This window comes from Metopolophium dirhodum, chromosome 7 (genome assembly GCF_019925205.1).
Source record: "Metopolophium dirhodum isolate CAU chromosome 7, ASM1992520v1, whole genome shotgun sequence".
Classification (NCBI taxonomy): domain Eukaryota; kingdom Metazoa; phylum Arthropoda; class Insecta; order Hemiptera; family Aphididae; genus Metopolophium; species Metopolophium dirhodum.
The window spans coordinates 7,937,943-8,010,031 of record NC_083566.1 but is presented as its reverse complement, the minus strand read 5'-3'; the positions used below and the strand labels follow the sequence as shown (position 1 = coordinate 8,010,031).

At 33.8% G+C, this 72,089-nt stretch overlaps 2 protein-coding genes across 4 annotated transcripts; both read right to left on the bottom strand.

The window, feature by feature from the left end:
• Positions 1–21,322: 21,322 nt before the first annotated feature.
• On the bottom strand, positions 21,323–35,874 carry LOC132948510 (protein sister of odd and bowel-like). Of its 3 annotated transcripts, none has more exons than XM_061019010.1 (3): positions 35,617–35,874; positions 34,213–35,537; positions 21,323–22,337 (listed from the first exon to the last, which is right to left on the bottom strand). In XM_061019010.1, the coding sequence occupies exons 2-3, from the start codon at positions 35,232–35,234 to the stop codon at positions 21,950–21,952; spliced, it is 1,410 nt and encodes a 469-aa protein (XP_060874993.1). In that variant the 5' UTR covers positions 35,235–35,537; positions 35,617–35,874; the 3' UTR covers positions 21,323–21,949. The 3 variants fall into 3 exon arrangements, with proteins under 3 accessions (XP_060874993.1, XP_060874994.1, XP_060874992.1); XM_061019011.1 differs by having other exon boundaries at positions 35,625–35,874; XM_061019009.1 differs by having other exon boundaries at positions 34,213–35,874.
• An 18,690-nt stretch (positions 35,875–54,564) lies between these two features.
• Positions 54,565–55,131, bottom strand: LOC132948358 (uncharacterized). The gene has a single exon (XM_061018788.1). It carries the CDS (start codon positions 55,129–55,131, stop codon positions 54,565–54,567), a length of 567 nt encoding a protein of 188 aa, XP_060874771.1.
• Between the last annotated feature and the right edge of the window lie 16,958 nt (positions 55,132–72,089).

Below are 72,089 nucleotides of genomic sequence, written 5' to 3'. Positions count from 1 at the left end.
AGCATGAAAAATAAAATTGGCAGTGATTATAATTCACTACCTATTATAAAATATTTACCTACTATGGATACCTACGGCAAACTGAAAAATAAATCACTGTATACTATAGAACAGCCATTGAGTATTGCCAAATCGATAAGATTCAGGAGGCCGGGATGCAACTACTAATATTGTAAGCCCCTTATAAAAAAAATTGCCATATATTGGTACATAATATTATAATGAATTAATTATATATTTTTTGCGGTGGTGTTTCAGGTTTTGTTGAAGATGGTTTTAAACAAGAATATATTTCAATTATAGGTTGCATGTTTCATGATTATATGTTCCATAAAATCGAGTCACAAGTAGGGATAAGATTGAGTCTATATAACAGTCTAGAATAAACAGGTACGGGTAATTTCTTAAGATATTATTTTTTTCTTGACCATTATTCAAATTCAATATTATGAATAATTAATTTCCTTATACAAAGTAAGAAAATCTATAGGACATCAATCTGGGGACTCTAAAACAACTTCAGCAGTGAGTATATCCGGTGCAACATCAAGTGACAACAAATGTATAAAAAGTTAAACTCGGACGGGCGCTGGCTGTTCCAATATTGCTGTTAGGTATTTAGTGCTATATTAGCGTGGTATACTACTGGTATGCAATATATAAATATCTTGTTATAAAGCAAATTGAACACTTTTTTTTATCAATTACCCGCATACACGAATTACTGACAGTGATTAATATCAAATGTTTGATAGTGCGTGAAATAAATAGACACTATCACTGACCGAAATTCAAATGTTTTAACTGAAGAAATAAACATGAAATACTCTGTATAAATTCATACATACAGTATATACTAGGTATTATAATATCTATAGCCTAACTAGCCGGACGATCTCGCATAGGTAAGAATAGACTAAATGGAATGACGTTATTGGCATGCCACTATATAATATAAAAATCATTTATGAGATAAGTCTAAAAAATAGAAAATTATATTATAGATGTTGACGACTAGTCCAATCATAGCTATGATTAAGCTTTAAATATAAATTTACATTTAAAACTATACTTAGGTTCTAAATAGATGTATACTCAATATGATATAAAATAGTTGGGAAGTAGGTATTGTATTTTCATTTAGTAATTAGTAAATCGTATATAATGTCAAAAGGTAAAATAGATCATAAACTCATAACTCATAATACATAATTTTGGTTCCGAATTTTGTGTTTATAAATTATTATGTTATGATGTATTGATATCGCAGAACAAATGAAACTTTGAGAGTGAGAGCGGCGGAGACGTGCGCTCTGGATAAATACGTATGCTCGCCCCATCCCCTAAAGGAAAAATCCGAAATACACCACTGCGCCGCTGATGGCTCATGGCTATATGGTAATTAGATTGGGTACGCGTAGGTATAATACGCGGTGTACGTGTGATCGTATATAAACAGACGAATAGTCGTTCAAATGTTTACTGGGTTAAACATTGTATGAACGTATACAGGTACACTAATGAACTCATGACATACCTACCACATACCTAAAGAATTTCTTGCGAAAAAATTTATTTTTATTTTTTATTTAATATCTCCATAATACCTACTAAACATTGCTACCTAGTTCTACTGTGCTAATTTTGTTTTTTTAGCATGCAGTGACCTTAAATGTAATTTTCTTATGATGTGTCTAATATCTATTATAAATTTGGATGAATCCGTTTGACAGTTTGACAACAATATTAATATGTTGTAAACGTTGTTTCATTCTTTGGTTCTGTAATCTTTTTGGGTCTTATTCTTTAATGTCAAATGTATATTTTATTATGAAAGTTCTGTCATGTTTAGAAATTGTTGGAAACATTGGCGGAAAATTACGAAGTATTATAGGCACTATACGTTAAAATTATAATTATAGTCAGGTATAAACCTATATAATATATACTTAAAAGTTATAAGTTTATGACGATTTGTTTTTATATTACCTCCCATCGGCATAATATGATACAAATTATTCTATTGGTGATAATATAAATTGATACATTACTTTTAGTTTAAAAAAAAATATTTCCACTTTTGCATAATTTTTCACAAAATTCACTGGATGTTTTATCTGTCCAAAATATTTGGTCTCTGTAGTCCTGATTTTTATAATTGTGTGTATGATTGTGTAAGATCGCAAATCAGACTTTATTGTTTCAATGTGGTTTTCTAGTTTTATATTTGTAAACCTATACTTAAAGTGTATTAATTACTTTACTCTAGAAGTCAACATGATTTTTCTTGTTGTATGTAGATATGGAAATAATTTAAGTTCTTCATTTTTTAATTCTTTTATCACTTAACATAGATTAATTTAATGTATACATAGGTAGTGTTTATTTTAATAGGTATAATAAACGTCTGTCGTATAAATTAAATTTGCGTTGACTTGTAAAAATACATAATATAGTTGTTGGAATTCATTTGGCACTTGTACAAAACTTATAAGCATGTTTCACGGTAATACCTACTATCACAAAATATTTTTCTCAGATCATCATCGGTAGGAAAAAAAATTCTCTCTTCTGAAAATCAAAAATTGAAATTATTGTAACGATCAATAGGTCTCATGCGCCCAATAACACAATGAATAATGAACATTGATAATTGTCAAGTAAAGATAATTGATTGATCAAACAATGAACACAGTGGTTTTTACGTATAACAATATTTACTACAATTTTTATCAACATTAATATACATTAATGTGTATTATTAATATTTTTCAAGTGCTATTGCAACAGTATATCAGGAGCCTTGTGTTAAATTGTAATGCTTTTTGACCCAACAAATAAAAATTATAGGAATTGATAAAAAAAAACATATTGTGTTACATTTCAAGTATCTACAGTTTTTCATTTTTGAATTATAGCAAAATAAGAAAATCACTACATGAGATATCGAGTGATATTATTCAATCTTGAAAAAATTTATACTTCAAACATTCAAAAAAATTTATTTCAGGTAGCCATTTTTTTTTTTTTTAATTAAGGTAGACAAATTATTAAGGAACCTTGAATTAAATTTTCAAATCTTAGATTTAAAAAGAAAAATTTTTATGATTTTCTTCTTCAAATAATTTGCATATTTTTTATATTTTTACTTATTTTGTCAAATAACTTTAAATTCTTATAAAAAAATATTGTGACAATGTATTTTTAGTATTTTTCAACTGTCATTGTGTTAGGACTTTAGGAGCCTTGTATTACATTTTCAAGCTTTTTGACCTAATGAATAACATTTAATTGACATTCATAGAAAAAAAAACTAAAAAAATTGGAAACTTAAAATGTTTGTAAACCGCTCAAAACAAGTAAAAATATTTTGAAAATTTTATAAACATATTCAGTGAAAATGTGCATGTATCTACGGTTGTTTGTTTTAGAGTTAGACCAAAAACCAAAATCTATGTGGTTGAAAATGGATTTCGCGTAAAAATTACCATTATTCCTTAATATTTGTTTTGTTTTTCCCTGCGCTTTTAAAAACTATTGAGAATTTCAAATTTTGATTAACTATATTCACTTTTTCATTGAACAAGATATTGTTGAAGAAAATCGAAGCAGTGTTACTGACTACTGCCCCAAACAGAGACGACAGACACTAAAAATAAAAAAATAAAGAATTTGCATCATTGTAAAATCAATACATTCATCGTTCTGCTCAGAATCTAAAAAGGAGAACATTAGGATTTAACATTTTGTACCATTAGCTATTTGCTCCTCAGAATTTAATTATTAATGTATTTTTGTGCATTAATCTGCTATAGGTATGCGTATCATATAATGTTTCAATGCAATATGCAAAATTTTTTTTTATTCCTGCAATTTATAAGGAGGTCTCAACTGTATTGCTTAGTATATCTGCTCGAATCAGCGCAGTGTTCGAACAATAAATTATATATGCCAATGAGTGAATGAGAACACTGCGTACAAAGCCAATATAATACAGAAAAACGGGGTAACCTTGCAGCTGGTGCAGTGGTGTCCCATCCACATTTACCTCTTTGATGCTAATAAAATATATATAAAATTACCATATGGTTATCTAATGCACTTACTTAATGTTCCAAACTCGATCAGACGGACTTTTCGTTCGTATATAATATTATATGTATAGCGAATAGCAGGTAATCTCTCCGTTCTATGCAAGTTTAGCCGCCCAGCTGCAACAGTGCGCGTATTTCTGTGGCACCTCGCAGCCATAACGGTGGTGCACGGTGGTGCACGGCTTATAACCTACGTAAGTATATAATATTATAATCCGATTTGAGCGGGACGAGTTGGGGTCTTAGGTACCACTACTACTCCATTAATGACCACGCGGGTAAGGCGTACATATTATAAACAAAAGAATGAATGGATACCGCGGCCAACACAATGGCAACGGGTAATACCTAAGGTTATATATGGGATACTGTGTGTACTGCACGGTGTGTATGATAATAATAATAAACCGTAAAAACTTTTGTACGCGCGCGTTGTTCGGTCGTCTATGCGTGTGTGTAAAAAAAAAAACAACTTAAATAATAATAATAAAAAACAACAGCAATTGTAAAAAGGTATATAATAATACGAATATGTGTGTGTGTGTGTGTGTGATCCATGGGAGGTCCGTGTTTTTATGTGGTCCCGACTCAATGGAAACTGGGCACATTAGCTGGTGACACGTCCGCGTCATATATGCGCAACAGACAACCGGGTAGGCATAAATCACCGATCGCGTGCATACGTGGTAGGTATATATCACGCTCTGGTGATCTAAGCCCTGCTGTATAATATGTATATTATAGGTATATAATAAGTATGACGTACCTTAAGTAGAAAAACGCAAGAAACGGAGATATTATTGTGTACGTAGAGTAAGCCGTAAGGTGTTATATCTTATAACATATAATGTCACCAATTCACCATATTATATTATATTATTATGTAGTAGACAAACGTACATGAAGTACGGATAATATGGAATGCCCGATGAAAATCACTGAAAACCAAATCACGACCCCTGTTATAAATTCATATACAATATTTAACGTTATGATTCATAAATCATAATAATATTATTATATTATATTACGCTGTGGTACGTACTGTTCAATGTTATATAGTAATTACCTACTATATTTTAACCAATAACCATTGATTTTATAATAAAATAAATTATTATAATTTTTATTACAAAACCAATGCTACAACTAAATGTTTTGTTCAAGTCATTTACCCTCCACTTCTTGATGATATTTTTTTTTAAATATTAGTCAAGTTCTAATAGGTTACGTAGGAATATATATGAACAGGTGATATTGTAATGAAATTAACAAAACGCCTTTAACTCTTTTTAAAGATCGAATGAATTCTAATTTGTATACCTATAGAAACAACATGTTTTCTTCAAGTAGGAGCATTATTTTAATTATTCACAAATATTTCAATTACTTTCTTATGCAAATGTGTACGGTAAATTTCTACGATATTTAATCGTATAATTATACAACTGAAGTTTATTTATAATGGTCGTTTTTGTTATTTAATATAATATAATATATAATACTATTAGGTAGATGTGTGCACCTATATTATAATCTTATGCTTATGATAATATGTTTGTTGGGTTTTTAGTCCATTCATATTTATGAGCTATTATTCGCATATTTTTTAAATAACTTGTGTTCGAATGACTTCTTTAAACGTTGGATTTATTTTTAAATAAAAATTGAGTTAATTTTTTGTAACAACCTACAATGAACCTACAAAGTGATGACACTCATAGTATGTACCTAGTACCTACTACCTATATAGTATGAATTAATAATCACGTTTGTCATTTGGTTATACTTTCTCATCGGCTTCTTTTAAATGTATACTTAACTAATAATAAGTTATAAAATACCTACCATACAGTTTTAAAAAAATTATGATTTTTTTCCAAAATAGGTATAATGCCCGGGTGCCAATTTACAACCTAACAGTAGTGATGTAGTATACATGCAAACTATAATAAACTTCATTGTTGTGCTTTTAGATTATGAGCGAAGCGATGAATGTATTGGTTTTACAATGATGTGTGTTTTTTTTATTTTTTTTTTATTTTTTTATTTTTTTTTGTGTCTGTCATCACCTTTTAGGACAGTAAAAGTGCTTGGATTTTCTTCAACAGTAACTTTTGTGATAGGAAAGTGAATCTGGTTGGTACTTTGGGGGGTCAAAAGTAAAAATTTCTCAGTAGTTTTCAAACGCGACGTGAAAAACAAAAGAATAATTAAGGAAAAACTGGAATTTTTACGCAAAATCTGTTTTCGAGAAAATCGATTTTGGTTTTTGGTGTAACTCTACAACAAATGACCGTAGGTAGGTTCATGAAATTTTGACTGAATATTTATATTAGAATTTTCTATACACCATAACATTTTCCAAATATTTTGACTTATTTTGAGTTGTTTACGGACATTTTCAGTTTCCATTTTTTTTAGTTTTTTTTTCTACAAATATTATTAAAATTTTATTTGTTGGGTAAAAAAGCTTTAAAATTTAATACAAGTCTCCTACTATATTGTTACAATGACATTTGAAAAATATTGAAAATACATAGACACAATATTTTTTTATAAGCATTTAAAGTTCAAATATTGACAAAATACGAAAAAATCACGAAAATTAGTAAATTATTTTGAGTTGAGAATTCATAAAAATTTTTCTTTTTCAATCTAAGATTTGAAAATGTAATACAAGATTATCCATAAATTTATCTACCTTTATATAAGTAAATATATAAATTACTTTATTCACAATAATATCATCAAATATACTTGGTAATATCATAGGCTGACTGAGCGTTTTCGCTCAGAATCGTTTTTCTTGTACAATGATATTATATCATTGAATTCAAATTTAACACCATCCATTACAGCGACCCACTTGTAATCTACTGTACAGCAGAGCGACATCCACTTACCCACCTATTTTTTTAAAATTATTGTTATTGAATTAAATGCAAGAGATGTGTACCAGCTATAGTTCATAATATGTTTGACATATAATAATATTATCATTCCTTTTTCACGTTTTTTTCTCACATTATCCGCGATATGAAATCTGTAGCGATTAATTATTGAGGTATGGGTATATAATAGCCCCCGTCCGCGTAAACTTCCCCGACTTTTTTACTATCCAGTATCTATCAGATATTTTAAACATACCTATTTGTATAACTATTATGAAAATAACAATACGGAACGCATTATGACATTGTATTTAAAATAATATACTAGGTATTGTATAATATATTATCTATGTGTGCGCGCGTAATACATTAAAGCGGGATTTGTTTTTTATGTACGTCACGAATTTACCGGGCGATAATAATTTGTATCGAAGACGTCCATCACTCCATCACACACAATATAGTCAGCCGCGTATATTAATGACTGTATAGAGAGCTGCGAGGTACGACGAAAACGGAGTTCATCGAGTGGGATGTGCCACCCGTGTGGGCCCGGCCGCGTGTCGCTACACTATACTGCAGCCTGTCCGTGATGGTACGAGGACGTTCTCCTCTCTTAAACTGCATAAATATTCAAATCACGCGCAGTTACCCATTATAAGCGCGTGCAGCGGATGTGCAATTCGAAATGATTACCATTTTATTTTTCCACACCTGTGTCCGCTCGTTTCCGTGTACCCATCATGGGCAGGTACAACGCTGAACGCGTATATAGGTACGTAAATTATGGCTGTAAGTATATTACATGTGCAGAGAGCGAGGGTAGGGTGGACACTGCAGGCGGAAGGGGCAGAAGGGGATGTAGATAAGTATATTATTGCGAATGCGTGCGTATTGGTAAAGGTACCTACGTCTTAATTTACTCTGGCGCGTGCACGTCCGTCAGATAAATAATTTCATTCGCTTTTTCGCGTTACAGGTTTTGTCATATACGTACGCACGCATTGTCCTGCAGCTGCAGTTGTAAGCTGCCAATATCTATGATAATATGTGACTTAGGCTCTTAAGTCCAATTAACGACGACACGGTTGTGTATCCTATTATTAAGTATCACGACTGCAGTGAAAAATGATTCACACTGCAGTGGTTACACAAATTTGTTGATCAATCGCATAATGAATCGCGCGCCATGGTGAAATAATTCTGTGGCTTGGTGCAAAAAAGGCAAATGTCATATTTTGACAATGTTCAGGAATTTAAAATATTAAATTGGCAAATTTTTAAAATTAACATAAAAATCTTAAAATGTATGTTGGAACTCTAAAAATTCTGTTGCTTGATTACATTTGTTTTTATTTCATTGTATGACTCTCATTTTGTTTTTAAGTATAAATATGTACGTTTTAGTTTGACATTGGCCCCCCAGAAAAAATAATAAAATTATTTTGGTTTGACATAATTGGCCAAAAACTAAAATTTAAAATAAATAATTTGTAATAATTAAAGAATTTTACTTTTTTTTATGAAAACCTAATATGAAATAATATCCAATTAAACATAATGTTAGTTACTTCTACATTCATAAACTTTATTAACTGATTTTGAAGTGGCGAATGTCGTAGTTATAGATAATATGGGGCCAATGTCGACATAGGTCCATAGTAAATCGGTTATTATTTTATCGATTATTGTCAAAAAGGCCAATGTCAAATCTAATTTGGTCATACAGCATAATAGACATTGGCCCTTTTTACACAAGTAATACATAAGCAAATCTTAACGACATTGGTCAAATAATCTCAATTTTGTCAAAATGTGACAATGACCCTTCTTGCACCAAGCTACAGAATTAATAGTATACCTACTGAATAAATATATATTATACTGGGTGATTCACCAAGCATGATCATACCTATTTTTCCCTTCAATACCTAATAAAATTATTCAAATTCTGATTTTTGGAATTTTTAAATATACTCTGACCATTTTTTTTAAATTCTTGAATTTTTTTGTAAGGGGTGTCTTGTGGTGACTTAAATTTCTGTTTTTCAAACGAATCCCCCCCTCTTTTTGAATATAATTTATTTAACTGAACATTTTTCTGGATTATTTATGATTATATGACATATCACCAGAATCAAAACTCAAACAAGAAGTTTTTGAATTATATAACTTTGAGTACCTAATAAACTTTAGTAATGAGTTTGGAAGGAATGGGGCTATCATGGTGGTTTAAAAATGTTAGGGTTTAATATTAATTTATCAACATTAATAATTTGTAAAAATGGTCCAAGTATAATAAATACTAGATCCAATATTACATCAGTTTTATACTTTTGTAAAACCAGTTTTAAAGATTATTATCCTTAGAATAAACATTTTAACGACTGAGAAACTACTCGTCCGAATTTTGAATCGGGGACATCAAAATGTTCAAAAAGAATATCCATTAAATAATTTGCAATACAAAAAGGGTTCTCATTTGAAAAAAAACAGAAGTTTGTATCACCAAAGAACACTCCTTAAATAGTACAAACAATTTCGAGATTTTGAAAATATGGTCTTCAATTGTATAGAATATTTCCAGATTCCAAAAATCAGATTTTGAATAATTGCATTGTTAAAAAAAAAGGGGGTTAGCAATGAGCAGGCTTGGTGAATCACTCAGTATAGCAATTATTATTTATTAGGTATATTATTAGTTAAACGATTAATATTATTTATCCGATTAATTAAATAATTACGAAAGTAGGTATTAATACAACTATAAAATATAAGATGTAGTAAGATACTGTACAATAATTTAATAATATTATAATATGGTGTGTTATAATATTTTTATAAATCAATGATATTGTGTGTAGAATTTTAATGAAAACCATAATAACACCTGTGATTAATATAAGCTAAAGTTGTGTTGAAAAAAACATGCACAATGCACTACCTTATGCATACTGTTGGATAAATATTGACCGAACTAAGAAATAAACAAAAAAACCGAGTTCAACATTTAAGATCACAATTCACAGTTCAGGTAAATAATGTAAAATAAATAATAACTACTAACACAAAATAATATATTTAGTATATTAATATTTAAGTCGTATCTTAAAACTTCAAACGTCGATATAAAACCTTGGTCTTTCGTGATTATTTTGTTTCAAATCAAAACAATTTAAAATATAATTTTATGAATAATATATTATTATAAAATAACACCCCTGTATGGTTTAATAACATATCGCGCAAAATATCATTAATGTAAACAATAGTTTTATTATATTTAAAACTTTTATGGTAAAAATAGGACTTTTGAATCTGTTAGGAAATCGATTATATTAAATATCGATTGATTTAATATAAAGACTTGGATATTTTGCGTTAATATGAGGATATAATTAGCATATATTATTATTATATGAGTTAATTATAGATAAATCAAATTTGTTGGTAAAAAAAGTTTTTTGTGTTTTTTTTTTTTTTTTTTATTTGCTTTCGGTATAAACCATTACAGCACAACAATTAATATGGTTTTTTGTGTTAAGTAATTATTATTGCTCAATATAATACCGCTATTATAGTATTATACACATAACGCTTAAACAATACATCACCAAAATATACTATACGTCATCTATCACTGTACCTATAAAGTATAAAGATAATATTATGCAAAACGGCAAAACAAACTAAACGTCACGTATTTCTCCTTTAACTTATTTAAACAATTATATTATATATGTTATTCATGGTTATAGTTGATAGTTGTTAAAATATGTCCTTAGCATATTATAAAGGGTGAAGATCAAACCGCAATATGTATTGTTTGGGAATTTAACAGTCAAAAAGTTAAACGAACCGCATTTTCTCAGCAGGTCAGTGTATGGTGTACTTACCTGTATGACTGTATATAATATGTATAACAATATCATTCTTACCCGAAGGTAGATCATTTAACGGTGTTACGCGCACCGGTGATGGAAACGACTGTTGACTGATGATGATGCTAAGGGGTTGAAAATAAAGGCTACCTTTTAACAGGGGTCTTATATATGCACACACACACACACACACACACATATATGTATATGCACCCCGCTGACAGACACTTATAATGATCCCTTTGACGTCAAAAACGCCGGGTCGTCCGACAAATGGCTTCCTGCTGGGAATTCATCGCAACCCTTTTTCTTCTTGGTATTTTTATTCACCGCGCCGGAGTATATATTTATACGTCATTTTGTATGGAACGTCCATTATATTATGATCAATAGAGGGACCCGCGAACAGATTGCATTTTAACTATGTGTTACATTTGTCTCCCCTCCCAATCTTTGTTCGTCATAGGATATATTTAAAGTGGCGTGTAATTATTTATACTGCACACGGGTACACATCGTCCTACTAAATAGTTTGCATGCTTAATGTCCCCCACCCCTCCCCTGATTCAATGTAATAATGTACAATTTATTCGGTTCATCATTGTAATAATAACATGTATTGCCGGTTGTATCTGAATATACATTATAATGATCTCATGGTCTGAGTATTTTCGCCTAATCAATGGATGTTTTTATTACTACGATTTTGCAGACAATTTGTTTTTTTTTATCTGATCGGGACATTATGGAATTTAAACGTGCGTTCATAATATTTTTAATATTTTTAATTTTAAGTTTAATATTCCGATGTTACTTGTCTTAACCGGTCGGCGTATTTGTCGTTAAAAGCGCCTCCCGCAAAGCCCGCACCGCTTTGGGCAGCATACAAAATATACCAATTACAACAGTATAGATTATAATCTTAAAGTATTTTTTTCCCACTTAAGCTCAAAAAACCAAGATATATACGAAATTATATATTTATATAATTTATAACTCTTTAAGATTTCGTATCAGCAGAGTGCTACTCTATGCGTTCAACAAAGAAAAATTAAAAATTGAGTATAATATTAAAATTATAATTCCAGTAATAATAAACATTTTTATTACTAGAATTATAAAAGAATAATATTATCATTTAGGTTACATAGTGGTCTGTGTATTTTATTTGGGTAAGCGAACTACGAGCTCAATTACAGTAGTATCAATGTATCTAAAATGTGTGCAATCGCTATAACATAATAAGTATCATATAACAAAACGAATAATTATGAAGTAGTGCATTAGTAATTTAGATCAAATAACAAAATAGTAGAATTATAACTCACAAAATAAAATTATAATATATAAATAAATATTTATACTAATAAATGATACACTGGTGTGTACCTACATCAAACGTACCCGACGGTCACTTGCCCCCGGAACACATTGTATAATATACAAATGGACGGAATAGGCAAAGAAAACACTTATTTATTCGCGTCACAATAATATAGGTATGTAGGTACGTAATAAAATCATATCATGTCAAATTAATACAATATGTATGTATTTATGTAGCAAACCAGTGAACCACTGAACAGTGGGAGCAGGGTTCGACTTTTTTTTTGGAGATCCCGGCTGGTCGGGCAGTTGTCACATAATCAGACATCAGTCGAGTACCGTTCGAGTCGTCGCTGCTGCTGGTTCTCGAGTTCTCGACACGACTTTTTCTTTTCAAAAATCGGTGCAGTTAGCCCTATTACTCGCGCATTGTATAGGTAGATATTATTATTATACGACCATCAACGGTCGTTTTTTCGAGAGGAATAATAAATACCGAAGACAAAAAAGAAAGCGTGCGGGCTGGTGTAAACTGGGGTGGATGGGTACTATTATTACGTCTTATATTACTATATTATTATATTACCTATATACCTATACTATTATTATACATACCTTTATCATTGTAATACCCTATGGCCTACGTATTTTTGTCACTTGGGCATCGTTATTATATGGGTGTATATTGTGCGACGGACTCGGCATTGTCGTCGAAATAGCAGTCGGCATTTCTTCATTTCTTGTCATGGGCACTCATCGTACCGACGTCGTCGTGCAGGCCACGTGGTCATCATATGACCACCACCGCGTTGACGAGTAAAAGTACCAAACCAAAGTTGATGATTTTTAGATTTTCCTAATAATTGTCGAATTTTAAAAACTATTATTATTGAATGCTCAATGAATACATTTTTAGTATAAAAATAAAATTTCTTGAAACTATTATAAAAGTAAATAACAATATTATTTGTAATAAATTATAGGTAATAAACTAATAACTAAATGACTATCATGGTATAGTAATTTCGACATACGACAAAAATAAATAAATAAATAGTAATTTATAGGTATACGCTCTAGTAATATAGTAACAGCTTTACCCTCCCTTTTTTTTTACTTTAACAATAGTTTCAAAATTAAAATTATATAAAAATGATTTACTTACATTAAAATAATATTTATATATATTTATACATAAAAATCAAACTAAATCAAACGCTTCTCATAAATTAGACTAGTTGAGGATATTAAGGGAACAAATTGAAATATATTTTTCTGTATGCTTTCTTTTTAATTATTTGTTTTATTTAATATTATCATTTATTTTTTTACCGTAACTCCATAACTCACAACGTCACAACGTCATAACAATTTTTATGAGGAATCGTGGTTACTTTCCGGTTAGATAAAAAAAATCTTTTGTACTACGATAATGTGCAGAATCGTGTGTTACCCGAAAAGCCATTGCCCTCCCTTAAAAGTTTTATTTTTAAATATTTGAATTGTATGGAGTTTTGCTTATACTATCCCGATATACAATGTATATAATTAATATTCGTAAAATATTTAAATTCTATGATTTTATTATGTATTAATATTCGTCATCCGATAATGCTCATGATAAGGGGCCGGAGTGTGTTGAGAAGTACACCGTGCATATAGATGACCCCTTCTGGAAGGTGAGTGTCTGACGTGCCCGAACACATCAGTACATCATATATAATAATTATATAATATGCATGAAGGGGATAAATTCCCCTTGCCGCGGGAACATTCCCTGGACATAATGTTGTGCATTATTTTTATAATATATGAGAGTGTTTCCTCGGAACGTGTGCCGCGTGGCTGCGGCTTGCATCGTTCGGGGGGGGGGGGGGGGGATGACTGCGCGTGGAGACACGACGACCACGGCGGCGACGATAATATAATAATACGACGACGACGTCATCGTACGACACGAAATAATAATAATAATATTATCATATTGTACGTAATAATATTAACTACGAGATAATAGATTGGTATTTGCACCGCAAAATACGAAATAAAAAGACACTGCGTGCACGACATTACGAGGGCCGGAAGGAGGCGGTGGCGTGTGAATGGGATTTGTCGACCGGTAAACCGCAGGAGGCGCGCTCGCGTGTAATTTGTCTTGCACGCCACCGCCGACGCCGACGCGGCGGTCATATTATAATGTCCGCGTGGCCACGCCGATGACGGTGCGATGAGTGGCGGTGACAAAACGGGGGAAATGCCGACCGCTGTTTCGACGACAATGCTGGGTCGTCCGTCGCACCATGTACACCCATCGCGTATAATAACCAAAAGGTCGAAACCAAAAGGGTCGACCAAAAGTGCGTAGGGCATTACAGAATAATAATAATAATATGATGTGGGTATATTAAGCAGTGTAAATGCGGGTAATAATATAAAATGGACTAATATAATATAAGACGTCGACAAGCACCCACCCACTCCGATGATACTATATTGATGATGTCAAAATAGGCGCTGTGATATAAAATATATAATGTTGATGATTTTAAGGTGAAACGCAGTTATATTTTTAATTTTTAGAAGAAGAATTTAATTTTTCGACTTGTATAGGAGGTACCTACAGTGTATACCTATTTTCTAAGGCTGAAACATATCCAAACAACCATATTGGACCTAATCGATTGTTATAATATGCGTTTAATGGAATTAAAAATACAAAAACAATAACTTTCAATTTTTTTTTACAATAACTATATTACTATGTTTTGCTTATGATGAAAATAGCCAATAAGTACCTAAACTAAGTTCATAATATTTAAATTTTTTTAAAAATTGTCGAGTTTCAAAAATTAATATTTATATGAATACTCAATGAATACATTGAATGTACATTAATAATTTTAAAAAAAAAATCCCATTATAGTAAATAACAATAATATTATGTATCTAATAAACTATAAGAACTAAAATAAATAACTATAGAATATTCTTCCAATAATTTGGTCGTATTTATATCTTACAGAAAATATACACTTCAGGCACCTTTACCAATCAAAAAATTAAAAATTACTATATTTCACCTTGAAATCAACGTAGGTACTTATTTATCTTATTATACCATGATCAATATTTTGTCATCATTCCTCGCTCCAATGACAGAACGAATTGACGATGGAGTTCGTGGATTCAGAGTGATTATTATTTGTTTAATTTGTTTATAGGATATTATATGTGAGTAGAGTAAAAATATATTTTATCAATCCAATGAAAAGAAAAAAAATATATTTACTATTTGACATTTGTAGTATCTACCGGAGGGCGGAGACGTTGGAAAATATATATTATATTATGTTACTTAGACAGTCGGCTGGAATATTTTTGAGAGCCTTGTGCACATATTTGCAGTAATATCAATATGCTTACATAATATGTATACCGAAGCACCTGTTATATTATCTGCATCAATAATATATATATAAAATATATGCGTGTGTGTGTGTGTGTGTGTGTGTACATAACGGGGTTGCTCGGGGGTTGTTGAAGATTTTGTTGCTATTTATCGTGTGCATATAATAATATGTATATATTATATATAAGTACGTATACGTCGTGCTCTTAGGCCCAGTATGGCTACAGTTATACAGACATAATATAATATGGTAAATATATATTAGACACCAATCCCTGCAGTGTCAACATAAATAATGGCATGTTTATCACGTACGCAAAAAAGAAATTATTTGAAAGGCGTGTTGCGAAAAAAATAAACAAATACCTCACACGATGCGATGAGAGTATGTATATGTATAATAATATTCTCTCCACATTTTTGTGCACATTCACCCGCACCCCGTTCGAATTCCATTCACCACGATGTGTATAATATAATTACGTATAGACCGGCGAAAAAAGGTTTTTGTTTTTTTTAAAAAAAAAACGTGTTTTTTAAGCCAGAATTTTAAATGTTGTCTGACACACCGTACAAAATAACTCGTAAGTCTCTAAATCAAAACGATATAACAGTCGGTAACCGGACACTTCTACCTAAATAAAAGACGTTCATTCATTTTTCTCTGTGTTATATTATATCACTAACCGTTTTTCCAATAATTTTGGTTTCAATCGTGTTCATAAACTATGAAGACAATATAATGTTAACGTATGTGCGATTTGTTTTAACAAAAGTTCATAAAATCCTAACTTTGTATTATTTTTGTGTTATGGTTAACGTAGGCAGTAGGCATCGGTAGGAATATAACAGCAACAGAAAAATAATGATGTAAATACACACATTATGAGATTATAAGATTTTATTTTTATATTTCACACCTTTAGTTTATAATGTTAGTTAATATTGTAACAGGATAGAATAATATATATGGTGTAATAACGGTTAGTCTATAGTGCTTATAGTATTTACCTAAGTAGTTTATGATACCTATATTCCTATGATTTACACTTTTAATGATAATCTTTAAAATTAAAATTTTTAACTAAAATGATTTGCATCATAAATGTATCTTATAGGTTGGACGTTCTTAAAATTTAGCTTACTTAGAATCGATATATTAAAAATGTAAATAAAAATCACAAACATTTTTTATCTAATGCCTGGAGCCAAATGTCCTTGACAAGTTTTGCATGTGGAATATATTTTGATAACCTTGGGAACCATTATTGGTCCTGACGTACATTTTTATTTATACCTACTGGCTACTTGTTCATTGGCAATATATATCTAGAAGTACTGCATTATAGTAGCTTCGGCATGTATTTTGGTTAACATTACCTAGTTGATATCTCAATTTGGATGGTATAGGTATATTATTATTTTCATTTTCGTACGCACCATTTTTTATAAAAATTTTTATAATTTAACAAAAAATCAGTTATTAGGAACCAACTATGTTATTCATAAATACACTTAACCGGGTTAAAATCAGAGTTACGTAATGGAACACATACTACGTTAAAACCGGATTCAAATTTCTTAATACATACATAGAAATATTTAAGTGAATCTGTAAGCCTCCAAATAATGGTGCTGGATAATATGCAAAATTAGATTTAATAATTATAAAATATAAAACAAATTTATGAAAATTAAAATAGAATACTCATACAGTTATACACGGTGTTGTGCACTCAATTAATGTCTTTGGCTGCAAATAGTAAGTTGTTGATCTACCTAATAATACTCCTTTAATAACTCCATTCAAAATGTCTCCTTTTAAGTTTTAAAATAATCAAATCTATTTAACTAATTCTCAAACAATTAATATTTCCCGGTATGCAGGTGGTATTAATTTTATATAGTTACTACTTTGTTTGTATACATTTAATTTTTCAAAGAACTATTTGAATAATACAGTAGGTATTAAAAATTGTATGTACGTTAAAGTTTAATAGTAATTTTAAGGTGTAAATATATATATATATATAAGTATCAAGTTTTCAGTTATCAGATTTAATTACATTTGCTATAGTAATATTGTTTTTCAAATTTCAATTTGCGATATTTTTAAAGCTTTTAGTAAAACAACAATTTATTCAAGTTTGAGCATATTTTGAAATGTCAAATTGTTACCACCTCTTTATTAATTACACCAGATTACCAGAATAACTTTAATCATCTGATTTTATATCATAATTTTTATAATATAGGTAGGTATTAGTTCTGAGGTTATAACTTATAAGTTAAAATGTATTACCTATAGGTATATCATATTTTAGTCTTCGGCGTTTTGCAAATACTATTAAATATTAGCATTGCAGCTGGTGGACGTACTATAAATTATAATCTAATAGCAAGTTTGTATCTACTGGTATTTTGGTATTTATATTATTAACGCATTAAATATGTATTACTATTATTTTTTTACAGTTAACAAAATTGTAAAATATTTTAAATTTCCTCCCATTACATATTGTGTTGAACGTTATAGTCATGAGTCATTAGACATTAGACTTAGACACATATGAGGCGAAAGTCGAATTAGCTCCAAATAATAGTGTTGGGTACTATATTGAATGAACTAAGTAGACAAGTATGTCTCCGTTAGGATATGAATGTTTTCTTTTTATATAATTTCAGTTAGATAGTGTCTCAGAGGCCAGTAGGTTAGGAAGTCATACTAATTTATTTATTAGGTAAATTGTGTGTTTATGTGGGCCGAAATTGGTTTATTATTTTTTTAAAACACGTTTTAATCCAGTTCAATTATTTTGATTTATCTACGGAATCGTTGTGTTAAAATAACTATCCTGAAGTCCTGATCGAATATTGACGTGCAAATGCGTTTGGTATTGACCACATTTATAGTACAACTATATATATATATATAACTCACCAATACTCAAAAATTACTGGGTCAAAATAAAATAATATGAGAGTACCTATACAGAATAGTCAATGTCTCAAAAAGTTAAATATTAAAATATTAAATTTTACTTTTTTTAAATATAAATGTGGGCAATAATCCTGCTATTATAGTTACTTAAAATCGTATATCCTATATTTATTACGTATAATATTCTAAACCTTTGTACAATATTAATAACCGATTGACAATTTTGAATGATTTATTATGTTAAATATTAGTCTGTAATTTTTTAAGACAATTATAGCTTTATGAGGCGCATTAATATAGCAATCAGTGTAATAATAAATAATATATGGTTAATTTAAATTTGTGATGTTTGTATAATTTTATTTTTTTTTTTATGCGTTCTATTTATTTCAATATTAGTATTTTAAACTTGAATGTAGTAGACGATAAAAACTTGAAGATACAAATATACCTACCTATAACCCAACAGTAATATTGTTTAACAATACACAGTTTTAGCTTAGCGTGTCAATTAATCATCTACGATGCATAAACGATATTTACGCATTATCCTCCAAATACGCTGGACAGACGTATATTATAGGCGTACTACGTAGGTATACCATAGTGCAGTAAGTAGTCTTATAATAACATAATATATTATTAAAATATTGCCGAGCACATAACAAATATGATAGCCGTTTTTAATTAATACCGATTAAAAAAAAAAAAAAAAAAAATGATAACTTGTCCGTTCACGTGTAATTTACTCGTATACACGATATTGCGGTTGGAATATAATACTGCTACACAGGTACGGTGTTAAATGTTTTCTGTTGGGTAGAAGCAAATAATTATCTATCGAATCATATGTTTTTCACAAGTAATAATTATATGTATATGTGTATTACATTACTATATACGACCGGCCAACGCTTTATTATGGATCAGATAAAAAAACACGTGCACAACTGTTAAATCGACGTCTTGTAATTTATTGAGTGCTGTTAGCCGAGGAATCGTTTGTCGTGATTAATTTTGCATTATCGGATGTTTTTAAACTACACACGTGCACAATGAATGAAACCGGAATAATGGCACAATGCGTGATTACACTGCGGAACGGCTATTATTGGGACACGTAATTTAACATATTTTACTGTCGTCCACGGTGCGCAACAATTATTTGTCGTATCTATACGCGTGCGAAAAAATTGTGCGTCGCGGTCGTATAGGCTTAGCCGTGGTGACTGTTTAATATTGTGTTTAACGTTTATACGATTACACCTGACGAGAGCGCCCATCAATCAAAACCAAAGGGGGTGACAATCATGAAATAAAACTAAGAACCATTTAAAAAAATATTTCAAACACTTAGTCGACATACACCAGACTACATTTTTAGAATTTTCACTTGGTCGTTTTTTCTACAGTTGAAGGAGGACTATATGGGAACTATTTGGCCATACGTATATTGCACTTGGTCACTTTTTGCGCGACCGTGACGAATTAGATAAACGATGTTTCTATGTAGAATTATTATTAGTAAAAATAATTTATTATTTAAAACTAAAAATGAAATATTAACATATCTGTCTAGGGGGATATAAATGCATATTATGTCAACCTTTCGTTGTGACGAAATTTAAACACCTATGATAGGCGCCCTTAAATCTTGATACCTATTTAATAATTGAATAATATATACAAGAATAATCGGTCGGAAAGACGATACTTGCCCGCCGTAAACTTGCAATAATTATCTGTATCAGTGCACGCGGCCATTTCTGCTGCAAAAAGGCAATTAATATTATTTCCAATTATAATGTTACCGGTCGTATTTGACAAATTTGGACACCACCTTTGTCCTGAAAGGCTGATACACTTTTAAGGCGTAAAATGACAGTAAATTGACTCCGAAAACTCTAATAAGGACGTTGTTGCGTCATCCTATCGATGTTGTTGATATAAAACTGCGATTTTTCCATCGTATTTTTCTACCTTCATTTTCTATACGGTTTTCCTTCTCAAAACGCTTTGTTATGGGTATAAGCGCATGATAACATTAAACATAGCTGTAGTAAAAATGTATTTTATGTTTTAAGAAAGTTAGTTTTAAATAATTCCGTTATTGATTATAACCCATACAATTAAATATCTGGCAAAATTTGACTAAAGTATTGTTATTAATATAATATATTATTTGACTATATTATTATAGAATAGTTATGCACCACTTAAATAGTTGGATTACATAATATTCATATATATATATTTATGATACCGGACAACGAGCTTCCATATATACCTAGTTTCTGCAGTTCTGCTACCTGTATAAGTTGTAAGTATATATAGGTTGGGTTGGGATATATGGGACACATAACGCGTGTAGGATTTAATTGACATAATATGCATTTTGCTTATTAATTGTTTTAAATTTATACCACTGCATAATTGCACTCCTATATTATAAATACTTACTTTAGATTTATGTTTGATCTTAATATACTCTTATTGGTGCATGTTTGTGTACGAGTGTTATTATAAAGGCAATAAACTGCAGTATCACATATATATGAATATATATATATGATACAAAAACCAGCGATTAGCGTTTATTAATATTAATACAAATTGCGTTTGTGCGAGTTCCGTTTGCCACGTACTTCTGAATAGCTCACAACTTTTTGATAGGCAGCTAAAATTTTACAAATATTCTACTAAATTGCAATGGTTGATGAATATAGGTCTGTGTACAAGGATTTGCATCGGTTTAAAGGAAAATAACTTAAAAAGTCTTAATAATTACATAAATCATTTATTATGTATACAACTTACGAATTAGTATTATAGGAGTTTTTTTCTCTAACAAACAGCAAATATATAACATAAGATGAATATAATATATTATATGTACATGTTTTACAGTACAACCTGATGAAGACGGGCGGTTACTGTACTGTAATAATGACGTATTTGAATGGCATATTATAACATACGTATGACGTGCGTGTGTCATTTAGCGAGTAAAGTAATTACAAATCACGTAGAAAAAAAAATAATAATCATAATAATAATAATAAATATATTATATCGTAAACGGCAAGAACGAGAGGGATCGTATATTATATGCAATATACATAACATTATATCAGTCCGCCGCGGAGTAACAGAAACGGGAAGACACGGTCAGGTCACCCTGTCATACGTCGACGAATTAAAGAAATTCATGAAATTATATACGTTCTCATCTTTCGCGAGCATTGTGATAACGTTTTCGCGGATTCGGCCCACGATGCCTGTGTACGCATGATTAAAAATTAAAAACTTAACACCGCGATTTGCGAATCGGTAGAGGCGGGGAGGGGTTCGCGTTTTTTAAAAAAAATGTATTTTTTTTACATCCTCTCGAAAATAAAATGAGATCAGCGGTCACAGTCGTTGTCGCGTACGTGCGCGGCGCCGATGGCCGCGGCAGACTGCAGTTCGGTGGTCGCGGCGTACGCCAGCTGGACCGCCGCGGCCGTGGCCGCGGACACGGGTGACAGGTTGTGCGTGAGGCTGTGCCGGCGCAGGTCGCAGTTCCGGCGGAACACTTTGCTGCACGTCGGACAGTTGTACGGTTTGATGTCTGTGTGCGTCAACAGGTGCGTCTTGAGATTGGACCGCTGGTTGAAGCTCCGGCTACACACCGGACACTTGTGCGGCGACTCCTCCAAGTGGAGGATCTTGTGCACGGCCAGCGTGCGCGACTGGCAGAACCCCTTGCCGCACTCCAGACACTTGAAGGGTTTCTCCTTGGAGTGGATGTACCTGTGAACGTGAAAAACACACGCGGCGATCGATATAAATACACATAATATAACATTGTAATGATGAATAATTTATGCAAAGTGTGACGCGTGCCATAGGAACTTATATAAATAATATGATGTTATGTCGATATATAGGTGGGAGGTATATAGCTGCGATATTGCATACCCGTACAGGGTTGGATGTACCTATATAATATACAGGATGATTTTTTGAGCTCTCTCACGCTATTTATGTGATTAAATTATACGTGTATTTAAATTTTGATTTACGGAATTTTTAAATAAACTTGAAGACCATATTTTTGTATACTTGTGATTGTTTGTACTAGAAGGATGATCCTGTGACAATACAAACTTCTGGATTATTATAGTTGGACCTTAGTATATAAATGATTTAACGTACTCAGAATTTAGATGCATCAACATTTTCAAGGAAATCATTCTCTAAATAATTTTCAGGAAATAAAGGAGTTCTCATTTGAAAAATAGAAGTTTGTACCACCCATAAGGACACTCCTTCAGTGGTAAAAATTAATTTGAATACATTTATTATTAAGAGAAAAAATTCGGAGTGAGCGTGCTTAAAAAAATCAGCCCGCATTATTATAGTGTTTGATGTACCTACTTATGGTGTATAGCATATTTTGTTTTATTACATATTAGAACTTTAAGTCCCTGCAGATAATTCAAGTACAACATTTTATTTTGCATTGTTATTCCAAGGACATATTGCTAATAATTTATTTATTTTTCGTGGTCATTGATTAATTACAATAATATACAACAATGGTGTAGCCGAGTATTGACATGAGTATTGCAATCAGTGGTACGTTTCCTCTGCAGCGTCAACTATACTAGTATTATACTGATCGTCGTTTATAGACGTGGCGTGACGGCCTAACCGTGCTGTTCCGCTGCAGAGAAACTGTACCGGTACACCGGAGTGACCGGACACTGTTCTATCTATAGATCATATTATTGTATCTATATTACAGTATAAAATGGCAAATCGACTAGTTGTCGAAAAAAATTAGGTATACCAAATTAAGTGTAAAAACGTTTAAAATCCTGATTCTATATTATACTTTAATCGGTATATGATAATGTTTCTAGAATATTGGATACGATGAAATATTGAAATATTACATTATCACCCGATACTCATATCGTACGTATAATTATGTTTCACGATTAAGATAAAAATAAAAAATACGCTCGTGTTTTTTGATTTTTTTTTAAACCCCTTCTCTGCCCAAAAATATACAGGCTGTGTCGTTGAAAGGTCGTCTCGCGTTGACCGATCTAATATGGGGTCTTTGGAAAAAATTCTCGTTGGGTTGATATATCGGTAAGCGAACGCCATATTGCATATTACAAATAATATATTATATTCTGAGGTCGTTCTACAATCACGTAATCCCTATAATATATTATAGGCACGCAACGCTCAGATTTTAATATCGAAATTTTAAGATTTCAAACACTATGTTATATTTTGTCGTGCAATACTCGTAGAACATTTAATATATTTATGCGCACCGTTCATCTTCATTGTTATCGCAATAATGCAATAGGTCTTACGAATTTGCCCAATTTCTTTTCTTTTCGCTCGCCAACGTCCCCCTTGTTGTTTCCATTATAGATTACCTACGCGTACCTATTACGTCTGGAAATTCGAAATTATAATTAAAATTATAATTCGAAATGAAACGAATCGCGTCTACTAGAGATTATAGAAGTACATAATATCATGTTATATTACAAACATTTTGGATTTCGTTATTCGAATATAGTATAAGTATACGCGAAGTCCTGCAATGTGGTTCTAATGGATCTATGTGTTGAAGTGCTTTCTATAGTCGATATCGCACAGCCGCAGAGGAACTATACCTATATAATATTACCTGTTTACCTTACCTACACAGCTGTGTGTACGTTTGACCTGCAGCGACTCGCACGAATATTGTCCGAATTTGCCGACACGTTTTTCGATAACGACTATAGCGCCCACCACATTATAATATTATTACTAATTTCGATTTTCACGCGTGCGCGATGACAGGTCGACCTAGTATCGTATTATTATTGTATGAGACGAATAATTATAATTTATGGCCTGTATCCACCTGTTTCGGTGTAATATTGTTATGTTATCGGTTTAATGCAAATTAATATGTTCCCTTATTCGGCGCAAATAGCGACCCAATTACATTCGTTGAACGCAAGAACTTCGTTATTTTTAAACGACTATCTTCGTTACTTCTCTCTATACTAATTATTATTGATAAGTCTTGAACACAAGCTCCGTGTTGCGCCATTGTAAACGGATACTGTACCACTACTGCGACCTTGAGCACTGTCTATTTGTATACTGTGGTTATGACGATATTACCGATTATATTATTATTATTATTATTATTATTATTATTAAACATAGGTAGGTAATTGACAATTATAAGTTAACATTCCTCGAGAATAAAAAATAAAAATATTCTATAAAAATATTGAAACACTACGGAGGTTATTATTCAAATATTATTATTTCTTAATTCGTTTATTAGCTGTATCGCTGCAGTGTTAACTATGAATTGTTGTGTCATAAAATTTTTAATTTTCAAATACATATTATATATTCCCTACTAATTTATCGAACTATAAGATGTTATAAATATTATGTTTAATATGTATTATGTTATCCTGACCTAACCGTATGTTCAGACGATGCTGGAGCAACCAATGTTTAATCTTTAAAGCATGACTATTACTTGAAACTCGAATACTACGCATAGGTATAGTAGCGATACTACACGATATATTATACTTCGTGGGATGATCGCGGATCATGTTCGTCGTGCAAAGTGTACGATACCTATGTAGACGATGGAAAATATCGTGACACCTACTAAATATTATAGACTGCAGATGGAAAACGTTTTTGTACTTTTGTACAGGATAATGTCCGACGTAGGTTTTATTGGTGCGGAAGATAATACATAGCGTCCGTCACGGGCGCGGAATGATTTCATATTTTCGAACGAAAAACCGTCCAAGTGTATAAAAACCACCGGAAAAAATGAAAATATCACGTCAAAACCGCGCGCCTGGAATAGGATATGACTACAAAATCGACAGGTAGGCAATTAGTTTCGTCTGCAGCGGCATCGATCAGAATATTAATATTAATTATATTCGCGCGGTATAACGTCCACGACGCGGTTGCCCCGTGTGGTTTCAAAGGTGCGCAGGAAAGGTGCGGCATCCTTACTGTATTGTTTATGTATATTATTTGTGTGTGTGTGTGTGTGTGTGTGTGTGAGTGTGCGCGCGTCTATGAATTATTATTACCGGTATCTACACAGACTTCAAGGCGATCGAAGATCGCAATCGCACACATATTATTATCCGGCTGTACACCAACGAGGCAATAGAATATTTTTTTGAATAAACCAACTCGATCGGTATATTATATACATATAATATATCTTGTGCAGTGTTGCGGTATTTTTTTATTTTTTTTTTCATTTTTTATTTTAATTTTTTTTTTTTTTTACCTTTGGTAAATTCCGCATTTATATCGAATATTACCACGCAGTGCGTACACCTATAATAATTCCCATATTTCCTCCCAATTATTATGTTTATCTTTACGGTTTTTTCGTCCAATCAAACTAGTTTTACAGCTTTTTTTTCGTTTGCCTTTATGGGACCGCCAAAATAATGTTTAATTTAATTACGTCGTTACTTAATTATTAATTTGTGTAACGTTTGCGTTAAAAAAAAATGTAATTTTATCAAGAATGTTAATCGCGACTTATCAGTACTTATTACTTATTACTTATTATATATTATATTACCGTATTTTATTTTAGTCATACCTATGCAATAAAAAAAAATAGCGGTATGCTACTATAGATATTTCTCCTTTGCTAGAAAAATTGAGGATTCGTAGAAATGTTTTTGGGTATAGCGCAGTGGAAAAATATCTAATAGCATAAATTAATTAATATTAATATAATACATATTTTATATTAGCGTTTCTATGATGATAAATAAAGTATTACCCACCTAAAATTGGTTAGTAAAAAACAGTTGTATCTATCCCAAAAAATATCTATGTTAATTAGTGTGCAAACTCGTTACACAAATTAATAAAAATGTCATGTTGAACAATCAGTTAAAGTATATTATAATATATAGGTTATTAATCATAAATTAAAGTATTCGTGTACAGTTTAGAGTAAGTTGTAACCACTGCAGTTGTACAATAATTATTATATTAATTCTTTACGTGACTTCTATAACATACCTACATTGTTAACTATGTTAAATTCCAAAAATTAATTCGTATTAAAAAGGTTGTTTGACCAAGTGGCATTACTAATGTGGGCGATAATATAGTTTTATAAATATTGTGAAATATTGCATTGTTGGTAGTTGTCAGTTGTCATCTAAAAAAATATTCGAACCGGTTCCACTTAGGTTTTATTTTTTATCTTCGGTAAACTAGTCTTGACAAATCCAGTCGCTTGCGCTTGTAACGCATTTATAATTTATAACACATCTCTGTTTCTCCAACACCTTGTCAGAAACACTCTTCACCTCGACTTTTTATCAACCCAAGACACCGTTAAAAATTATTATTCCAGACGAATGACGATAGTCTACGACTTTGACTCGTGTTTTCTCGTTACTTTGTGTATATTATTTCGTGCCATTCAATCTGCAGCTGTCGACGATGGATTTTCATAAAAATACGTTTACGGACGCTTTACCGAGACGTTAATCATTTGTTATTGTTATTATTACAATGGCTGACCGCAGTTTTGCACTTGATTTACAATTTTCGCGATCTCTAATTATTATTATCATCGTTCGTGACGTGTTTAATGTTTATAACCACGTATGCATTCAGCATTGTGTATATAATATCTAATATAAGGAGGGCGATTTAAGTGGCGTTCGTTCGGGAACCAAATGGATTTTTAACGACTGGACAGTTTGTATACATATGTTATGTACATCGAGACGACCGATATTATACTGTCTGCAATAAACAATGTTAAAAAGTATTGCGAACCGATGGCGGTGGGCGTTGTACACCGTGCGGAATGTTTTTATTTTTATTTTTAACCGATAGTTTGGAGACAAGATGTTGTATTAATGTAGTTTTTCGTAAAAAAATATGATTTCTCTTTGAACCTGGACTCTTTTTTTTTTTTCTTCGAAATTGTATTATTCTCGTGGCGATCATATCATATTATTATAGTTGTTATTACTTATATATAGTTGCGGTGCAGTAAACCGAACGCGCTCGTCGTTCTTATTCCGGGGCGGAACAATATTATTATTATAATAATAATAACAATAATAATCTGTGCACGATATTATAATAACATAATATTACGTGGACAATAAAATAACAATATTATGTGTACAATATTATAATAATATAATATTGCGTGGACAATAATATTATATGACGTACAATATTGCGTTTATGACGAACCGTGAAGATGTCGTTTCTACAAATCCATTGTGCCCCGGCTGGTCAAAAGCCACACAATAATAATAATAATAATATACAAAACGCATTTTTATTGTGCAATAGGTTTTTAATGGACTGCAGCGGCGGCGGCGGCGACGGCACACGACACGCACACAATAACATAATGAAGCCATTAAAAGGTATACTATAAGCAGTCGCGGTCTCGTCGCGTAGGGGTGTATACGTACAAGTGTACAACTATATGTACTAAACTCCTCTTCATGCCGCCCCGTGTTCGGCGGATAGGTTCTTCGGCGTATAATAATAATAACAATAATAATAATATTATGTACCTATAATGCCCGCGCGGCACTTGACCTTTTCATTCCCACGACGGACGCGCGGGGACACGTTGAAGGTGATAAATGGACTTGGATTACATATTATTATTATTATTATTATTAAATATATTATTATACAAAAGCGGCCTGCAAGTCATATTACTCACGTCGTCACAAACCATTGTTACACACACACACACGCATTCATGTACATTATAATATAATAGCAGACGGATATTTTTATATCATGTATACCGTAATATACCATATAACAGGTAAGTACAATATTACTATCCATATAGGTACATGCATCGTGATAATAGGCCCGACGTCGATCGTATATTATAATAATAATATTATGCAGGTACGTACGAGCATTTGTGATCGCGACCAGCACAACACCCGATAGGTTGCGGAAACGACAGAGCCGTCGATGCGATATGTTTTGTCTCGCAGCCCGGAGATGAAAAGTAGTATGGGTACGCCAAAGGTATTTTTCACATAACATTTTTATTACCATTGTGATCGTGGCAGACATCCAAATGTGCGGCGCGCGAGGAGTAAAAAGGATAATATAATATTATAATAAAAACCACGCACACACGATTAAGTTTTTATTTTTTCAGCTTCTCTCCTCACTCTCCACACATCTACCTATCCATCTCCCTCCCACCTACCGCACTCGCCGAGTGCATATTATAAAAAAAAAAAAAAATCGACTGCTGCTTATACGATAATCGTAAACACGGCGCACGCGCAAGCCGGTTATATTTGATCGACTCGACGGCGGCGATGGTGTGCATTACCCCTGCGAGACGTGACGTGCTCCTCCGCCAACGCGAATTTTTCTTCTTCTTCTTCTTACCGCGCGCGCGAGAGCTCGTGACCAAAACGCGCGGCGGCGCGAGATACACAGTGACACTATATTTATGCTCGGCCCCCCCCCCCTCCCCGCTGACGGCCGCCGCGCCGACCTGTACCGACGAAATCCTCTCTCGGTGACAAATTTATTGCGCGCTCGCGCCACACATCCGTTTTTACTGTCTAATAAAAACGCTAACCTAACGACGACGTTAAAACAATTTTACGATAATACGACGACGACGTGCGCGCGCGCGCGCGCGTGTGTGTGTGTGTGTGTGGTGCGTGTGCGCGCGCGCTCGCGATCGTTTCTTTTCCGACGCGCCGCAGACTGGTTTTCGACGCCAAACCGACATAATATTATATTTTATTTATATTATTATTATTATTATGCGTCCTCTCTACAACGGTCGTCCGTATTATTTTATAGGAGGCAGTGAACGCATAATAATAATATGTATTGTAGTATAATAGCCTTAGTTGTACGTGCGATATTAATACAACAATATGTTCACACCGTGCCGGAAAAAATATTTCCATCTCCCCCCCCCACCCCGTATGGGCGGAAAAGTGTATTTTATGGGTGATTGTCGGAAAGAGGAGTGCGGTGGACTTTTTCCAAGCAATCTGAAACACTTTAGTTTACGGCGTGAAACTGCAGCAGATACGATATCCGTGTACAAACAGTAGTAATGAGGCAGTCGGAAAAGAACGATATTAGTGTATATGTTGTTCGCCGGAAAATCGGAAAATACCATCAGTTCGTTTTCCGTTAATATATAGTCATAATTACATATATTAACATATTATGCGAGTGCACAGGATACGTCTTTATGTGTTTATAGGCGCAATCTGGGAAGATTTGTTGGGGGGGGGGGGTCAAACCGTGGCAAAACTAAAAACCTATAAGGTAAAACGACGCTATTGCAGCCCACCCAGCTAAATATACGAGGGGGTGCAGTTGCCTCCCCCCCCAGTTTACGCCTATGATTATGTTATTCAGTTCCGAGCATGTATGATTGCATCGAACTTCATGACGACTTTAAATCGCGAAACAAATTATCGGATCACCAGTATATTATGTAACGAGCGCAGCAATACGCCGTGTTGTATAATAATATAATATTATTAATGTTATGTAAATCGATATATACAGTTAACGAATCAAATTATTATAATATACCCACGCGGTTCAGTGATATACCTGGTAATATATTTTTGGCAACCATCGAGTCAGTTAGTTTAATAAAATAATAAACGAACTAAAAAGGCTATGAAATTTATACGACGAGTCGAATTGAATATTTAGATTTCAATGTTGTCTCCGTGATATTATTGTAGTTTGTGTAATACGTTACGTTTGCGTTGACGGTATAACACGCGTAGAATATAAACCCTGGTGCCATTTTGATTTTTGACCTCCCCCACCATTACTGCATTTACAACGGAGTTTTAACTATAGGTAAATCATTATAGCATTAATTGTACAATGGCAAGAGCATAATATTATAATTTTTCAGTTCCAGAGTAATATTATTAGTGTACCACACATATATTTTATTATCATGTCCCGCAGGGTTGAACGATGTTTGAAAATCCTATAACTGAGAAATATTATTTCAAGTAGTTATTAATACAATAATTATTATAAATTATAATATAGGTACTACTGGTCATTTAATTATAAATCAAACATAATCATGTTGTCGCGGTGCAGGTAGGTAGACTTTGTGGCTATATTCGATAAAGAATTTGACCTGTTTTAATAATATTGTGGAATTCATGTTCACATTAATATACAGTTGCGGGTACAACACTGTTTCGTGTCCAGTTGATATTATAATATTATATGATGCACAGCTATATAGTCTAACTAAGAATTCCCACACATTCTATTTAGGTATCTCTTTTGTTTTTTTTTTTACTCTACGCGGTACCAGGACATCGCGGAGTGCTTACTACAATGTAGGACTAGCTAAATGTCATGATATTCGTCATTCAAATCATAATATACTTCCATGGGCAATTGAGTAAATCAATAATATAATAATATCATTATATCATATTACACCACATTACCACATGCCTAAACTAATTGCGAACTGTAATGCTGTATGCAATACTATACTATACTGTGCTACAATAACATTTCGATGATCAACATAACATTGAACCACCATCGATTCTTTTTTAACCGCAGACGGCATATTGTGCGATGATCATAACAATATAACGTCGTGTGTTGAACATAATTTGCCGAGTTTTCTCACGTTTTTCTTTCTTCCCGAACATTCCTGTGTCGTGGAATAAAAATTCTTTTCGTTTTCCCCCGAAAACCGTTTTCGTGCGCGACCGTAACATAATACGACTTGCGGCTGTTCGACCGTCGGCCCTGCAGTGGACGGCGGACGATTAAAATCGTGTATCGCGCGAATGATCGTGGGCAGGGAGGGGGAGGGGGGGAGGGCGGTTGGACCTGAGTGTAGATGATCTGTGGCGCGGAGAGAGGATCGTCGTAAAAGACGCGCGCGAGTAATCCGATACGCGAGCGGGCGCGGGTCGGAGTGGGTTTTTTTTTTATTAAATACATATATGATAATATACCGCATACTATGTAGCCACCTGTACGGTTTGGACCGCTTTTGGTGAATCCCGTAAATTATTATTCGAGAATAAAATATGATAACATCTTTTTAACTCGATAACCACCGCTGCAGTTAGTAACACACACTCGCTCACTCGCTCACACCATATGTATATGTGTATATAATATATTACGCGCGCACGAGCAAGCCAGTAAGTGCGCTCGCACACACCCGACCCACCGCCCCTATGTTGTTATGTACCCCTCGCGGGTGGTAACGATACGATCCCCGGGGTCGTCGTCGCGAAGAGGTCACCCATTACATTATCATACAAACGATAGGACAAAACGACAACTACAGTCGTAAGACGCGCGACGATCGCTGACGGAGTGGAAAATGATATATCATATTATAATATGATAAACCAGTGGCGTGGACGCGAGGGTGTTTTTGATGCTGAAACACCCTCCCCACCACCACTCGGCCGTCGTGTTTATACGCAAAAAATATGCTGGTACACCTACCGAACATTCAGATTTCTGTGGAAAATGTTGCCACATTACGATTTTAATTCGTATTTGATATTATTACTATTATATGCCTACGGAGATTCATATTATTCATGAATATACTACAACGAGGTCTGTATGATTCCCGCCCACGTATGTTATGAGTTTATGACTATGATTAAATATAAAACTAAAGCTCACCCCTAAAAGAAAAAAATCATCCGTCCTACTATATACTACATAATATATACGTATAGACGCGGTACAACCAATAATAATATCTATAAATAAATACGATCCCAAAATAGCAAAATTAATAAGTTTTTCGAAATAATGACGCTCCGGCGTCCGAGCGTTTAATAATGTAATAGTAATTTCTTCTCCATAAAATAATATTTTACGCGTTGAGCACGTGATTAAACACTTATTATTACAATGTAGTATATAGTGTCGTACGAACGGTACAATGTCAACGGAGTTTTCGGATCCGAACCGAAAGAATTACGGTATATGGACAAGCGATGCCTTTAATTATTGCAAAATATTAATAATATAATTTTGCATACATAATGTATAAATCAGTGCAATACGATTGTGCATTTTTTACCTGCATAAACCACAACACGCTATAACTGTGCACATCATTTTTTTTATATATTGTTGGCTTACATTAATATAGTTTAATAAATTCACCTATATAATTCAGGTGTTCAGTACCTATTTATGTATTACATTCATTACATTGTTGTTATTACAAACATTAATCATACTACACATAAGGTAACTGCTAAGGTATTTATTATTATTAAGGTGTTATATACCAATTTAATACTTCAATGCACCTATTCAACAAAATGTAATATGAAATATTATACCACATAAGTAGGCAGTACTAGCCACTAGGCAGTGCTATAAATATTATAGTAGTGTAAGTAAATTTGTATAGACATTGCTGGAAAATAATATGTGACTTTCTTAAAAACCAATAACAGTACAAAATATTTGTTGCGCGCGATCGTGTTGTATTTTATCAAATATAAAAAGGGTAAAAATGCGCAATCATGATGTGTTTTTTTGCAGGTAAAAAAGTGCGCAATCGTGTTACGCCCATATTATATATATATATATATATATATTTCGGCGGTACAGAACGCATTATTAGAATATATTTTTTATATCTTTTTAAGACGGAATTTATATATATATACACACACGCGCTCAATACACTAATATTACACACTATAGAGCCTACACCCGTACACCTATCAACATAATATAATAATATATAAAATGTGACGTAAGACTTTTCTGCGCGTCACCCGGGTTAAAGGGTTTTCTCCATAAGTTCTTTAGCTCTTGTAAATATCGTATATTATACATTATGACTTGTGTACGGGCACGGGCAATTATTAATTAAACGCGACGTATAACGTACAACACAATACTCCGATTGATTGATATGTGTGTGCGGTATTAGTAGTACGTATAGAGTCCAATCGCGGGCCTGGGTCGTACAATATTAATAATTAATAATAACATAATATTTAGAAATCTCTGTGCCGACCAGTTTGCTTTCGTTCGTATTATAATAATATTAATAAACACGACTGTTGTTACCACCCTCGGTGCACCATTCGCGGTTGCGGTATTCCTAGAATACCTATATAATATAATGACAGAACGTCTGAAGTGAATCATAATATAGAGGAGGGAGCCCTTCGCAGCCCTTAGACTCGACCGTTGCTCCCCCTAACCCTTAATACGCCATGGTCGAACTTATAAAATGTAAGCAATTTGAAAGATTCGTTAATATCTGTTCAATCCGTATCGATATATAGGTACCATATCGATGAGTTATAATATTATCTGTATAGTTATTCAGATCGTCACTATGCCTAGCTATACGCACTGAAACTTACGGAAATAGAAATCGGTGACTTTCTAGTGTCTGTCTTTGTACAATATAATACAGTGCAATATGAGAATTTAGACGCGTATTTTATTTTCAACGTATCAAGGTCTAGTAAAGCGATAAGAATTTCATAGGTATATGTAGTAACCATTATAGCAAAACTACGGGATGTTATATTACCTGTGATCCCTGAGATGGTCCTGTCTCCTGAAGGCCTTTTTGCAAATGTCACACGAGTACGGCCGCTCGTCTGTGTGAGTGCGCTCGTGTATGAGCAGGTTGTACGACTTGGTGAAGTGTCTGTTGCAGAACCGGCAGATGAACTGTTTCTTGGGCCTAGGCACGGGTCCGTTGTTGTTGTCCTGGTGGAGGTGCTGCAGGTGTCGCGAGGCGGCGATGGGTTCGTCGGCGGAAATAGCCTTGACCGGAGTGTCGTCGTCGACGAGTGCCGTGGTGCAGACAGAGGCAGCGGCGGCGGTCAACGAGGCGGACAACCTGTTGGCTCTGGGAGACAGGCCGGACAGCTCTTTGGCGAATGCCGGGAGACGGCCTCCCCTGCTGGCGGTCACGACGATGGCGGCCGTAGCGGCCGCTTTCGCTACACTTCCACTGCTGTCCAAAACCGTCGGTTTAACGTCGTGATGGTGATAGTGTTCGTCGTCGTCATCGTGGTCGTCGAGGTAATCGTCCTCGTTGCCCAACGAGGACGGATTTTCGCTTTTGACGCCGCCGCCGCCGTCGTCGTCGTCTTCGTCATCCTTCAACACTTCGTGCACGACCACCACACTGCTGGCGGCGTGCGCCCGGTCCACAGTCACTGCGGTCATCGCGGGTTGACGGGGCACGGCGGTCAGCCGCTGAAGCGTGATGTACGACTCGAGGGCCTGCAGGTTAAGCGCCGCGGCCACAGGTGAGTCGGGTGGCAGAAGCGCGGCCTGCTGCAGGGACGACACGAACGTGGTCTGCAGCGACAGGGCGACGTTTTGCAGCGATCTCTGCAACAGTTGTCCCATGGCCATATTATCGTCCTTGTTGTTGTTGTTGTTGTTATTGTTGTTGTTGTTGTTGTTGGACGACGCAGATTGCAGTTGTTGTTGCTGTTGCAGTTGTTGCTGTTGCAGTTGTTGCTGCTGTTGTTGCTGCTGTTGCTGCTTTTGCTGACGGTGGTGGTGCGCCTGTTGCACCGCCGGCGAAGAGTGCATCTCGAGTGGGGTGGGGGCGCAGGCGTTTTTAGCGGGGACGTACTCGATGGGTGGGGGCAGCGGGGTAAGGGTGCCCCGGAATCGTTCTTTTCCGCGAGCAGCGCGAATAATGCAATACGCAACCGCCGTTATAATATTAAAATATGAATAGTAATAATAATATTTACGAGCGGGCTTACCTCTACGGCTGACGTGCTATATAATATTGACAAAAACGTTTCTTCCGGTCCGGAAATGACAATGCGAGTGTTTATAGGGCGCGCGTCGCTCAGCGACAGCTAGCGTCTTTTCCGTCGTCTTCGTCTTAGGGCAGAGGCAGTAGTAATAACAACAACAATAATAACAATAATAATAATAATAATAATAATAATAATAATCTAACCTACGTACGTGCAATATAACAACACACACACGCTGCAGTGATGCCGGCCGTCGTCGGTGACTGCGGGCGACTACTACTACTACTTCTACTGCTCCTTTCCCCACTACGCGCGCGCGAGCGCGCGCTACACACACACTCGGGTACGCACGCGGACGCGAACACGCGCGTGCGCGCGCCCGCCGCCCGACATCGGTTCGGTTCGGGTTTTTCGTCTTCTTTTAATTTTTTTCCTTTTCTTTCCCTTTTATTCGATGGAACACTATTACTATTATTTTCGTTGCTTTTCTGCGCGCACGTCCGTCCGTCTCCCACCCGGCCACGGCGCGGCGGGCGACCGCCTACAATAAACGCGCGCGCCGTTCGCGGTTTGCGGGCAGTGAAGCCGGCCGACCACCGCGCGGCACCGATGACGGTGCCGGTGCGACGTCTCGCCGCGCGCGGACATATTATAATTATAGTCTTATTTCTTAATTGTGATCACCGCCTTTGAGTAGGATATCCGGACAGTGGAGTCCGGAAACACGCGGTAAACGCAGGGCGGAAACGGGGCCGATTTTTGTGATTCACGCTAATGGCGACAGCCGGTGTAATACCTACTGCAGTAACGTGATTTCGGTTTTTTTTTTAACAATCAGTGCCAAAATGTTTGGTACCCGACATATACTATTTAATTATTCATCGATCACTTTATGTGCCTAACTCGGATTGTTACGATTTTTGAAATATTATTGTAATCAACTTTTGGAAGCAATACAGTTCAATAACTATAACCTAATAAAACATAATATTATTTACCTTGGAGACCACTAGACCAGTGGTAGCTATAGCACGCCATACCACTTGATGATATAATATTATGTACCCATAATTATAACAATCAAAGTTGTCAGTGGCATGAACGTGGTTAAAAATATGGAGGGGGCTAGAAATATCAATTAACTCGTATTAGCAATAGTTTATTACTCTGACGAGATTCAGTTAAGAAATATTTGGGAGGGGGCAAATCCTCCCTAAGCCCCTGCTCAAATTTACATATACGAACGTTATACAATATAGTGCGAGTCCGCGAAAACTGTACTTTGCCCATTTATAAATGGCTGTACTATCGTCACAACCAATATTTTGATTTCTAAGCCAAATAGAGATATTTTCTTCAGTAAACACATATACTCACTACCTATTCAAATACCTTATTATTGAAACCGGGATTATAAAAATGATTTACACACATCCTTAAGTAATATCCTCTCATATTAAGACCGTTAATTTTTATCACATATATTATTTTTTAACGCACTATATTTTCATACCGTACATGCAACCGGCAGTACCCGTTAAGATAAAATTATATTAGGTACACATAATATAACAGATAAACATAAATTTGGTATGTTGCGCGTGGGTGAGAGAGAGAAAATAAACGGTGCGCTGACTGGTGAAAAGGAGGTTCACGTTTATTCAGCCATCCGTCCAGTCGTCCAGTTTGCAGTCTGTCTGTTGAATCAACAAGTGATATATTATGCTGTATAACCGCCTCGGTGATCACCCGACTCGTAGCGGACAGACAAACTGCTGCAGTAAACTGCCTGCTCACCTCCTGAACTTCCGGCAGTACCGATAAGTCTTCAGCTGCAGTTTCGTGGCTCTGCCGTCTCATTCGGCGTGTGTCGTCTTATACTGTCCACGGCCCGACCGATAATTCCCCCGTTCTCGAAATAAAGTCACTCCTTGGCCCTCCCACAAAAACTCGCTCCCTACCCGCAACAACAACTTCCAACTTTACACGGACTAGCTGCTGTTGCAGTCCTATCGCCGTCACCGTACGTGTCCGCACTGTCCATCACCGCGGTTACGTCTCCGCGGACCGCGGCCTGTTACCGCTGTGCCTCAGTACCTCCGAGGCCTGCTGCTGCTACGCCTCCGTGATCTGTTATCGTGACGCCCACACGGCCTGTTGTCGTACCGCATCCAGATGTCTTAGCGGACCCTGTTCAGCCAGTGACTTCCCGCAGCGGTAAAGCGGCCGTGTTCAGAGTAACGTCAGCCTCGTGTACTCGAGACATGACAGCCATCGTTGCAGCCGAAGAAAGACGCCGCGCAGACAGCTGTCTGCACACTCCTGCGGACATCATTGGCGAAATAAGGCTGTGCACATACCGATCGTTAGCCACGTCGTTTTTCGACCTCGTTGCGTCGGCTTATGACCTGCAGGCACTGCCCTTTGATGTCCACGAGGTACTGATGAGGACTGGCTATACTGAGGACTGGGTGTACTGAGACCACGGGGGTCCGTCGATTCAGCATTAGCTTTATGATTGAAAACGGCATCACGAGGAGTCGCGGGTTAGTTGTCGTCTTTTGCAGGGGAACGCCTGAAAAACTAGATGAAGCCATCTAGGTGAAGATCAAAACCATGTTATTGATCGTGTGTCGCGAGTAGCGAATGTTCATTGATTAGTAACAAATACTTATATTAGTATTTCTGTAATTTACAGATTTAAATTTATAGTAAGTACACATATTTTGCACCATAAATAAGTATAAAATAATTGGCTCAAATAACCATTTTTAATGTTTGTGTGACCCGCAGTCGCATTGTAGTATTTTTTTGGAATAGTATTGCGACTTCAATGACTAAAATTATGCGCATTCCATTATTATATTATATGACGGGAAATACGAAATTAAAAAGTGTGCGGTGACAGTAAATCGACTTTACAGTATTTCTATTTTATTATAATATTTATAAATGTATCATATTAATATATTATCTTAGACGTTCGCGTGATGTTACATTAGTTCATTATTGATTACGCTTTACAAAATGTATCCATAATAATATTCCTTGGGCCCGCTATACAATAAACTTGTGCCAAAACAGTTTCATTGCATCGGTCAATTGCAGATCATCGGTAGAGTAAAATATTATATTATACCTATTAACTTTTTATTTCGACATCCATTGTACTTGGAAATCGGAATAACCAATATATATATAGTGTCTTGTACTCTTGTCTAATATTATTAAACATCAAAATCTTCTTGTATTTTTCCGTATTTGGTATTAATCTGTCACTATTATACACCGCCGTACGAGAGATACGAAACGTTTTATAGTGTATAGAGTCGGGTGAGAGTCGGGTTTGGTAAATTCGTTTAAATGAAATCATTTATAAAGGGCAAATCTGCCAGGCACAAATCAGTTTGGGTCGATTCGGTTACATAGCTGCTGCAGTTCGCAAATAACAGCCGTCCAGCAGATGAGTATTATATATACAATTATAAACACAACCCCCCCTCGTTCGACAATGTTTCCATCCATTCCAGAAAATAATAATTGCCGGTTACGCGTAAATACAGAGAGACAATACCGATGACGCCCGTTCCCATGGCGTATACCTATACTCGGCAAGCCATATGTATGGGGAGATCGTCTTCGTCGTGCAACCGACGGTTATTATTAACACATATACATACATACATACAAACATACTTACATACCACATAGGCATATATATAAACACAAATCACCCCTTGCAGTGTGTGTGTGTGTGTGTGTGTGTGTGTACAGACGAGTGCGCCACAGCACTATATATAATATTGTATTATTGACAGGTGTATTCTTTTCATCCCGTAGTCGGTATATATAAACCCTCCGGGGTCTCGGAGGTGTATACTGAATATTATATAGGTATGTATGTATAATATGCGTTCGATTAATTTTGGCATATCACGCTATATTATACGCTCGTAGACAGCATAATAACATATAGGTATGGTTATCCGTGTGCACGTGTACCTATACACGTATAAACGGTGGTAACCGTCGAGAGTACTTAACCGTATTATATAGGTATAATATTAGATAATGCGCTCGTGTGATGTACCCGAATCGTTATTATTGTGGTCAAGTCGCCCGTGTTATTGTATACTATATTATACTGAAACGTTTAGTCGCGGATCAAACAGTGATTATCGCCTATATTTATACAGAGTGTTTCACCGCTATTGCGTCCTTTAATACCTAATACATTTATTAAAACTCTGATTTTAGGAATTTTGAAATATCGCGCACTTAAGGGTCCCGGTGCCAGTTTTTCAAATTTTCCACAATACTATAAAAGTTGAAAATTAAATTTTATATTTTAGTTGCCACCTCGTTTATAAGACTTTTCCACTAATCTACTACCCGAAACCTATTTATGAGGGGGGGGGGGGTGTTGACAGGGGGTATTATATCGAAAAAAAAAGAATTTACGGGAATGACTCTCAAGCTTTGTAGAATTGTTGGATTTTGATGACTATTTATTATCTGAAAGAAGAAGACTTCCTACAGCCCGCATCGATCTCTGATTTTGTATTTTATTTCAAAAATTGTATTAAAAAATTTTTAAAAAAATGCTTTGTATTTTGTATTTTTTTAGACATATTTTAAAGTTAGAGAATAAATTATTGAAAAACAGAGATCGATGCGGGCTATAGAATATTTCTCTCTAGCAATTAAAAAAAAATTATGAAATTTGGTTGATTCTACAAGGCGGTATCGTTATTCCCGCAGAGTGTATTTTTGAGGACAAAATAGCATCAGCACCGGGCGCCTTAATGACCATATTTTAAAATTAATGAGATCTCTTTTACTATAACGAGTAACAACTAGGTAGGTACTTAAGGAGGGTCCTGTGGCGAAACAAATTTGGGTTAGGTATAATTTTTTTAACATTTTGATGTACTTACATAATTTAAAATTTTTAAATTTCTTATCAGCTATTAAAATGTTTGAACTTTGGATAATAGTCCTTATAAATGGTTTTACGAAAATATAAAATAAATGTAATATTAGATCTAGTATTTAATAGTTATTATATACTTTGATCATTTTTACAAACCATCAAATATTATGTCGATAGTTATACTTATTAATTACTAAAATTACACTCCTTAAGTAATCTAAATATTATGGTCTTTAAATATAGTTGAAAATTTTGAAAATAAGATTTTGACTATAACTGCATCATTAAAAAATAAAGGGGTGAGCACGTTTGGTGAATCACCTTATAATATTATATATACGAACCAAAACAAAAAGAGTTATTGGAGATGCACAGTAATATAATTACACGGTTAACATATATTTTGTACAGACGCAATTATTTAGGTATTTTATTTACCGTTATTAAACGGAAATATTATATTCTCGTAACGTACGTATTATATTATTATAAGGTACAGATACTCACTATATATTTTATAGTCACTCCTCATACGGACGTAGGTCTATCTATATGCGTATACAGGCATATTCGACATATTGTTTTTATTCTGTTCAAAAACAGACAACCAGAATAAACCCTAAATGCAGGTGCATCCAATATCCATTATCCATCTTTAATTCATAGGTACATGGTATTATATATTTCTGTAATATATAAAGGTACGGGAGTGTGTAGGACTGCAGTGTTCAGTTTATACGACGGTTAAATACTTAAATATAGTTAATATAAATTATAATACACTTAATACCTAGCAGTCAATACCAACGTATTTTGAAATCAGAATCTTAAAAAAAGAAACCATACATAATGAGGGCTTGAGGTTTCAACATTTTGCCCAGGTACCTGTATACTTAATATAACAACACCGTTAATTTTTCAGTCATAAACGTAGTATACTTAATACGTTTTGACTTATAATGGTAAATCACTGCATAACTATATATTATGTAGGAATCACAAACACAGCATAAACAGGTTAATGATTTATTAATTTGTTAAGAATAAATTGTATTTATCGTTGATTCATAATGCTAACTAAACCCGAACGAGAATATGGAAGTGAATAAAATCGTAGGTACCTCCTCACCACGGAGTATAAAAGTATATCACACCGGCCACACGACCACCACAGTTGTGCACTGTTATATACATTATTACTATATAGTAATATAGCATATATATATATATTATAATTTTATACTTATCGTAATACCCTAAACCGCTGCAGCGGTCCGTTTCATGTGTATTATTATATAATATTATTACAATATGAAACTCACACGCTGTACAATATATAATAATAATAATATCCTCAACTGACGTTATAATATATAATATATATATATATTATTATATTCACATTATTTCCTGTGTACCATAATAATAATATACTACACAGTCCGTTTGGTCGGCGGCACAAAAGCGATCGGATCGATGTATTCCTATATAATACCATGTACACGGTGTACGCATACATAAGTCCGCGCGCGAACACACACACACACACACATACACACACATACACTTATCCACACGACGGTGGTAATATATATATATTATATAAATATGTATACCGATATATCGTGGGTACACATGGAGCTGTTTCGCCGCCGCCGACGACGACGACCTGCACGATTTATTGGCGTGATGTCTGATGCAGCACAAGGCGCCTTTTTGTTTTTATTTTACTTTTTAACATTTGTACTTCGTTTCTATACATATGCGAATGTCTCACTCGGCGCACAGCGAATAGGCATAATATATACGTAGGTACAATATAATATACTATATAGGAATAATATAGGTGTATACCTCCACAACCGTAGGTACCTATATATATATATATATATATATAATATGCAATATGCATACACAGCGCCGGGCTTTGAGTAAATCATTTATCGCCTGCACTCTCCCCCCCCCCCCCCAAGACTCGGGTGTGTGCTTGCCACATACTATTATAATACAATAATGATAACAACAACAATAATAATGGTCGACCGTTGTAGTCGGGCGCGAAAAACACCAAGCGCATGAGCATACATAGATATAAGATATAATATATATATATATTATATACGAGGTTTATTGACACATATTATACACTATTATATATATATATATTACATACATATAAATATATAATCTTTGATACATGTCGCACATTTCATTTTCCACAACTATTTACGATGGTTAACCTAACGCTTAAACGATCGCGAGTGATTTAGGAGCGATTATTTTTCTTACAAGCTCTTTATTAGAGCTGGCAGTGTACCTAGAAAATATTATTATTATTTAGATTCTATTTTTAAAATTATATTCAAAATCTATTAAAATGTTATTCGGTTAACAATACAAAAATAAAAAAGCTGTATTGAATTCAATGACGTGACATGCTTTGTGGAGTTTTATTGCTAGGTGAATAAAAGTGAGATACATTTTAGAGTTGTATTGCTTTTTGGGTTCTTGAGCTAGTAAAATAACACAGTATAATCAATACTATATTTTCTATAGTATATGTATACCTATTTATAAAGATGAACGGTCTCGGGGATGCACGTAAGTCGCGATTTTTGCACTACTTATGTGAATGTTATTTATCGCCGAGCATGGACACGAGGCACACGTAATAGTGTATTATAGCAGTTATATATAGTGTGTGGATCACGGTACTTACGAATACACATTAGCTGAGCCGGATCGGAAGATTATTGCTCGCGGAGATTTCAACGTGATCAGACCCAATAACATATTTACAAATTAAAAAATTGAACACACACATTTCTACAGATTTTTTGTACTCGATTATATGTTTTAAAGAAAAATACGCATACATTATATGTAGCCTGCACGTAGGTAAGTTATAACAACTTTGAAATTTTTTTTTTTAAAAGGCACTCCCGGAAATTTCTATTCGGCAACCCGCAGGATCTATCCGGGCCCGTTCGTATACAAGTAGCGTATTTATGTATTATAATATATTATATAGGTACTTTTACTGATCATATATTTACGTGATGAGGTGTTGTGTATAAAACACCAATAAGTATATGACCGCATAGTACGCGCACTGCACTATCGTTATAGTACCTACATAGTACAACACTCAGGCGTCCGTCGAATACGTGCAGATATTATAATATACCTACGGCTCCGTATGTATGGGATTTAAGAAATATAAGTAAACAATTTTTTTTTTAAAAAAAATCGTATCAACCGATTTGACAGAGAGAAAGCGCTGCGCTGCGCCTACGCGTGTGTGTAACGCAGGTATATACCTATATAATATGGTCAAAAATACGTCGAGCGCGTGCTCGAGCACTTTATAAACACAATATATTATATATTATATGGGCGCTCGAACACTTTTCATCGGACCGAATGACTAATTACGATCGTTAAAATAACTTAAATATTACGACAGAACATTTTCCGTGTAAACTACTCCAGAAAACCGTTTAATACAGTGTTCCGAACCACGACGATTTATCGTCTTCTAATCCGGACAAACGGAAACCGGTTTCGGCCTTCCGCCCGCCGACATCCATCCAACACGGCTATCTATTTCGTTTTCCATATAGAACACAAACGCGTGCGCGTATCACAATATTATTATTATATCGAAATAATACAATAACGTTCATATTATTATATTGTGAAACTTAGGACGCTATTGTTCGAATATATTATATAGTCATGATGCAACAAAAGCAACCAAACGTCACTAAGTCAGCAACGTAACTCAACGTAACTCACTATTTCAATCGGCTCAAGTTGTAAAGTTCTTACTATTCATATTTCCTACGAAATCCACCGGTGCGCATAAATATTGCAGCAGGCCAAAAATACAAAAATTTCGGACTTATCGGGTGGGGGACTGTTTTCGCCAAAATATTTTTAAAACTGTCTTTTTTCGCACAAGAATATTATAGCACCTTTTGCCAAGTTTTCATAATCAAAACTTTGGGTAACATTTACTTTAAATTATTAGGCGAGATAATATTAAAGGCGGTTTTTATTGCTTTCGAAAAAGATTTTGCATTTGTTAAGAATAGAATAAATTTAAGAAAAAAATGTATTGCAAAAGCCGTAAATCCTCGAAATATATTTATTAGTACTCTCCACGGTAATGCTAAATGGCTTTATAAAACTAATTTATACACAAATAAATAATTTAAAGTAAGTGTTTCCCAAAGTCTTTGTTATGAAAACGTGGGGGGAAAAGCGCTATAATATTCTTGGGCGAATGGGAAAGAAGTTTTAAAATATTTAGGTGAAAAGGGAAAGGTTGTTTTGGTGAACAGGTGGCCCGACCTTAACGGAACTCGGAAATTGAAGAAAAGCGTGACATAATGCGCCCGCACTATGAAATTATTCAATTGATATTATGTTCATCGTTCAGACGGAATTTGGCATAGTCTACATTTAGAATAAAGTCATATGTACTGATGTATATATTATAAATAAATAGTGATATCTTAACCGGAAAATGGTGTCGCGGTTGTGATGTTTTGGGGTCTTCAAGTTCAAACCGGGACAAAACTGCACACTATACGATTCATAAGTCCACCAACACGTTATTCTTCATACCTATTATTATTATTATGTACGTAGTAGTTATTAAATACTCAAAGAACATAATGTTAGGTATAGCGTGTTTTAAAAATATCTGTTTTGGCAGGGATCATTATTAATTTAATTACAAATTCTTTTGTATTATAAGTATTATATGCATTTCATTTTTATTTATATCTTATTAAATAGGTCCTCGTATACTATAATAATCGTTTGCATGAACGATTATTTTGTTTGAAAAAATCACCTTTAGGTAGGTACGGTAATTTTTTTTTTTAAACGTTAGCGTTTTTATTAATGGGATTTTTATTCTTTACAACACGCGCATTACCCACGAGGAGTGTTATATCATGTTATAGAAGTTTATTGTATGTGCGGTCGTCGGTTAATTAGATACAGCATATGGAACAGTTGAAAAATATATATTTTGCAAACGGCGCCCATTCATTATATTCTGTGCGTAGGTAGGTAACTACAAATTTGATCGTGCGAACGGTGTCATTAATTTTTAAATTTCATATATTATGTACCATAACTATATCTAATCTCGATATCGCTGATCGCTCCACACAATACCTTCAATATGAACCTTGCTGTGTCTTGTTTATAATCATACGATTTGCTAATGATCGAGTACCTTTATATATAGATATCCTGCAATCACCACGCCTGCAGGATTTACTTTATTGTGGACTCCTGTTTTACTGCGACCGTTTGCTGCAGTACCTTATAACATATATGGCAGAAGTGATCAGAAATTATTTTGCGTTTCAATTTAATCGATTCAGAAAGTCTTTATTTATTTCTCTAGTACCGTCCTATACCGTATATTTACCATCTGCAGCACCGTCATAACCTACCACCATTTTGATTGTATGCCTATAGATTATAGGTATCGTTTCATTTTTTTTATAAAAATATGTCAAGGGACGTTTCTACCTGCAGATGTAGTAAAGTCAAAAGTGAACCCATTAAAAATAAATTAAAATCAGGTTTGTTTCGAATAACAGTATTGTAACATGTATGAGATAGATCGACGTCGACGCTCAAAATGTTGCATCGTATGAAATAGAAAAAATGCATTTTATTAAAATCGTCAATATAATGATAAGTTAATGATAAGTGATAACGGATAAAATATTGTAGTATACATGAACAGTATATATTTTTACGCAGAGTTCTCTTGGATGAGATCTGGTACACTTGAATAACATATTATACATACTATTTTTGAAATCGACCACAACGTCTATATATCATAATATTATGTTAGGTGAATATTCTAACAAGCCTATACTATAATATGATATTTTGCATTACTCACATAATGTCCACCGCTTAATATAAGCTATATAGCATGTGACGTACCATGGTATAGGTGCTCGAAGGCCTGCTATGTAAATGCCCTGGCCTAGTATATATGCGCAACCGTTCGGTTATTAATGAAACGGTTGTTTTGAAAAATGATTATACCCACGCACACATGATTGAGAATAATATTATCCGGCAAGGTCCGTAAGTCAGATGGTGGTCGCTGCTCCAGCTACCTGCAGTCGTCATATAATGCGTATACTGCAGGATCGATTTCCCTCAGGAAGGAGTGGCTCACGTCAAAATAATATTGTAATCTCTTTATTATCATCCGTTGTCAACACCCCGTTCGACCACCATTTGTTTTGGATCGGTGCGCGCACAGTGTGTCTTATAATGAGCAGTCGCATACATAATATTAATATACGTAATACGTAGGTAGGTATATAGGAATACAGTGAAACCCGTAAGCGGAGATCTGGGGAGCTTACCCCTCCAAAAAAGTCCATCAAGCCCCTCCTTTATTAGCTGTGTGGGATCGAACCCTCCCCCCACTCACATCTGTGTTAACGATGTTAGCCTCCCCCCCTCCTAAAATGCTAATGGATTTCCGCCTGTGGTGAAACCCCTAAACACCGGACAGTCTCGGTCACTGAAATGTTCTCCACCATTCTAAGGTGTCCGCTATTTAGGGGTGTCCGCGGGCGTTAGAATAGGTGTCATGTAGTAATTTTCTCGGTCACTATTACACCTCTATTGCCAAACTCGCCGACAGATTATTATAAACCATCTGTATAAGTACTGAGCGCGTTTATCGTTATGATACATAAAATATAGAATATGAGTAGATTATAGTATAGCTTATAATTAATTATAATAATATGGTTTAAAATAATATGTCTTTAAATCATCGCGACATATGGTCGTATGTGTCCGTTGAAATAAGTGTCCCGGACTAGTATGCGCAACCGTTGGATGATTAATGAAACGGCTGTTCCGAAAAATGATTATAACGTGGTGGAAAATCATATTATCCGGATAGGTCCGTAAATCTGACGGCGGTCGCTGCAGCGGCTACCAGTCGTACATTATAATAATATATTGGTTCGATTTCCAGCGATCGATAGGAGTGGCTCACGTCAAAATAATATTGTAATCTTTATATTATTCGTTGTCAACACCACGTTCGACCACCATTTGTTTTGGATCGGCTCGCGCACATTGCGTCCTAACCTCTTCAACCAGTGTCTCGTCACGACGAACGGGCAGCCGCATCCATATATTAATTTATACGTATATAGGTATATTATATTGGTCTCGTATTGTGCAGTGAATATATCGGTCACTACAAAACCCGACGACAGATTATTATATTATATACCGTCGATATAGATCGCAGGCGGTATGGCTTATGTTATATTATATAGTATGGTTTAAAATATGTCTCTAAATCAAATATATACCAAAGGCTGGAATATATTACACGCACATAATATTATACTGATATATTATTTGTAATACCTACGCAACAAGCACAATATTGAGCAATTCAATTTTCAAAATCGTATACGATTTGAATAACGCGTGTCTTTGTAATATAATATAGAAACACCGTAAGTTTGCAGCGTGTGTATAATATAATATACGTCTCATAACGTTCTATTCAAAAAAATGTAATATGTGCGCGCGGCGCCCACACTGATATTGTGCGGTCGTATAACTTTTTGATTTAACCTTGACGATATCATACACATTTGACAATAACTTAATAAAACAAACTCTGCACAGTGTCCATCTACAGATACCCATAGATCCATACAGTAGGCAGGTATACAAATTATAATATCACGATCATAAAGTATGTAATTTGTTTACTGCAGAGTTTTGCAGACGGATATTATAAAGATTTGCTCAAGAGTTATGTCGTTCGGGCAGACTAGTATACAATATATTATAACGTATATGCAGCTATAGCGATTTCTAAATAGGTACTAAATATTATTAATCGCCAAATAGCTACCTACTATTATTTATTTCAAAATAATGTTATAAAAACGAATTTACATTATATAGATAAACATTTCAAGACCAAACATAATTCAGCATTTGGACATAATAATATATTGATGTATATATTTTTTATATTATATCACTACCTATATAATATAATGGGGCCATTAGGGCGTTTATCTTTTGGTATACGTATATCTACCATTCAGTTAGTAAAATATGAAATTTTAACATTCGTGTTGGTTATGTTATATGTATACACTAAAATGGTATAATAAACCCGACTTCGCCCAAGGAAATTGAAAAAATTCACAAAATACGGCACCATACATTGATGCGCCTAGGTCTTTAGGTTTCAGTGTTGATCAGCAGTTCACGGACTCTCGCTCTGTTACTCTAATTCGACTGAAATGGGGTAATGGGGTATCAGCTATATGTGGATTGGATAATATAGCACCCGTTACATACTTCTTAAGGGGCTCAAACTACACAACAATTTTCTTGGTATCTAGTCTCTGAAATTTTCGTCGAAATCGGTCGAGTTGTTTTTGTGTCTATAATCTACAATTATATGAACAACCTTTTTTCTAAAATTTTTTTTCCATAACCAATTGCAACTTTATGTATAAGCTAAACTTTTTTTTTCATATGGGCTAAAACGAAATTATATATATATATTATATATAACATATAGTAAGCATATTATATAAATCGCAATAGAAAAATGCAAAGCGAATGACGATATTATTTTTTACGCTTATTGTCCACGCATCTTCCTCGTCTAATATAGGTACAATACATACAATAGCATAATATTATTAATATATTATATACGCACATATTATTCTATTGGCTGTAGGTGTATACCTGATGTCTGCGGTGCGTATACCTATATAGACAATACGATTAACCATAATATATGGAATATTATTATTATGGTATTTATGATTGGTGATGGGTATAATATACATTGATTGAATTCCTTTAATTATATTAATCATATTTAATGAATAGTATGTATAGGAGGTCTGAAGGTGATAATATGATATGTGCTTTTCGATGCCGATCACCTCGGCCGCAATAATAACAATACGAAAGCGGATTACGATATGCGCGAATCGTATCTTTTTTTTCGGCTGCCGTTTATTATCGTACCATACACAGAGGTAATCATAATGCCGCAATATGCGGTGCGATATCATTGTGTGTACGCCATTATCGCACGCATGACACTATAATATATTATTGTAACGTGTATAGTTTTATATTATAATGTACGCGTCCGAATCGATTATACGCCGTCAGCGGCTCCGAAAATAAAACGAAATCCGACGAGGACCCCGCGCGCATACTACGTATACGTATATATGATATCGCGTGCGTACGTGCGTGCGTGTGCAATAGATCTTTGCGGCGTGTCAAGATTTATTGGTCGGTGCATGTAAAACGGTCCTACCGAACACAATATTGTCGCTCTCCACATGACGTCGGCCGGGTTTTTTAATAATGGAATCGTACGACGAGGTTAAAAAAATAAATTCGGTACAAGAACAATGAGCTGACGAATTTTTTTCTCATATCCCAATACGCACACACACGCGCGCGCGCGCGCACAATGTACCTCCGCGCCGCAGTACCCCGGGTCGGAGTGGCACCGCCCCCGCAGCTAGAATAATATGCGGGGATAGCTTCGCGCATCATTTTTCACGTGTCAGATCCTATCAAGGTATTAAAACGTTATTATTATTGTACCTACGCGGTCAAATATTAATAACGTCGGCGCGCGCCGACGGTGTGCATTCCGACGGACAGCATTCTCGTGCGCCGGACGGCTATGCGGCGGAGTCGTGTCCGTACATGACTGATAGGGTAAAAACGAACAACAAACGGTGATCTACATACCGCAGCAATAATACCGTACACACGCCTCCTACAATAATAATAAAATAAGTCCGAATCGTTCAAACGCTGGACACGCGCTCGTCGTTTCTATATCATATACATAATAATATTATATAGCACATCATATACGATATCACGACATACGCCTATAATACCCATCTACATATAAGACCTGTCTCTATATGTACTATTACACCGCGATCTCTGGTTTACGAAGGTATGTGGCTGCAGCAGTAGCCGTCTGTAACCGACCCGGCGGTATATTATATACTATTGTGGTATATTTTTTTTTTTCTTTTAATTAGTTTTATTACACAATCTGTAAATATATTATTTTTACAATAAGCGTAAGTGTTGTAATAGGTTAATAAAAAGTGACTGAAGACTTGAGCGAAGAATCCATCCAGTGATGGGTTTGTGGTACATAATGGTATAATATATACGTATACATTATATACAAATCACAAACGTACACAGCATAGGCATCGTATATACTTGGTATCCGGAAGATCAAATAGGTTGTGTCGTTCTGGATTTTCGTTTCAAACTTTATTACTGTATATTTTTTAAATTTTTTCTATTGTACGGAGACATTATACACATTTTTACTTAATAATTAAAGCTCACATTGAAGGGAAAACAAATATCTACCACCTATAAGCCATGTTTGTGATGTTGGCAGCAGAAAGTTATAATAACATATTATGAACGACTTAATTATATAATATGGAAAACAGACAATAATCTATGTATAAAATTAGAATATTCATAACTAATATATAAAATTGACACTGTACAAATATAATTCTTTATTCAAATACTGAAAATAGCCAAATCTGATTTTTTTTTTTATTCTTGTAGTTATACGATTCCCATCCTTAAAAAATGTTTGTTTTTTATATGAATCGGCATTAGGTTGTAGTTTTTTGGACCTAGATAGTCCATACATTTTTGACCAAACGCTTTTCTATAGAATACTTCATTCTGACATCAAATGCCCTATTTTGTCGTTTAGCTTTACATTTTTTTATATCCAGACATTATTCAAAGTTTTCAATTATATATTCAAATAATAATTATCTTCTTATATACAGACTCATACGGTAACACATTTATAATAACCAAGTTTTCTTTAATTGAACAACTAAAGTATTTTCACTTAAACATATCCTAATAACTTTTTTTTATAAGTTATACCAGGAGTTGCAAGAGATAGATATACTACACGTCTACATATTACTAATTAGAGTATTAGTAATTCAAAGATCACAATCTTCTGCCTAAGTTCACAAGACGTATTCGAATCGAATGAAACAAAAACCATCTTCGTCCGTATAGTAAAATTGTGTAAGTACCTACCTAAATTACTATAATGTACCTACTAAAAATATGTATAGTTTTTCAAAATAAATATTAATGAAATAATGTCTTCTATTCCGACATACTTACAGTACGCAGTGTCCAACAATCTGTATAATATACAATTGTATATAATATTATACGTGAAGTCCACAACCAACTGAAATTTAATTGATATATATATATAAGTAAACATATACTACACAGGTCTACACTATATATTTAACGCAATTTTAAAACAATCGTTCAGGTCTCCATATTGAATCCTGGTTGATTATCGTCTATCCGTATAATTCATAGAAGTCTTATTCCGGCATAGATCCTGATCGCGAGTCTGTTACTATAATATAGTTATACGCACAACGGATATAACGGCCGATTTATCGTATCCTGTACGAACGGGTCGAACAAGTGGTTTCATTAACTATGACAAATGCTATTTGTTTCACTTGGATAATTATATTGCCTGCGTGGAACCATAACATACAAATCGATCGCATGTATAATAGTTAGGCACACTACAGCCGTGTCACTGTCTCGACTCTCGATGGTGTTCGACCGTTTGGCTGGTTTGTTGGTTGGCTGTTGCAGGTGACATATACCGCACCGACCGGATTTTCGTATAGTGATCACTCAAGTGGGATGTAGGTCCCTCGGAGCCGATTACATCGTTTTTAGTAATTTAACCGAACCGAATTGTTCGTTAGAAGTGTCATCTTGTCGTCTATTCGCCGCGGTGAAAACTCACCACACTAAAAACACACGCATTACAATATATAGATAGGTACCGTATATAGCCATCAATATCCGACCACCTGTATAACGTTGTTCTCACATGTGTGTGTTCATATTATACATCAATAAGTCTTAGATGTGATCATTTATTTATCATACGAGGTGATTATTTTAACAGCGAACACTCAATAGTTTTTACCTACTTCGATAGGTAATATACCTATACCTATATTGTATATTGTATTGTATGACATACAGTGTTTGTAAATAGGTAGTATGTATATGTACTCCGGTACAGTGATACCTACTCATTAAACAAATGAACGACATTTTTTTTAAAATCATTTATTATTTTTTATAATTATTTAACCAAGACAAAAGGTGACAAAATTTTAAAAAAATCACTCTGAATAAATTACAATAATACATTTTAATTACAGTACCTATACGTGATATAAAAACCAAATTGTATTGATTATTGAGTATGATATATGTTTTTCTACGTGAAGAACCCAATAACGAGGGAGTTTAAAAGTTAAAACAAAATGTGAATATTTATGTAAAAGCACGTGCTTTATCTTATTTAATCATTCAAATCTTTCACGCACTTATACTCTTGAGACTGTCAGAGTATATAATATTATAATATATAAATACGAATAACTGTATAAGAAAGACGTAAATTCGTTTTAGTATCGATTGTTTTCTTTTAATTATGATCAGATGATTAAATACATTTATGAATACCATTGAACAATCAATAATGAATAATACTCTCCCTTTAAATTTGTAAGCAATAAGTAAAGAAAAAAAATATTGTAATAAAATTGTTATATTATGTTTTAAAACAGACATAGTTTGCATTTAGGTAATACACTATTTGAAGTTTGAACTCGTATAAACAATAAACATTGTACATTTTCACTGATATTATGGGGACGTACTTCTTGGATAAACATTTTTATTTTCCTATGATTTTAGAGAAGAAATTATTAAAATTATTTGTTTATAAAGCATAGGTATTATATTTATAGTTTATCTGATACTATACAGTGATTCACTAATAATAATTATCTCATCATTATTTAAAATAAATAAATACAATATAGATAAATTGATAATTAATATACAGTGTTATTTTAATGAATAGCATGTCATTACCTATGTTTAGTAAGTACCTACCTAAGTTTGTTAGTTCAATTTGTCAATAGAATTAAACTGTGTATGAAGTTAATAAGTTATCCATAATGATGACATTTGGAATTAAATTAATTAAGCATTAAATACCACGGATTTATGAAATTTAAATTAATGTTTTTATGAACAATTATAATTGGCTCAAAATCATACACAATTTAATAGATACACGTTTTTAATAGATATTGTGACACATTTTTCTGGGTGGTATATTTAAAATAAATAATTTTCATTAATATTTATACTTAATTTAGGTATTATGAGTGTTAGAAAATTAATTAGTGAAAACTTTGGAAATTCAAGTTCGAAAATATTACTTATATTATAATACGCTAATATGTACCACTTTACCTATATATACTTTCCAGTATACATTTTATTAAACTCGTTATTTTAGATCCTGAGTGGAGTGATGATGAATCAATTTTACAATGATGTGTCTTTTTTGTGTGAAGACACTGGTTCAATACCACAGTTAATAGTTAAAAATTCCCAGTGTACCTACTTTTCTTAACTATTGAAAAAATCAAATACTGTGTCCATATTTTATAGTGTTTTTTTTAAATATTATATATATATAGATAAAAATTGTTTTCTCGGTCGCAATAAGCTTAAAAAATGAATACCAGGACTCTAGGTTATTATAAGGTGTTATTAAAGCGATTTAAAAATATTACAGATACAATATTTGAAGTTCAAATTTGGACGATATTAGATGTTTCCAAGGACGTATAGCTTAGCAATGTACTCGGAACTCAACGACGTCGTCGTCAGCGAAGCCTGCTCGTCCATCGTTTCGCCGAGTGTAAGGCGCGTATTTTCTTCTTTGTTGCAGAAATGCAGAATTAATATTATTGGTAGGAACTGGGAATAAAGTTACCGTCTGTCTGTCTGGCATGTTTTGCTTATAGTTGAAAATTATTAAATAAAATTGCTTTGCCGTTTTACAGTGTGAGTAAAATGAATTAATAATACATAATTAATACACTAACAATAGTCTGTATTAGATATTTTATATTTCTTAAATGCATGTTTAGTACTTCGAGTAATGTCTTTTGGTTGGATATTTCCTGTTACATTAAAATCCTTAGTAACTACTACAGAACCGTGATGTCTTTTTCGACTTAATTGTTGATCCAATCGGAGTGTTTGGTTTATTTTTATTCTTTTCGTCAAAATATAACATGACCTTTTGATTAATATCTTTTATCTTGTTTGTAAACTTTTCATGCGTACATTCATTATAATATTGTGTATTATTATCAAATTGCTTGTTTGATAATTTGCAACATAAATCGTTTGTGTTATTTTTTTCATGATTTTGTTTATTATTTCTCTGACAGCATGTACTGATGTCAGAAGACATTTTTTCTCTCCCCAAGTCTTTACATTTTACACGTTTTTCAGGACTTGTTACTTGCAATTGTTGCATTTTCTCGTATTTTCTACTGTCGTCATCTTTGCAATGATTGGACAGTGTTTCTATTATTTCGGGTATTGATTGTTTTCCGCAAACACAAATGCACGAATAGTTGCATTCTGATGATTGAACTTCATTATTAACTTTGCATAAAATGTCTTCGATTTCTTTTAAAAGATTGCAAACTTTATTTAGTCTAACTTTTATTTCTTTTGATACTTGTTCAGTGTTCATCGTTCTGAGTTTAATAAATTGAATTATTGGTAAAACAGTTTAAAAAAAACTAATTTCAATCGTATTAGTAATATTATTTAGTAAACCTAAACTAAGTGTGTACATTTAATAAAAAAAATTACATGAACTACTAGTGTTGTAATAAAGTAAATAAAATGAAAATTGTAATAATTTTGTTTTGTTTGTTGTGCGAGGTTGACATATTTGGTTATGTTATGTCTAGCCACTTATTATAATTTTCAGGTGTCAAGTGTCTTAAGCGAGATTTTAGTCGAAGTAGTTAGGTTTAGAAGTCGTACGTATAATTATTATTGTATAGGTGTGCCACCGTGCCTATATGACCAAAACAATAATTTAAGGCAACATTAATCGTGATTTTTATACATATGGTATTATATATAATATCGTACAATTTTATAAAGAGTAATAGGTAATATTAGTGTGCATCATAACTATATACAATTATTTTGATTATTAGTTTTCGCTATTGGCAACTAATAAATAATAATATATGCGCGTATGGCGTATACAAAATATAATAATATATTATACGAGTGCAATACGGTTTGACTTGCATAAAGTTGCGTGATGTATATAAAAACGACCACTCAAAAATCATAAGAAAACGTACATTGTTTTATACTACATTATTACTGAAGTGAAGAACTAAATTATAATAATAATATTTATTAATGATCATGGAAATCGTGTAAATTTCTTACAATCGATTGCGACAGTCTTATATTAGTTACCTATTATATATACCTATAATAACAACTATTAAATAATAAATAGATAATATTATATGAAATATATTGCATACATTTTTATACGTCGTACATATTGTATATATTGATACATTGTATCTGTGTGCATTTGCATACATTTTTATTTGATCATTACAATACAACTATTATTTGGTATATATAGCCGTACAGGTATCTACAACTGTATACGATGTAATTTATTGGTAATTGCCATTACCCTGTGTACTTAGGATCGGTTAGTTGGTTAGGTAAACACGACACCTCTGTCCGTGGGAACTGTCGTCGAAAAGACAAAATTAACACGTTTTCGCTGTTCATCTTTAAATAATAATAATACGTTTTACGACGTTTCGGGCAAATATTGATTTCCAGTTTGCTGACATTGAACAAACGACAGATAAGTCGGTCTTTAACACCAAAGGAACGTTTCCGCTGTATCATATATTATATATTATATTCGATGTTTTCTTTTCGTGTTATAATAGGTTAAGCCTTGAAATAACCGAATAAACGTATCTTCATAAACAACAAACAAAAGAATGCAACTATGTTTAAAATTGAAATGATGCAGTTTTTATGATGAAAACCGTATGATGGTAATCGTTATTTTTTTTTTGAATATTGTACACCCTCTTTTCGAATTTTACCCATTAAGGCTATACATTACACGAATAATGTTTAATTTAACCTTAAATAATTAAGTGTACCTATACAGCTTAATAAGTAATTCTAACTTTAGATATAGGTATAACATTTTCAATGAATCCCAAAACCACACAATTTATATTGAATTTATAAGAACTTAGAAATTTATATATTTTTAAATGTAAATAACCCTGACCATGTGCGTAATGTGTTGGAAACTAGAGGAGACTTAGGTGCCAAAATATTTGTTTGCCCCCAAAATAATATAATGGCAAATACAAGAGACTCGTTTATGGTTTATTCGTTATAGAAACTGAAACATTTAACTATTAAAGTTTGTTGACATCTCTGTCTCATATAAATTTATAATCCTATTATGTTTGTGTCACATTGCTATTTGTTTATGCCTTATATGATATAATCGTACCACTTACAAGCCATCGGCCCAAAACCCAACCAATTACAGCTGCTCACTGTCCTCTATGACAGTGGACCACTGGGTCAGTCCGCCCCTGTTATTGGTTATAAATATTAAATAACAAAAGTAAGTAACAAAATTAAGTAACGGTCGACCTGGTCTTAACTTTATAGTTATAATAGTAGTGGACGTGTTGCTTCGTTGAATTATTATATGACTAATAAATATATATAGGGTATGTGAACATTTTGATTTTATAAAACAAATTAAATTTTGGAAATTTTAGACCATTTCATACTACCTATAGTTTTTTTTTAATTTGGAAGTGATTTTCAAATATTCGTTCCTTGTCAACCAGTCACTAACTATAGTAAATAGCGAGCATTTGCTATTAGCTCATTCTCAATATACCTTCTTTAATTTGAAATAATTTTACTTTTTTTTCTAATGCGCGTAGATATTAATCGTAGCATTGTGGACAGGGTAACATATTATAACAGCAGTATAATTGACTCATAATTAATATCGATTATAGTGACACGCGCGTAACTATAACGTAGGTACCTACCTAGCTATACCAGTAGTCCAACCCGAGTGCGCAAGTCCTGCAACTGCAGCAGCTGTATCAAATTCGTTGTCCAAATCCATGAGCCGTTGTGCGATTAATGCATAGATGATAGATATAAGACCATAGTATACTATAATAGGCACTATTGTATAATGTTAAACGTTACTATATAGACGTGACGACATGCCTTATTTACTTGTCGTCGTGCCGTGCCCGTGCGCGACTTAGGCGGCGGCACATAGGGGGTCTCATAATATAATAATATAATATAATATATACGTGACAAATGGCTGCCAAACTGGTCTCGCTCGTCGCGCGCGCTTATTATTATTATTATACACGTTATATCCACCAGAGACTGCATTCCGACCGGGTCCGCGAATAATAATATGTCGCATATGTGTGTAAGTGTCTCTTTGTGCGTGTACGAAATGTGTTATGCGATGTGTGTGTATAAGAGTGCTATAGTGCAACTCGAGTGCATAATATTATTTTTTTTTATTATTATTATTGCACTTTTACAATATTATGGTGGTTTCGGTGAATATTATAATATTTATTTATTATTTTTTTTATTTTTATATGGAAATTAGCAATCTGCACAATAAGGCACAATAAGTAAATATATGATACAGGAATGACAAAATATAAGGTATTGAAACATAAAAAAAAAATAAAAAAATATTCCAATAGATTATACAATGTTTATCACTATAATATGACATATTATAGTGATAAACATTTGAGGAGAGCAGCCACCCATTAGTGACACTTTCGTTTGGTAGGAATATTACAATATTATAATATAATAACACGCTGTGGCGTACGATGATTTCAAAATATGTTTAATGCGTGTACATATCGTGAATAATATTATTGTGTATACCGCACCGCGTATTTGTCATCGTTATAATATAATATTGTGTTATTATGTATGCACTACCGCAAACGTCTATAACTTTTGTTTATTATAACGATTAGTACCTATGTTTATTTCTCGCCCACCCCGCCCTACCGCGTGTCATATACCAGCTGCTACCACCGGACATCGACCGCAAACCGGGTATACGACTAATGGTGTATAATATAATAGTCTATACGTATAATATTATCATAATAGCTGTATAGAGTGTGTGGGCAAAAAATCGTCGCGGCCGCCGTGCGTTATACGCGGGACCCACACGCCCGGTAAAAAAGTGCGGCGAGGTCCGTGTCGTTAGATATAGTTTTTTATTCGTTTCTTTTTGCCCGTTGCTGCTGCTGCTGCTGCAGCGTATTACAATATTATCATAACGATATTGTAACAGACGCAGACGCGATTATTCATCGCGCGCGCCGGCGTTGTCTAAATATTTGGATCGCGTGATCCGAGTGAAAAGCCGTGGTGGTGTGCACATACAGTGTGTGCGTATAAAATAAAAATAATAATAAATAAATGTCGCCATCGCCGATACAGGCACTGTGCATGTTATGATATTATATTATGCGTACAGTCTCACATGCCGCCGCGATTTTTTATTTTTATTTTTATTGGCCGCCGTCACGCGCTCATATTATAATAATATAATATATGTGCTCTTATGATATATTTGTATTAATACCTACTTACACCGTAGTTCTACACGTGTATACATACGCGATAGTAATAATAATATATGTTTCACGCACAAGGCTACCGGAAAGGGCCACGCGGGACGTCGCCACTTCTGATGGGTTTATCGTCCCACGGCGGCGGCGACGACGACGACCACACGACGGACGGTGCAGGTCTCATACGTATTATTATTATCATTATTCTGTAGGTATATAGGTTGCCGACACGCCAAACCCGCTCAAGTAGTCGCACTGCCGAATAGTACTGCGACACGAGAGGTTTTCTGTTCGCGAGCCAAATATAAATTTACCGTACATATGATAATAGCAATAATATAATATATACAAGTGTTGTACACCGTTTTCATTTAGATCGCGTCCCATGATATATGGTCGGGCGTATATTATAAAATATGTTTACGCGGCGTATAATATGTGTATATAGGTAATAATATAACCGCGAAACGCATAGATTATACTATATTATACTACATTATAGAGGTGGGTAATAATATAATATTATAGTTAAGGAAAAATAACGACGCTATTCGCACACTTGCCTCAATGTCGTATACCTAGCTGGTAGATACCAGTATATTATGTCCAGAGAAAAACGTATATCGTGCAACCTACGCACTTTAAAATACGTATCTATACTTTTATACTGGTCACGTTATATACGGATGTATATACACTGCTCGTTCACATTAAACACAAATATTCAATATTTAGTTTTTTAAACTATTTTGCATTATTATATAGCAGCTATTTTCTAAGACGCTATATATACGTGTTATACACAAGGTAAAATATGCATGTTTTTAATATTTTTCCGTTCGCGAAATTATATTCTGGCATCGGCCTGCGTATGCTAAATAGAGAATCCAGTGTAGTGCGAACATATTATATTATGCACATCCATTTATTCGTAATGTTTCGACGTCCCAGCTGCATAATAATATGTGTATTATAATATATATTATATTATATGATGATATACCTGTGCTATTTATTTTCCTGAAATTGACAATAATAATATATGTTTCTCGTTACTTTTTTACCTCTGTAAAACGTTTTTATCAATTCTATAGCGGTGCCCCCTTGTTGGTTACAGGTAAGTACCTATTCACCAATTTAATATTATAAATTATATTTTTGCTCTTGCCGAGCTATGTGTATCGCTGTGATATATAAACCATTTTAAATTATTGCTTCCAAATAATTTATATATTTGTACTGTGATTTATTACAAAATAATAAACCAGTTTAACACCTATATCCAGTGTTCTGAACGTGATCAATGGCGTCACGCAGGTACGCTACAACTCAAAGTCACTCGCGATTATTCGCACTTCGCGGATAATCGAAACATTAATAACAACAAAACGGTCCCTCATTATGACGAACCAATAACTGCGGCGAAACGCTTCAGCGACGTTGTTTCTCTTCTGTACCTGCAGCAGCGTGCGCGTTTATGACGATGTAGCTACCTACCTACCTACCTATTATTATTACGTGTGCCTAGTAGCTGTTTCGATTTTACATTGTAAACACGCGAATTATTGGGAGGGAAAATGCTGCGAACGTTCCAACCGCCGTCGGCGGCGTTTAGAAGGTACCCGCGGGCCAGACAGTAGAAGAATGACGAAAAGCATTTAATCATCGAACTGCCAACCAGTACCTATACGGCAGTTTTGCCACCCGCCGACAAAGAGTCGGCGAAAAACACTTCTCCGTCATCATCGCCGTCGTCGTAGTCGTCGCCGCCGTCATCGGGGAAACATTAGACGGTTTATTAGTTCTGTTAAACGCACCGGTCCCTCGGCGGCACAACCACAACAACATAACCATGGTATAAATACCGATTCAGGCCGGCGAGCGCTTCTACAGTAGCAGGGCGTGTCCGCGCTGGCAGACGAAGGGCCGCGAGAGACCCGCGCAGAGAGACCCCTGTGGTCACCCGGCTGTGCGCTCCCCGCTGGTTCTCTAATTAGCTTTTTTTCCCGTCCGCTCTGACGACCTAGGAAAAAAAAAAGTAAGCGACTTCTTCAATTGGCAACACAACACGTATCCATATAGGTAATAATATAATATTATAACAGATAACCCCTCGAACGTCATTTACCGCGGTCCCGGTCGTGGCCATTAATCATAAGATTGCCTTTCAGTTTTTTTTTCCTCTAAAACATCCACAACTCTGTGTTTCACCATCCTACACGGCGGAGGCGGCGGCGCATAAGTACATTATGCTAATTTGATAATAACACACAAAACCCTACGTATATATATATATATATATATGTATATACTCACCGCGTGGCGCCCGAAAACCATATGTTTCGCACCCGTCGTCGCCGTAGATGAGACTCATCGGTCGATGAGAACGTTTCGCCGCCTTCCCGTCGCTCAAGCAGCAGCAGAGAGGAAAATTCCGCCACGTATGATATTCCGTCTGCGGCGGCGGCGGCGCTGTGTTCGTTTATCTCGAAGCACGTCTTACGTATCCTGTATATACCACATAGGTATACGGGTGGGTTGGTATAGACACTAGACAGTACCTATATAATATTATTATTATTATTATTAGTAGTAGTAATAGTATTATACGCGTATAAACGGCCCGCAATACACGTCCTCTCCTGTACACCGACACAATGGGACCACTAATTTCCGATTGTTTTGATAAGCGATCGATCGATCGGCCGGTGATGCATATTATACACAACGATTTATATATTATGTACCTGACATAGAATAACGCCGCGCAAGGCGTATGTGCGAGAAATAACAACCCGTGGCAGCGAGAGAACAGCGGGCTAGCTGACTGGTACAAAAAGAAAAAAAAATATCAGGAAAAGAGAAAGAAAAAACACACGTATAGATACCTAACGTACGTATATCGGGACGGGTTCACAATTTTTAACCCCCGTCATATCATATATATAGCTGTAGTTGTTACACTCGGACGACGGACTCCTGCAGCCAGCCAGCCAGCTCGGTATAATTAATCTTGCAGCGGCGTCTGATATAATATTATTATTGTGGCGCGGCCAACCTAACTTTGGTAGATTTTTTGGTTTTGTTACGGGGACCGCGTTGACCAACGACGATGTATTTATCATAGCACTATCGTGTCACTAGGTACCTATATTATATAATATTATACATTATTACAACGTGTATTGTTCGGCAAGTTGAACCGTGGAGCAGTGATAATAATATAATTTATTGCGTCTTCCGGGATCGTGTGTGCAAGTCGATGTACAACGCGTATATATATTGTTATGCGAGTGGTTTCGACTTCGGGACGATAAACAATATATTATTGCTGTTGTCGTCTGTTCGAACCGACTGGTTTTGTGTGCAGTAAATTCTCAAATCTTATATTTAATTTGTCACAACTATTATATGCGCTTATCTCATCAGTAGATAAAAAATATATATAAAAAATAAAACACTTTTCGATTTAAATATCCATAGTATAGTATTATTCCTATATATGTTGTATCCAGAAGAGATTCGTCGAACAATAATTATGAACAGACGAACAGCGTATATATTATTATAATATATTCTTGAAATTAGTGTATGTTTTTCAAATCGCGTTGTAACTTGTAGGCCACATTGATTTACATTTACATTGCCCGTCTTATACAAACATCTTGATGTATACAAAGATAAAACCCGAAAAAAAAAATCAAACGGCCAGCGTATAACCACTAACCTGTAGGTCCACAGAGGATTTATTACAGGTCAAACACCCTACTAATTTGGTAAGACTATAAAGTAATATGTCGACGTATTTATTATAATTGATATGACTGCAGTCTTCAAGTTACTGGTATTACGTAACGAGGAGAGTTTGAGTATTATGTTTTTGACAAGTTATACATAATTTGAATAAACTCTGATTGCTGAAATCTTAACTACCTATATCTATAGTAAAATGTAAATTTTTCATTATTCATAGCGATTATTAATGCTTCATTAAAAACACTGAACCGATATTATGCTTTTATATGCAATACGTACCTATTAAATGTATATACATTGAATGCATTAATGCGTATGAATATTAACTAGATTTACCGACTATTTCTAACCTTTATTGCATTTACAATGTATCTTAAAAAAAAAAAATCCGAAAATGCTTTATGTGGATTATCTATTCAAAACTAATTGAAAATTAGAAAAGTCCCATATTATGTTAATCAATTAGCTTTCTAATCGTTCCGTGAAATATATTATTTCATTATGTTTGGATACGTATATAGTTGCATTATGTATATTATTTTATCTATACATAATAATATGTGTACTCAAATATCTACTTTCTTATCCATTCAATTGTATATTATATACGACCATCCTACACGTTCACACATGTCGTGACAATACGCGTACAACAACGTTTATTGTGGATAACATATACTGCGAGCAAAGCGTTAGGTGCTATACATAACAACAACATAATAATATGATGTATGCACAAGATAATTGAATTAATATGCGCCTTTTAGTTGCATACGTATTATATATTTATATTATGTAGATCAAAAGTTGACGGTGGTATTAACATCACGGTCACATATCGATCGTCCAGTAGACCCATAAATTACCGTGTTCATTATAACATTTTCCAATTATTCGGAGCGTCGGTTACCGGCTCACCGGGGGGCCTTCGGGAAGCCTGAGGCCACTGGAACTCTACATACTCGTATAATACGTGTGTGTGTATATTGTTTTTATTTTCGTGTTATTTTTTTCATTTTAATCGTATATCTGTTCGAAAACCCATGATTTATCACGAGGCTCCGGTTTACATTGTTTCTCCGCAACATTATCTACACGGGCGAATACGTCTTGTATGTTTTGATTCCTCGGCCTCCGGGCGTACTATATACCATAAGTCAATTGACTCGAAGGAAAAAAACGAAATAAAATTATTATTATTATTATTATTATTATTATTATTACGAAAGGGAGATTAATATGACACTTTGGCATCCGTAAAAACTCGTCATTCCCACGATCTACTACGAAATATATCGTATAGTCATTATAATGCTATGGAATTTCAAAAACGGTTATAGCGTGAAAATAATAATAATATTATAATGTGTTCGATGTTGTGGTATATAATGGTAAGAAATAACGTAGGTACGTTACACGACGGTCGAATTCAATAAATATATAAAACATGTTCACAACGTATTCGGAATTCCGATTGCGAGATCAATATTATAATAATATATATAGGTAGGCACCTTTACATTTTTTGATATTTAATATCTTTTATAATAGTATATAATATATTATATATAATGTATTATGTTTACGATAAAAAGTTAATTATCGAGTAGGATAGGTCATCTATTGGTAACGAATGCTGCAGCTATACAAAATTGTAAAGCAAAACGCATAAAATTGCAAACGACAGTAGTAGATTACAGTACTACCGGCTATATATAAGTGTATAACATTCATAGTATATAATATGTTTCTGGTGTCATAAAAACGTATAGGTACGATAATAACGGTAATCTATATATATTATTATTATGATATTTCACAATACCGTATGACGGTGCGATCTTCCTAGTCCAAAAACCTGGAATTACATTATCGTAGTGTATACGTATACTGCAGCTTATACCTATTACCAGCTTTTGCCTATATACATACCTAAACCTACCATTTGCGTAAAAAAATTAATTTGTAATTTGAAAACAAAATGTCGAGAGTATTACCCTGCGGCGGCGCAGAACGAAACACAAAATAAAAGAAATAAAAACGAAGACGTAAAAACAAACAGCTTGTCTCGTGAGAAGTTTGCGGCAGACTCTCGAAGATATGTTTCAGGTACCTATGTACGCATATACTAATGAACGTGCGCCCCGCCGTGTTTAATGATCTATACTGAGAGGGTGCCCCTATTAAAAGGTGGCTACCGCCACCCGGAGCCCTTTTTGTCTTCTTTATATGATCCGTTTAATATCCAATGAATATTTTAAAAGAATAGACGAAAAGAACGCGGGGGCGCGAGGATGGTTGAAAAAATGTTAAATCACGTTGGAATGTTGATTAAAACGCATAATATTTCGAGTGCATCGCGTTTGGTACTCGTATATACTATTATATTATTATATTGTTATATTATTATTATTATACATGTAGGTAGGTACTGCGCGTGTTATCGGAGTCGGAATGTATGCGCAATTGTGACAGCATTATTAACAGGCGTCTACAAAATTAATGATGACTAATTTTTTTTTCAACATAACTATATATAGTGTGCGATCAATGGTCTCATAAGTCGTAGTTTAGTATATAATATACGATTAGGCCCATTATTATTGTATTAGTACTGCAGCACGCGCGTCAAAAGAATGCAGTTTGTATAACAATATATAGGTACTAACAATAATTATTATTAATTTGTAATCGAATCGATGTATAGAAACTTGCGCTTCGCATAACCAAATACATCACTCGTGTTATAATCAGTCTAAATCACAAACTTTACATACAATTTGATGTTTTGAAAAAAAATTGAAAACGCTTTAATTACTGTTTACATGTTTTTATACCTATAAGTAGGTACATACAGGAATAACACAGTTGTACATTTATTAGGTAAAATATGTAATCACCTCATTGATTATATAATATTCTCGTTAATCAGTCCTGATTAGTCTAACAATTATGTTAGACTCTATAACAAATTAGTAATAACCGTTTCAAAACTTTTTGAGCATCCTGTACATTATATCATATATAATATCAATATCTATTGAAATTTGAAATATTAAACGATAACCAAAAGAGCCACTTGGACATTTGCTGCAGGGAACGTGAAATTACGATTATTGCGTTTTTTCATGCAACGCTGGTTTTCACTGCCAACTGCATATTATGTAAATCCGACCTACACCCGCGTTAGATTGAGACTTACAAACCAGGATTAAGTCCTAAGAGGTCTAGAGGCCGATACTTAGTTGAGGGCCCCCCGCCAATGAAGAACCAATTACAGTCGAGTTCTTATAAACGAATAACGATTTGAACATTGCGTAACACTGACTCCAATACCTAAACTATAATAATATATGATTCAGTAATAATACTTTAACGTATATGGTCATTGAATTTAAAACAAAATATTATAAAAATATAGTTTAAAAAAATCAAAACCAACGTATAAATTGTTTATACGTTAAACACCCGTGTAGAATATAATGTTTACCGGGTTGATTCATTAAATGCAGAACACCATTGTTCAAAAAGTATTAATGTTTTTGAAAATATTTATTTTACATTGTTTAAAGTTGTTTTTAAAATTATACTTTTAAATATTTGGTAACTATTCTTATAATTTTTTAAGTGTTTTACTTTTTTTGAACTACAAAAAACAGTATTAATTTCATATTCGAAAGCAGAATATTTCTCTCGTTATTTTTATATATAAAAATCAAATTTAGGACGAGTAGTATTTGTGTTATAAGTATTTTAAGTTTTGATGAGCGAAGTGTAGTGGTACGCGGTTACACCGCAAAATGTTGGTCCACTACACACACCGTTCATCAAAACTTAGAATACTTATAACTCATAAACTTCTCGTCCTAAATTTGATATTTATGTAATGAAATATGTACTCAGAAAAGTATTCTTATATGGAATGTGAAATTAAAAATGTATGTTGTCATTCACAACATTTAATATGTTAAAAAATGTCAAGGATAAAAAATATTTTAAAATAATATATAGATATTTTTAAAATGTGACTAGAAGCCATGTAAAATTCTTTTTTCAAAAACATTTATACTTTTTGAAATAATCAGTGTTTAATGATAAAAAAAAATCACCCGGTATAATATATGTAGGTACTAAATCAATTTTATTGTTATTTAAATGTAAAATTTTAACAAAGTAAAGTTAACAATTGACATAGTTGATAAAAAGGTACTAAGTAACACGTATTTTAATAATTAACGTTAAAAGCTATTATAGGTACGGGTATATTTTGTTTTCGGTAGGCGTTTTTTGTATAGTTATAATATAATAATACAATTTATAAAAAATAATTATTGTTGAATTTTGTATTGAAAAAAAAGTAAAAACGACCATTTGATATAATTTTAATATAAGATTACATAGGAATTACCACATATTTCGCCATGGGTATTACTATATAATATATAGACGTGAAGTTCAATATGTATATGGATCCCGAGGACTTATAGTCTCCTACGCTGCCCTATATAATCAGAATTCAGGGCTTGGGCACCTATGTATATTGTATATTATATATTATAATTTATAATATTATATTATGCATTATTATTGTTATTAACGCGATATAGATAAACACACGCGTTTTTCACCAAGCACGCGGCCTCGTGGTGCCGTCCGTTTAAATTATCCTAAAACTATATTATATAATATATTATATATAATCATATCCACTAACTACAAACGACGACGCGTACAACATTATAATGTTCGCATTTCGACTGTCATCTATACGCACGTTTATCAACGACCGTTTAAGTCTCCACGTTCTTGGCACCGCCACTGCTGCCGCCGTTTCACCGCGGCATGCGTCGTCATTGCGCATGTAATAATAATATTATACACACATCTATATGTATGTGCGTAGTTTCTCTTGAAGCCGTAGCCGGAGGACCACCCTGGTTAAATTTAATTAACAATGTCGTCATAAATATATATATACCTACGGTACATAGATATATTTCGAGAGGAAAATATACACAGTTTCCCTCGCAATATGACGTCTGATGACAGAGTGTGTTTTTTTCCGTTCTTACTCGCGACGATAATAATATTCAATATATCAGCCAACGGATTAAAATCGAAATCCACGGCGAGCTGCAGCACCGGTGATCATTATATTAGCACCAGTTTAGGTGACACGTTTATAGGCTCCTGCTGTCCCGTCCGGAACCTCCCGGCGTTCACACTAATAACGTTTTAACGAGGCAGCTACCAAAACGCGCGCGGATTCGGAGAATCTTTATTATTATTTTATATTTTACAACAGCTCCATATTACAATAAACATGTCATAAAATCGTATATAATGCAACGCGGATGCCCTCTCGCATGCGCCCGAATTGCGTTTTTATTGAACGCCGCCGCCGACCAGAAGTCGTTTTTTCTACATTGTCCTCGGAGTTTTTCTTTGTTTTTTTTTCCATTTTTTTTTTTTAATGAAATATATACCAACGATTTACGATCATTGTGTTCGTTTTGGGTTTTCAACAACCCAATATCATAAAATATCATAAATTTTACGATTTATACTTTATATGCAGTTGAGGTGCTGCTGCAGGTATCGCATACCGAGTGATACGAACGGAACAGATACCATACCTATATCAAGCAAGTCGCAGGACATCACTTATACATAAATAATAAATATATTATATATAGGTACCACCTACAATATTTCATTATTGTTCAAAATGTCTATATTATTGTCTTAGAAGCATATATATTATATTTGCAGTGATAATATTAATTAGATATTGCAGTATACCTATATAATATGTATACATAAACATTTTATATTTTATAGTATTGGTATTATTTCTTATATATCACAAGCGAACGGCACTATAAACGATATTGTGTTTATTAGAAAAAAAACCATAAATTTGTTTGCCCAGCGAAAAATGGCCATAAAAATAACATATATCATTGTTTAGTTATTTGTTTTTTCGCTTTAGTTTCAGCCCTTGCCCAACATTTTAAACCTTGTGCGTATTATATTATATATATATAAGCGATATTAAATTGTGGTTGGTTATATTGTATATTCTCTACTGAGAATCGCCTAAAGATGCCGATAACCACAGATTTGCGGTGTGAATGCCATAAATGGGAATTTTTAATATATAATTTTTTATGTCTGTTCAATGTTTATTGCTTATAAAAAAAAACCAAACATTGTAAGAGAAAAACACAGTTTTCACAACAAAATGATTCTGCGAACCTATATATACATTGGTATTACAATAGGTAGATACTTACACAAAATATAATATTATATATTTATATGCGTACCTGTTATGTATTACTTGTTAATTATTTAAGAAAGTACTTTATTTGAAGGATTCGCGTGATGATTATTAATTTTCATCTTTACATAGTATGATATCATTACGTATTTACCAGCGACCGCAAAATAAATAAATCACAATAGGCATATATACATATGAGTTTGTTGTACTTATCTACGCAATATGATATGATATAATATACGCATATATACATAGTTTTACTTTTTAATCTTGTTTCAACCCTACATAGTTGCGGTACATAATTCACCATGACGATACATACTATATTATACATGATAGGTACATGCAATATAGTGTTCGCATCGTTCGACGTACCTACCTATATATTTTTTTAATAATATATTATAAAATATAAGTAGCGTCCAAAAGAACGCTGAGGCGCAGCTATAATATTTTTATTACCGTGTGCTTTTATACGTTATTATTATTATACACATACCGATATATTTTGTATATATCATGCACATTATAGGCATATCGTATATGTGTGTGTGTGTGTGTAGGTACCTATATGCCACACGTGCAGCAGCAGCAGCAGCACACATATAATAATAATATGCGAATGTGCATAAAGAAATCGCCGATACGACCGAGCGAGCGGATTTATCGAACGCGGTCTGACAATATTTGATATAAGACCGAGTGCATATTTACAACGTCTGCGCGATCGGGCCGGAATGAATCAATGAGCTTCCGATGTGGATTTATGGGCCCGTGATGGCGTCTCTCGCATTCGCATACGCGTATTACATAGGCTACAGCTGTACCCGGGGTACCTATATCATATTATTATTATATGAACGCGCGTTCGGTGCACCGCTGACGACGACGACGACAAGCTTTGCATACAATTGGTATTTTTATGATTTATTCCGCATGCGACCGATAATATAATAATGGTTATTCTTTTATTTCTCATAATACGTTATCGGGAGTTTATATATTATTATTATTATTATTATTATTCACGTGGGCGTCAGACGCGAATACGAGGAGCAACAACCTCGAAAAGAAACGCACTCGTTTCGCAAGCGGATGCGAAACGCGTTCAGACCTCCATCGTCCGCTCGTATACCTACTTCTCATATACCTATATAATATTTTATATGGGTAAAAATACGCATACGTACTACGGCGCATATAATTCGCAAAATAGCGCATTATATACGTCGACAGGTTTATATTATATTATACCCGCGCGTATGTGTATTATATATTTGTGTGTTTATAATATAAGTACTGCTATATATTATATTTACTTAACAACCTCCACGACACCACTTCACCGCGACCATTGTTCCAAATGCCGACTAAATCGAGCTGCTGCATGCAGAATCGTGTTCCGAGAATATTGTCTACACATCATATATAATGTGTGTGTGTGTGTGCGTGACTGCAGTTTTACCGAGCTTTGGAGTTTTCTGCTCACTTCCGACAAAAATTTAAAAAAAAATCATACATTTTAAACATGCGCGGGTACTTATCGTACCTATAATATAACATAAGTACGTATCTTTTAACAAAAAAATAATCAGAACTTCTCCGCGCATAACTCAATATTTTTTTCTCGCACAATATTTCAAATCGTTTATAATATATAATATGTTTATGCACCGCAACTGATATTATTACATACGTGTCCGTTATACTTGGATGAGGTTAACGCATCGCACTTGAAGTATAGGTATAGATACATACAACAACGTAACAAATATTCTGTTTGCGAACAAGACAGTGATAATTCATACTACAACGACGTTGTTGAATAAGTGCGTCTATGCGTTTAACTAAAGAAAACGTTCCCACACATCCACAGCAATAATTTAACTTTATTGCAATAAAACATATAATGATATACAATTGTTGTATACACTTAAAATCGGATATGGATAAATATTATTCTGTCAAATGCGCACAGTACCTACGAGTTATAGATAATAAATAATATGGGTATATAATATAGATGATAGTCCTGTGTTTTTATCATTGAAATTATTTTTTAATTACAATTTATCTCAAGCATCTAATCAGTACAAACAAATAATCAGAACTTTACCACGCATATAACCCAATATTTTTCTCGCACAATATTTCAAATCGTTTATAGTATATTGCTCCGTATAATTACTGATATCAGAAGCTCTGTAGGCACATTGTATGTCTAATATAAGTGGTCACTTGAACATTTCGTTTAGTACGTTTTACTATTATTATAAAATAATATACCGTCAATCAAATATTTAAACCTAACAACGTTTTAAGTACTATTAAATAACCTTTTTTTAAATGTGTATATAACGTAAAATTAATTTAAAATATGTATTATGTTTATATACGTAAATTGTAACGCAATTATGAATTTTAAATATTGCAGCAACATAATAAAATTAGAGTCAGTATATTTACTACCGAGTATAACAATTCATATATACACATAATCGTGCAGAGCTTCATATTAACTTTAATAGAGCTTATTCAAAATATATACATTTACACATACGATTTTTATTTTTTTTTTTTTTTTGGTATATTCAAAATAATATACAGATGTCATTTGATTTTTTTTTTGCTCAACGGACGATATATTATAATGTTATCACCTGTAAATTGAACGATCGGTTTTCGTGAACATAATAATATATACACGATCGCGATACGCATATCATATAATATTATATTATATCGTCCGTTTGATCGAACAATATTATAACGAAAATACGTGATATAATCTAGCGAACCCTTTGATACGTCACCGTTATACTCAGCTATACAGCGCGTATACATATACGCGTACCTATATTATATAATATACGAATGAAAAAAGAATCGACTGTGCGGACGATAAAAGAAAAATTGCCTTTAATGACG

What these genes read in the sequence shown, in the direction of transcription:
- LOC132948510 (XM_061019009.1), bottom strand. Translation starts at nt 35,234, where the DNA reads ATGCACTCTTCGCCGGCGGTGCAACAGGCGCACCACCACCGTCAGCAA. An exon ending in GACCATCTCAGGGATCACAG is followed by an intron (nt 22,338 to 34,212) that starts GTAATATAACAT and finishes TCACGTTCACAG; the next exon opens with GTACATCCACTCCAAGGAGA.
- LOC132948358 (XM_061018788.1), bottom strand. Translation starts at nt 55,131, where the DNA reads ATGAACACTGAACAAGTATCAAAAGAAATAAAAGTTAGACTAAATAAA.